This window comes from Serinus canaria, chromosome 1A (genome assembly GCF_022539315.1).
Source record: "Serinus canaria isolate serCan28SL12 chromosome 1A, serCan2020, whole genome shotgun sequence".
NCBI classification, from domain to species: domain Eukaryota; kingdom Metazoa; phylum Chordata; class Aves; order Passeriformes; family Fringillidae; genus Serinus; species Serinus canaria.
Genome location: NC_066314.1, coordinates 3448280 through 3519308, shown reverse-complemented (window position 1 = coordinate 3519308; position 71029 = coordinate 3448280). Strand labels below are relative to the sequence as shown.

The following is a 71029-nucleotide window of genomic DNA, read 5'->3' as shown; positions in this document are numbered from 1 at the left end:
GGCTTTGTACTCCATAAATAAGGGCAAGTTCAACTAAAAATTATTGATGTTTTCTCTGGAGCCCCAAACATCTTTGCTGACACCAGAGGAGACCTGAGTGCTGGTCATTTCCATTATGTTGAAACCGTTTTAATGCTCTCTGATGGTTTTATAGATGATGTAAAACACTCACACTTTATCCTCCCCTTTGCCTTGAGTGTGGACTGCTGAGGACTGGGAGATGCCAAAGTCTCTGCACAGCCTTTGGCTTCATCTACAGGAGCAGGAGTTTTGAACAGAATCAGTTTTGGGTCTTTATTTCATAAAATGAATAACAACATTCTTGAGCAGGTACAGATGAACATGTGTATTTTGAATCCCTGCTACACCTGGGAGTGAAGGGCAGGAACACTCCCACAAAATGCCTTAGAACAACTCCAGCTCCTAAGTGCCGGAAGAGATGGATTTTGGGGCTGGCTGTCAAGGCTCTGCTCACAAGGATTAAATCTTGGGATACATCAGAAATGACTTTTTGCCTTGCTCCATAGATTTGATCTTTCCTAGGCCTGGAACAGTTTTGACCCTCTACAATTTTTTGTCCTGGGAAGAGCACAATCAAGTTCTGTTCTTAATGTTGGAGCTGGAAATTCAATATATCTTCACTGATTTCTACTGGTTTGATTTAAGCTGGTTGAAATTGGAACATGACATAGAGACAGACCCATTGCTTCAGCTGCACATGTCCCTCTAACATTTCTTCACTGTTTAAAGTGAGGGATGCTTTGTATCTGGTCTCAGGTAACTCAGTGAACCATATTTGATAACCTCTCTGTCAGAGAATCACAGAAGGGTTTGGGTTGGAAGAGACTTTTCAGATCATCCAGTTCCAACTCCCTGCCATGGGCAGGGACACCTTCCACTAATCCCAGGTTACTCCAAGCCCAGTCCAGCCTGGCCTTGGACACTTCCAGGGATCCAGGGGCAGTTCCAGCTTCTCTGGGAAACAAATCTCTGTTTCCCTTCGACCTTCACTGAAGGATCTGCTCAATCTTCACAAGTTTATGCTGAAAGTGGAGAGCATCCTATAGGCAAACACAGACCAGAAAGAGCAGCACTGGAACTCCCAGTCACTATCTTTTGTCTGGAGTTTGCTCAATCTCAGATAACAGTCCTTAGGGGGTTTTTTTGGTTTGTTTTTTTTTCCTATGAATTTTGAAGGGAAATGGGCAGGTTTTTGTCTTAAGAGACTGGTTTTTGGGTTGTTGTTTTTTTTTTTTCTTTTTAAATGTGCAGTCAGCCCATAAAACCAGGATTTGCTACTAATTATTCAATCCAATGATCCTGGAAGTATCCTCCAAACCCACTCCTAGAGGGATCACAAGGAGCCAAGACGTGGGATGGCAGTAGATGGCGCTGAAGGCCTTGGAGCCCATCAAGGAGCCCCTATCAACCCACTCCCACCTTGCAGGGCTTCCGAAAAACCTTCCCCCACTCTGCTCCCCTCCTACAGCAGAACACAGGGAGACCTTGCCACTGAAACCTGGGACATTTCGAGACCACATGCTGTGGATGATGGTTAGAGGGTCTAACTGGTAGGATGACAATGGCAACGAGCCAGGGACCACAGAAGATCCCTGGTTTTGGACAGCAGCCCTGTGTAGTGCCTTTTCCAGTACCAGCCTATTTGGAGTGTTCCACACGGCCACAAAGCAGCTGATGGCTCCTTGCTCTGATCTCAGTAACCTCTCCAGAGGCAATTTACATTTATAGATTCAGAAGTGTGTCTCCAATTATAGAAGTGCTGCAAGGTGGCTCCAAGGCACTGTCACCAAGAGACCCCCTGGGGACTTGACAGCTCCTGGGTCAGGAGCCATCCTACTTCCTCTTATCTGATAGAACACGCTGTATCTTAGCTGGAACTTGACACTTGATTGAAAAAAGACTGCTGTGACCTCCCAGACTTCCCTGCCTGCTCCTCTGAAGGTTTCAAGAAAAAAAAAAAAAAAAAAAAAAAAAGCAGAGGAAAGAGAGGAAAGTATTCCTTTGGCCTGCTCTGTAGGTGATATCCATGTGGTGGTGTGGCTGGAGGAGGTTGTACCTCATGGTGACTCAGACCTGGGATCACAAAGGTTTCTTAGCTGAAAAAACGCAAATTTGTGTCTATTCCACTGGTGGGTGGAAGAAACACACATTTCCAGATGCTCACAGGAAGGAGCAGTGGAAGGATGACTTCAAGTGGAGCATGTGTCATATTGAAGCACTTTCTGGTGTGACTAAGTTGAGTTGTGCCTTCTGTACCTCAGAGAGAGCAGAGGAGATGGACAGATCTGCCTGATCGTGGCTCCCTGTCCAATCATTTGTATCAAAGGCAAATGGGCATTTTTTTATTTTTAGTCTAAACTGGACATCACACCTGCTGCTTGCTCTGGGAGCTGAGCATCACCCTCATTTCCCTTGGAGTTAAATTGCAGTATGGGCACTGCTGGGGCACCTCAGTTAAGTACGGAGTGTTCCTGGCAAATTGGTGTCATAAAGGCTATAAAAGCAGATAAGGATAAAATATGTCCTTAATTGCTTGTGAGGACAGGAGCAACCAGACTTGGGCCAGACAAGAATCTCCACATTACCCTTAATGCTTCTTGGAGCTCAAACCCGTTCCAATTCAGGAGCCTCACCAGGGCAGTGGAGAAAAACCCCAAGGATGACTTCAGAATAAACCCCAGCTCCATAAAATACTCAGGATAGCTGAGAACTTCCTTGTTTTTCACACCCTGGTAGACATTGGAAAAACCTTCTCCTGGGGCCAGTTCCCTGACCTCCAGCAGCCCAGGGTTACTCATCCCATCACAGGTCATTGTGACCATTTTAGACAGGAAATTAAGCTTCTCTCTAAACACCCCTTATCTAATCTCCGTGGTCAGTATTTCCACCTTGCTTGCACTAAAGACATTTCCTGACATCCATAAAGCTGTGACAGGTCACAGGACAGTTATCACCTGGCTGTGTGTGCTCACAGTGAGGGGAAGCTGCAACACCTCCACGTTTTACCTGCAGACTCATTAAATCAGCCCTTGGATGGAACTCTTCAGTGGTCATGTGATCAAGGCTAGGAATTAACTAGAATTTAGTCATATAAGGTCATTTCATTCTTCTCATGGCAGTTATCTTGAGATGATCAGGACATTGATCCCTGCACTGGATCCACATTGATTCTACAAAGTACAACAGGTGCCTGTTTGGTTTTTTTTTCTTTATGAACAGGAACAAGGGCATGTGGTGACAGGACAAGGGGGAATGGTTTCTAATTGAAAGAGAATAGGTTTAGATTGGATATTACAAAGAAATTCTTCCCTGTGAGGATGTGGTGAGGCCCTGGCAACCTGGCACAAGTTGCCCAGAGAAGCTGTGGCTGCCTCATCCCTGGAAGTGTCCCAGGCCAGGTTGGATGGGGCTTGGAGCAACCCGGGATAGTGAAAGGTGTCCCTGCCCATGGAAATGGGGTTGGAATAAGATGGAATTTAGGTTTCTTTCCAACCCAGACTACTCTGTAACTTTTAATTAATTGTTCCTGATGAGGTTTGCTCTGGCTGGGATAACCAGTGCTGTGTGCTAACCTAATTCATCCCAGAAACATTCCCATAAAAGCCCATGCTGGTGTTAAGCTCACCTAAATGCTCATAACTAGACAGATGGAGAAAAGATGCACATGTGTGTGTGTGCCAAGACTGAAATGGCATCATCTGTCATGCATTCACTCTTGCAAACATCTGATTTATGCATCATTAATGCCAAGACACCCAGATTATCATTTCCAGCACTGTGTACTCATCCGTAGGTGAACGTGGGTGGATAGAGATTTATGTCTGTTAAATGCTTTAGCATACACACATGAATATGTGAGTGGTCTAATCTGAGTGCAAGATTAGAAATGGATAGACAAATGTGTGGTGCAGAAGAGTTGTTCAGATATCCAAAAGGATATCTTGTGCACCTAGTTGTCAAATTGCTAGAAATCCCAGCATATTTATAACAAATCTTGCCAGCTCCTTTCCTCCCCTGCCTTAGCAGATGAAAGTGTGCCCAGGTTTGCTGGGATCAAAGGAATCCATCATCCACGAATGAGTGTGTGCCCCTGTGACACAGAAACAAATATTTGGATGCTGAACTGGCAATAAATAAATACCTGCCAGTGTTTATTCCACACCCCAGGGTGGGGCTGGCACTCAAGCTGATCAAGTGTTTGTTTTGTCGGTCTCTGGGGGGGGCTTTTCCCATCCTTTCCCAGCCCTCTGGTGGGGTTTGACAGGCAGGGGCTGACAGTGCTGCTCTGTGTGACAAAAAAAGCTGCCGAGGTGGGCTGGAGATCGACTCATCAGGGAGCTTTAATGAGCAGTGTGGGGAAAGAAGAAGCATCTCCCTACATACAGAGTGAGTCAAACTCACCTCTGGCAAATGGAGAAGAAGACCTGGAGCAGAGGAGGCGTTGACAAGGCACTGTATGTGCTCTCAGTCACATCCTCTGCTGTTTACTCCAGCTGCAGGGATGTGAGCAGAAGTAAAACCTGATTTAGGTCACATATGCCTTTCTCTTTGCTCAGTGCTGGAATCAAAACATCCTGTGGGCAAGAGGAGGAGATGAGGACCGAGTGCATTGTCTGGGAGATGAGATAGGACTTGATGCACAGTCCTGGACTAGGAGCCAGGCCATTTCTCCCAGCAGAGAGCTGGTTTTGCTTCTCTCTAGAACCTTCTTTTCTGTTGTTGTTGTTGTTGATTCATGACAGGTAAGTTTGACTTATCTGAGACTTTATTTTCATAATGAAGAAGCTTTGAATATCTAATGAACTCTGTTCCCATGTTGTTCTGTAAAGCAAACTCTACCTGGCAAGGAATTTGTTAGATTGATGCACCTAAACAATAGGTATGCTTTGCTTCCTCATCTGCCCACCCACCCAGCCTTCCCAGTGCAGCCTCTGGGCTCTGCAAAAAACCACATCCCCTTGGAGTCAGGGAGTCAGTTTGGGACCTCTGACATCCATCTGCTGAGCAAAGCCAGAAGGAGCTGTGCCAGGAGCCCCACTCCAGGTAACCCAAAGCACCTGACCCCATCTCATGCAATTTAGATTTGGGGCAGTGGTAGGGCCATCACTTCCAGGGATGAGGCAGCAACAGCTTCTCTGGGCAACCTGTGCCACCTTACCACCTTCTCAGCCAAGGATTTCTTCATTTTATCTAAACTAAATCTCCTCTCTTTTAGTTTAAAACCCTTTCTCCTTGTCCAATCTCTATCTGCCTATGTAAAAAATCACCTTCCTTTTTATAAACCCCCCCTTCAGGCACCAGGAGGTGTTTTAAGGAATCCCTGGAGCCTTTTCTTCCCCAGCTCTCCCTGGGGTCCTGTCTCCAGAGCAGAGGTTCTCCAGCCCTTGGAACATTTCCATGGCTTCCTCTGGACTGTCTCCAGCAGCTCCACATCCTTCTGCTGTTGGGGTCCCAGAGCTGGAGGCAGCTCTGCAGCTGAGGTCTCACTGCAGAAGGGTGAAGAGGGAGAATCCTCTCCTTCCACTGCTGCCCACACTTCTTATGATGCAGCCCAGGATGTCCTTCAGTCACAACTCCAGTGAGTAAACTGGAAGGAACCCTCTCACCAGGAGGCCACACTTAGGGACAGATCACAAGACCAGTGCTGCTGCTTGTCTCTGCTCTCTCAACAGCAGAGAAGGAAAAGGAGGCTTCAAGCCCTGTGACCAAGCAGTGGGAGAGCTCTCCACCATCTGCCTGCTGGTAAATTAAACATGAGCTTTGCCTAAGCACACGGCAATTACTGGAAAAGGCTGACTGTGACATGTGGTGACATCCTCCCCCTCGCTTCCTCTCTCTCCCCCCGTGTGAACGCAGCCCTGACTCCGGGGCAGCTCAGCCAGCGCCAGGTAAAAATGCAAATCTCAGCCACTTCTTGCACTCACCACTGTGAAAAACTCCAACCATTTGTTTTTAAAATTTTAAAAGTTTAATAGTTATAAAAATAGGAATACCATTAGAGTAATAATAATTTGGACAATTTGAATTAGGACAATATGAGACAATAGAAACAAAGAGTTACAGACAGTCTGGGTACCTCTTTCTGGGCAGCATAAGTCCAAAAAAGGAACCACGTTCACAAAGGATTAACCCTTAAAATAATAACCTGTTGCATATTCATACACCTCATCGATGATGCATAAATTCCACTCAAACAAATATTCTGTCTGGGCAGTGCCAGCTTCTTCCTCTGAATCCTGACAGCATCTCCAGGGCTGAGTGAGGCAGGAAGAAGTTCATGTCTCCTGATGATGGGGCAATAAATTCTCTTTCTCTGAAAGATTCAGGTGTCCTGTGGCTGCTATCTCAGTGTGAATCCTTTCTTTAGAAAAAAAGTATCCTACACAGCATAGTTTCTATTTTAACATTTTGTTATAACCTGAAACTATATTTACCATACTACTTAAGAAAATTAATACAGTGTTACTTTCTAACACAACACATATCATATTCATTTGAATATTTGCAAAAAGCCAATCATAAAATACACATTTTTCACACCATGTCTGACAGGGCTGCACTCACCAGAGAAATAACCTCTCACAGCCCTGGCTGCCTCCAGGGAGGAGCCAAGCCTGCCTGCTTCCTGCAGGCTTGGTGGAAATGGATGAACAGAATGCACCTGAAGTCCAGCAGTTTTATGGCCCAGGCTGGTTGCTGTTAACCTTTTCCAGCCTGGTGGAGAGTTAGGAATACAACAATTAACACCTGGCTGTCAGCAAGGCACAGGTTTTAAATCAAAGCATCAACACTAATAAATAAAATGGCAAGAAGTTAAAGGAAGTAAATATCCAGTTTGGACACCAGTTAGAGGTTCTCCTGTGCTTCATGACTCTGGTCCATGAAGAGATAGTGATAGGACAAGGAGGAACAGTTTTAAACTAAAAGAGGAGAGATTTGGATTAGATGTAATGAAGAAACTCTTTACTCAAAGAGTAGTAAGGCACTGGAGTAAGCTGCCTGGTGAAACTGGGACTGTCCCATCCCTGGAAGTGTCCAAGGACAGATTGGATGGGACTTGGAGCAACCTGGTCTCATGGAAGGTGTCCATGGCAAGGAGTGGAACAAGATGATCTTGAAGGTTCCTTCCAGCCCAAACCACCCTGTGGTTCTGCCAGCATCTGCCCCATCAGACAACATCCCTTCTGCTGCAATCCCCAATCCCTGCAGATCCTGAACTAGAGGGCAGTGCCCAAAGTGAGGTGAGAGCACGAGGCTGATGTGCCCTGTGGGATCACTGTTTGCTTGGGATTGCCTAGCAGCAGGTCCCAGGACTGCAGAAAATCCATTACTGGGACCATGGAGGAGGGAGGAGGGGGATGCTGGCTCTGGAGGGCAGGGAGAATGTGTTTCCACCTTGTCTCCCTTTTGGGAGATGCCCTGGCTATGTTCTAAAGCAGAATGGGCTCCACATCTGAGCCCTGGTTTTGATCTCTTCCCATACAGGTTCATGACTCAAACTGCTGGACATCCAGGTGGGTGTGTGACTCTTCCTAGAGGCTCTAACAGAAATTCATCCCTCCAAGAATCACTGAAGTACCCCTGGGGATCACAGAGAGTGAGAAATGAGGCCATTCACCACTTCTGTCAGACCCTTCCTGGACAAATAAACCAAACACAGAGATTGAGATCCAACAGATCTATCCTGGATCCACTCTCTGGATCCCTCTCTGACCTCCTGGCCCCCAAGATGCACAGAGGAGCTCATGCCACCCCCAGACATAACAACAGTGATAGTCACAAAGACAACAATGATAATAGAAATTTAAAAAATACAACTTTTCTGTCTGTCAAGGCCAGACCTGCCTTGGGGTGATTTGCACACATACAGACATCAGCACAATAGGCAACTTTCAGTGGTTCAACAACCAGAGCTGGCAGCTGAAGGGGGAAATATTTTAGGCCTCTGCCCAAAAACTGTGCAGAACCAGGTGATTTCCCACAGCTGTCCCCTTCCACGTGCAAGTGGTGGGGATGGAGCTTCCCTCTGAGTGTTGGGACTTTCCAGGGGCTGTGCATGGTGTGGCCATAGGGTGCCTCATGCTCATGTGGCTGCAGCTGCTCCCAGTCCTGCCCAGTTCATCCATCATGGTTATTGTCCCCCTGACAGCAGATTGCTTCCCTCAGCTGTGCTCACAGACCCTGTAGCTACAATCCACACAACTCTGTGGTCCACAGGCTGCACCTGTGGTCAAGATCCTTCTCAGTGTGCCTCAAATAAGGAGGTGATTTGAGGCCTCTGATTTATTTTGGGAGAGGACCTTTGGCCAGCAGACACCCCCAGCTGATGCCTGTGCCCAGGCTGGGTGATGGGTACAAAGTGGCTGCATCCCTGAGCCCTGGCATCCCCTGCACTGCTCCTGCTTAGTGCAGGCACACACCAGGGACACAGCAAAACTGCACTGATCACCCCTGCCCTGACCCTGTTGGTTTGGCACTATAAACACAGCCTGGAATGTAGATGCAGAGAGCTTCAATTTTTGACCAACCAGTATTTTGATCTCAGGAAAAAGCTCACCCAGAAGAATCCTGCATGGCTCTGCCTGCATTCCCAGCCTCACTTAAACACAGCTGACTTCTCCCAGCAGCCACAACCCTGCTAGGATCCCTGCCTGCTCAGATGAGCTCCTACAGACAGTGGCTATAAATAATCCCAGCCAGCACCAGGAATGACCTCCCTGGCAGATTTAGTTCCTGCAGGCATGACCAATACCCAGTGATTTAATTTGCTCTTTGCACACAGTTGCTTGGGCCCTTTGGTTAATTACCTAGAAGAGGAAACTACTGGATTTCCACCCTGGAATATCTCAGTTTTTGATGGCTCCAGTGATGTACCCTGTCTCAGCAGAGGGGATGATAACCCAGAGAGGGTTGCAGCTAATGGGATCTGTCTGAAACATGTCCAGGTCACCTGAGGACACCAGGCCTGATTCTGACACAGCCATTAGGTCCATTTCCTTGGGTGGATTTGCTCCTAAGCCCTCCCAGGAAATGTTTCCTTATCCAGAGGTACCTTGATCTCTGGCATTTGCCTATTGAGGCATGAGGGGATTGTGAGTGAGAGTGCATCTCCCACACAGCCTGGCCTTGGACTCCACCCTTCAAAACTGGACACAGACCTCTTCCAGAGATGGATTCCACAGCTGTTTATCTCAAATCAGCTCTTCAAAACAACAGAGGAATTTGGCAGCTGCTGAGTATTTCCCTTTAGCTTTGCACAGGGGCAAACACATCCCCTTTTGGAGCAGGGACAGTTTGCTTGTGCTCATTTACCACTTTAACACTGACTTTCTGGACAGTTGGTGTTTATTAGTTGTTGCTTGTGTTTCTTTGGCACTTTTGGCACTGATGGTTCATTTTTAGGTGGTTCTGTGAGGAGCAAGGAGTTGATGTAATGATCCATATGGATCCCTTCCAACCTGAGATGTTCTACACTTCTACAACTCTGATCCATAGTCTGCAAGAGATGCACAGACATGAGACCTCCATCCACAGCCAGTGGATGGGTGGGACTTTGGGGCTGTGTGGGCTCCTGCATGCTCTTGGCAAACATCACACTTTCCAAAGACCTTGGCTGTGCCAAAGACAAGCCATGAAACCAAATCCTCTCCCCCAGGCTAGCACAAAAACCCTCCAGGGCACCCAGAAAGAGAAATACTTTGCAATGCATTGCTGCACTGTGTTTCTTTTGGCACTTTTGGCACTGATGGTTCATTTTTAGGTGGTTCTGTGAGGAGCTAGGAGTTGATGTAATGATCCATATGGATCCCTTCCAACCTGAGATGTTCTAGCTGTGCCAAAGACAAGCCATGAAACCAGATCCTCTCCCCCAGGCTAGCACAAAAACCCTCCAGGGCACCCAGAAAGAGAAATACTTTGCAATGCATTGCTGCCATTGAGGGCAGATGCCCAGGCTGCATTTGTGGGGGAAAAAAAAAAAAATTGAAGAGGCCCCTAAAGAAGCTGCAAAACTCAAATTACAGTCTCAGACTCACAACATGGCAAGGGCAGCCCATCAGCCAAACCCAACACGTGCATGGGCTCACCCTGTGACATCCCTGCCATTGCCTGGCTTAGCTAAACCCTCCCAGCTCTGCTGAGTCGGCCTTTCTGCAGGAAAATCACCTTCTAACCAGGCAAAAAGCCATCCCAGGCTGGCTGACACCTTCACAGCCCTAATCACCCTCCATCCCCTCCTTCCCAGCCCTGGAGCAGGCATGCAGGCACAGGGCAGCAGAGCTTTGCTAGGAGAGGCTTGGGGAGGAAGGTGCAGACAGGCTCAGATCAGCTTAGCAGACAGGGAGGTAATTAATAGCCTGATAAAACCACCAAGGGCAGACAGGTGGGCTTTGTGCTCCAGCCCAGACCTCCCAGCCTCTCTCCCTGTCTGGGGCATCGCTGACAGAGCTGCTGAGAGCATTTCCAGGGATGACAGTGACACCAGAGACACCAGGCTGGGTCACATCTGCATTCCAGAGGTTGCTCCTCTCAGGAGGTGCCTGGGGGTGGTCCAGCCCTGTGCAAGATAAGGGCAGTGAAAGCCTCATTTCATCTTTAATGAGTGATAAAAGGTCACTCCCATTCTCCCATCAGTGGTTCTTCTTCCCCCAGCATTACTCCAGTGCAGGGTTTTCCAACAAGGGAATATTTTTTTTCAAAAAAGGCCAACGTTTCTTTAAAAACATCTTCAGAAAAACAGGGAAAATGATATGTCAGTTCATGAGGTCAAAAAGAGCTTCAGAAATTTTGAAAAATATCACTTTCCATTCAACTTGGACAGGAAGGTATTTTTATTTTTATTTACATTTTAAAAAGAAGATCTCTGGTGAACCAAGATCCTTGGTTTTCAGCCAGCTGTAACCATGAGTCCTTCAAACCCTTTATTACAACTTTTTTGGCTTAATTCACTTTCTTCCCAGTCCCATCACTCTCCAGGGTTTGCTGACTCCTGCAAGGGATTTTATTTAATGGATGCAGGTGGACTTCTTTCCTCTCTGCAACGGACCCCATCACGGGCAAAATTGTGCCAAAAAATAGGATTGAATCAGTCTCTGTGTAGTGGCCATGCTGAGAAATATTCACCATAAACCAATTAACAAGTCTGGAAAGGCATCTCAGTCATTATTACAAATTAATTATGATTAATAAATTTTTTTAAAATTATTTTCTTATGCCTTGCTTATACAGCAGCCAGTCCTTGCTGGGTAATTAACAGCCAGATAATAACCTCCCTGTACCAAGTGACTTCAAAAAGGTGGGCTTAGCACACCAGTGATGGTGTAAAAATGTCACTGGGAGAGTGCCCAAGTGGATGATGGAAAGACTGGGACAAAATGCCAAAACAGTGCTGAAGGATGAGGCAGGCAGAGAGAATAAGGGGGATGTGTGACAGCAGAGCACATCTGAAGCTGTCACAGGTGAGCCAAGGCTGGCAGGAGGAGTGAGTGAGTGAGTCAGGGCAGCACTGTGGTGTCACTGAGGGGAGAGGGTGACATTAATACTGTCTGAAAGGGAGAAGAGCAGCCCTGGACTGCCAGGGTAAGTCACGGTCCCTGCAGCAGCACCAGTGGGAAAGGCAGGAGGGAGATCACCCCTACATGCAGGTGACACCCAAAGGGACACCCAAGGACAGTGTGCCAGCAGCACAGAGTGCATGGGGTGACCAGCATGGGGTGACCAGGCACCTGTGTGAGAGCCACAGCCTCGTGTCCCCCTCTGCCACTGATGGATCAGCGCCCTGGGGTAATGGGTGGGTGGAGATGGAGCAAGAACCAGAGAAATGCAAGGTGACATTTGCATGGTGGGACTCCCAAGGGAGGACATTGATATTTTTAGGTGCCACCAACCTCTAAAGCAGCACTAGCCAGAAAGCCTTCTCCTCTCTTCATCTCCAGCTCTGCCCACAGGTTGGCACCCAGCTGTGGTGGAGGAATCCAGCACAGGCTCTCCAGTCTGGTTTGGATGACATTTATCAAAATGCTGGGTTTTCCTTCTGCTGATGCTCAGGCAGTCATTTGGGTGGATGAAGGCAGCAAAAGGCAAGACCCAGCTCTGGAAATACCTCCTCATAATGACCAAAATCACAGCTTAATTGTGGGGTTTGAGCTGCAGCTAGAAATGTCTGGATTTGGGGCTGCACTCATTCTTGAGCTGTCCTCCCCCATGGTAATTATTCGTTAGGTCTTAATTACTGTTTCTCTTTGTAGCTCTAATTCAGTTGCATTTTTTGGTCACAACCTCTGCTGCCACCCACTTCTCTAACTTCTCCTCTGAGCCACCAACATCAAATCAGTACAAAGAGCACTCAGATACCTCTTAAAGATCAAATAATGTTTGCTGGTGTCTGGCCAGGAGTGGGTGCAGTATCAGAGTCTGCATCTTCTACTAGAGGGAGAAGCAATTCATAAAGCTTGGGGAATCCTGAATGTTGTCCCTTCAGACCATGTTAGATCTGAATCTTAGATCAGCAAGGAAAACAATCTTCTCCCTGTGCAGGAAGCTGGGTGGACAGATTCATCAGCTGGGTTTTGTCTGGCTTGCCCTGAAGCTCACCAGACTCAGTAACAGTTGTCACAGTGTAAATTAGATTTTCCTTAGGATTGGGGGAGATAACATCCAGGGAAGACCTCTCAAGGTCTTGTTGATCTCACCATCAGCTGAGCTGGAGCTGCTGGGTACACCCATGACCTCCCCAGAGCAGACACAGCTCCTGGACCACAGAGCAGGGCACTTCCAGGGGGAGCATGAGAGATGAAGCCAACCTTGATGAAGGCACTGCAAATTCATTTCCTAAAATAGAATCATAAGATGGTTTGGGTTGGAAGGGACATTTAAAGGTTATCTTGTCCAACCCCCCTGCAATGAGCAGGAACATCTTCAGCTAGATCAGGTTTATGGAAATATGTCAATGCTTTTGGTGTTGACTCCTACCACTACTCCTCCATCTATGTCTTCCAGCATTGCTGATAAATAAATTCAATTTTGATACACTTTTTCTACTCACCACACCACTCAGCCTCAAAGAAGACACAGTTGGACACACACAGACAAGGGAAATATGAGGGAAAAATATTCACACCCACACAGCTTTCCATTAGCCATGAATGCAGCAAGGGCTCCCCTGGGGGTAGGGAAGGGACCCTGACATTTGGCAGAGTTTAGGAGCAGCAAGACTGATTTACACAGAGCTAGAACCCAGCCAGATCCCTGGCCACTTCCATGAGACCTGTGTGTCTAAAAAATGCCTCTAAGCCTGGGGATTAAACCCTTCCCAAAACCTCCACTTCCATCTAAAAAAGAACAAAGGGGAGATGATTTATGCCATCTCTCAACATAAATATATTCCTTCCCAGGACATCTTGGTTGCAACAAAACTGCACAAGTGCACCTAGACCCTGGAAATATTGCAAATAATTCCTACTAGAGCACCTTGCAAAGCAATTCCAGAAAACAGCCGTTTCTTTTTATCTTTTTTTCTCACAGATGGATAAAAAAGGAAGAAAAACCCCTCCAATCCCATCAGGTGAGGGCAGCCACTCCCCAGCCCGAGGCAGGTGAGCGGTGCCGGCTGTGCTCCATCCAATGTGTTGCATTGTAAAGGTTTGCCCGGGGTTGAGTTAATCCCAGACACATTCCTGAGCCATCAATCAGAGCTGAGTCAGCCAGCGTGACTGCTCTGCCCTTTCTATTTTTTTTTTAGCCATCACAAGTTCTCTCGCCTTGTTTGCCAGCAGTGAGCTGGGGGGGGTTATTCCTTTTTTTTTTTTTTTTTTTAATAGAAATGGGGCTTGACTGGGAGCAGGGAAATGTTCCTGCTGTCGAGTATAACCTTTAAAGCTGCAGTGCCTCGAGGAGCTTCTACTCTCTGGGATGCTGCTACGAAATGCATCTCATGGAAGGAAAATAAAGGATGCTGCTGCCTGGGATGGCACTGGCTCCCCTCCCTTACTTTGGGGTGGTGTGACACAAGCCCCATCGTGCACATGGAAAAAAGAACAGATTTTGGAGGGGGGTATTTTCTTACAAAGCAGCCTTGGAAATGCTGCCCAAAGCCACTCTCAGGGAGGCAAAACCTTCCCCCCCCCCCCCACCCCGTGCTCTTCCCACAAGGACAAGGTTTTATCAAGGCTTCCAAAGAGCCCCTGGGGAGGGCAGGGGAGCTGCACTGATGTTGTGGCTCCGTGTGACCTCAGCCCACCCCGGCTGGAGGTGTTATCAGAACCCCTGCAGACTCCCTGTGAGGTGGGTGCAAGGCTATGCTCATTGCCCTAAAACAAGTGTTTAGTCTCTGCCTGGTTCAAGGAGACAGCCAGGTTGCTAGAGATAAAAAAAAAACATCTAAAAAAAAAATTAAAATCTTGTGACTCCTGGATTTCCTGGAGAGCACAGGTCCTCCATGCCCTCAGGATGCACACAGGGATGAGCATGGCCACAATCTCACACCTCAGCATGTCCACCTAGAAAATATTATTGCAGATGCCTCCATCTCATATAAAATGAGAGAAAACCCGCCTTGGTGGGAGGGCCTGGAGCACAGAGCAACTGGGAGAAGGGAGATGATCCCTGAGCACCCCAAAAAGCTCTGGCCCAAAGCAAAGCCTGACAGGCTCTGCCAGCCCAGGGGAGAGCAGGGCAAGGGCTGCACTTCACCAGCAGGAGCCAAACCACGGAGCTGAGCTGGGATGCACAGCACTCTCCACCTTTTAGCCCCTTCAGCTCCCCACAAGCTTTTAGAGATACAACTCCCATAGTGGGACAATCCTCTAATCACAGAAGAGGCATCCACCCAAGGTGTGCTCCCAAATATCATGTCAAATTACACCTTTTCCTGCCTTCTCCCACTTTTTCCTCTGGAACAATAAATTAATATTAAATTAATTAATAAAAACCCCACAGACAGGTTTACAAGGAACTTAAATTGCAGCTGCTGTTTTCCTGCCTTCAGGGCAGACAGACCTTATCTCAGGGGACAGCTGTGTCCAGCCATTCATTCAGCACCCAGGTATTTAATTTCAAGAATTTGCACCCTAGGTTTAGATCTAGGCAGGACAAGTCCCAGTACATCACTTTTCTACTCAAGAGTGATGGAGCATGTAGAGCTTGGGGGGCATTTGCTTGTTATAAGTAGGAGTTAACACTTGTAGGATTCATAGAATGGCTTGAAAAACACCTTCCACTAGACCAGGCTGCTCCAAGCCCCCTTCAACTTAGCCTTGAATACTTCCAGGCATGGAGCATCCAATCTCTCTTTTATAAGAATTATTTGTAAGGCACAGGAACACATGTGTGAGGCAGCACAGAGTGGCACATGCTGACCCTTAGGGCCTGGGAGCATGAATTCTGACACAAGGAAGAACCAGATCACATCTGTATTTCAACAAGATATTTTATTGGTCCAGCAACTGCAAAATATACAAATTTCTGAAAGGCATACCCTGTTTTTAAGCTGGCACAGCTTTATATCAGGCAATTATTCCAGATGTATATACAGAACAGTTAACATACCACAAATCAAAAAAAAAAAGTAATCCCAAGTAACTACATCCTTCTCTCCAAGCTTTGCAGTATACATTAAATAAATAAAAAGCGCTTTGCTATTAAAAAAAAATTAAAAAAATAAATTCAAGTATCACAAAGGAAAACAAACCAGAGAGCAAAAAAAGAAAGGTGGGGGAAGAAATCATTGGTGTGGTTTGACATGTCCTCTCTGCCAATCTGCCTTGGCTGTGGCATCAACTGCCCAGTCCTTGGCTCTGTTCACCAAAAAAAAAACAGACAGCAATTTTTTTGGGGCAGTTGTGATGGCACAGGGTTGACATAATCCCATCAACCCCTCCAGCACAAGAGGAACTCCGGAGAGCAGTTCAAATTTCAGGTTTAGGTAGACCTACTGAGACATCTATTATTACTAAAGGATGAAATTTTGGGTTTTTTTCTGTTTTTTTATATATATATTTATATATATACACACACAAATACACACCAAAACATCCGCGCAATTCCACGTGTACAGGATTGATCTCGGGGCAGCCAGACGTCACGTTTGTATTTGCTGGCTTATCTTTTTGCAGCAGCAGGAGGAGAGAGATAAAACTCCCCACGAAGGAGGAAGGTGAAAAGAGCCAAGTGAGTGGCCTCCCCAAAACATTCATTTATCTGAAAGGCAGAGAAACCCAAAGCACAGCTGCACAAGGGAGAAGTCTGCTTTTAATGAGGCTGTTAAAACAGAAATACAGCAGAGGGGGGTGGAGTGTTCTTTGTTTTATCTGTACAGGACTATGATACACATATGCACAAGCTGACACAGGCAGGGCACTGCCAGGACTGTCACCCCATGGGACACGGGCTGAGCGTGGCCCCGGAGCCCTCCCGCCGTCGGTGCCGCTCCGAGCGCGAGGCCGAAGCGCGAGGCACTGTGGTTCACCTTTTCCCAAAGGAAAAAAAAACACACCAAACCCACCCCCAAAACATGCACACACTCAAAGAGATCATTTCTCCACCAAACCTCTCCAATCCCATCTCTGGGGATGGTGTTCCCTACACAAGACATTGGGGAATGCCATGGGAAGATGAATCCAAAGGGTTGCCCACCCCCAGTTCCCCAGCCTAGTGCTGCAGGAGGGGGGGCTGCCTTCACCTCCTGCCTCCAGCAAAAAAAAAAAAAAAAAAAACATGAGATGGGCATGGAGAAGATGTTGCATATAGGTGGGGGAAAAAAAAATCCAACCCATAACCCAAAAAAAAAAAAAAAAAAAAAAAAAAAAAAAAAATCCAAAATCCACAGATTTTTGCACAAAGCAATAGTGGTTAATTGCCATTTTTAACTGCTGTCTCCCAGCCCAGGACACGGATCAAACCCCTGGGAGTTGGCTGATAGAATCAGTCAGGTCCTCACCCTGTTCCCCCCACCTCAAACACTGTAACTACTATTATTTTGTAGTCCCAGCTTTCCAGCATGCAAAATACAATTAAAAACAAACAGAAAAAGTTGCCTGTATTCAGGCTTCCCCTGTTAAGGGGCACAACTAGGGAAAAAAATAAAGTAGTTATGCTTCTGCCACAAATAAAGTGCAAAAACCAAGCAGTTTCTAAGTATATACATATACACACACACACGTGTGTGCATGTATATATAAAATTAAAAAATACAGACAAAAATGTCCCTTCTTGTGGCTCTTTGCAGTCAGACAGGGACTCCTGCAACCCAGCCAGATCTCTGGCCACCTCCATGAGACCTGTGTGTCTACAAAATGCCTCTAAGCCTAGGGATTCAAACCCTTCCCAATACCTCCACTTTCATCTAAAAAAGAAGAAAGGGGAGATGAAGTACCAGCACAGCACCTCAAACAGTGCCCAGCCTCCCCAAAATTTAACCCATGCCTGAACTCAGACCATCCCTGGGTGCTCCCCAAGATGAAAGCATCACCCAAGCCCCTGCTGGCATGGTTCCTCATGCACTGCAGGCATATTTTAACCAGTTTTAGCAGCAGATCTACATTCTTTGCAAACCCCTTTAAGGTATGTTGATTTAAAAAAAAAAAAAGTGAAAGAATGGGTTTGGTTTTTTTATTAAACCCAGCAGTTCTTGCAGTGAAGGAGTTCACACAGCTGCTTTCCTGGTGCTCACAGATCTGCATGAGCCAGACTGGCATGTGTGACCAGCTGTAGTGTGGGTGAGGGACTGCAGCACAGCATGTTAGGGACTTATTCAAAAGTAATTAACAACATTAATAATAATTAAAAAAATAACGCAAAACCCTTTTACCCACCCCCCCTTCCCCCTATTTCTCTACTAACCCCGCACCATCCACATATATACACACCCCACCCAGAGATAGATGGGTACCAATCATCTATACAGAAGATCAAAAACCACTGAGAAGAGAAGAAAATGAAACTCCTGTGCACTACAGAAGCACTTTACAGCTCGCTACGACCTAACAGGATGCCGGAGAGGAGAGCAAACGCTGCAGCCTGAAGAGCTGGTGGTGACCCTGGCAGGGAGCTGGGCTCCTCCTGGGCTCTCCTGCATCCCTCCCCGCTGAGCAGTGCTGGGTTTGGGGCAGGGGGAGCAGAGCCAGCCCCGCCTGGGTTGGAAGCAAGCTTCGGGAACGGCGATGGGATGGGAAGCTGGCGGCGCCGGCGGCCTCACAGCGGTGCCCAGGGAGTCACGACGGCTTCTGGGAGTTGTTCATGTTCTGGAATGAGAGGGGAAGGAGGTGTTGGGGTCAGGCTCCAGCCCAGCAGCAGATTCTAGGAACATGTGAACACAGGGACAAAGCCACGCACGGGTCACCACAAAGCACCCACCACAGAGGAGAGGACACTGCCCAGCCGAGGAGACAGGCAGTGACTGACTCACTACTCACCCCTTCCTCAAACACTGCCTGGCTATAATTACAGGGTTAGAACTTAGATAGCCCTAAAAGCTGAGCTGAACCCCTCCTGATGCTGTTGAGTCAAGGACAGAATGAAAGACTCCAGTCTTCAGAAGGTGGATCAGCAGGCAATTTAATGAAGGGTAGTGGGACTGGACATGGCACTTGGTGCTATATTCTAGCTGAGGTGTTAGGGCATGGGTTGGACTCAATGATCTTAGAGGTCTCTTCCAGCCTCATTCTGTGATTCTGTATATGACTTGCTAAGGTGAGACTTGATTGGTCTCAAAGTAAAAACCCCTCACACTATTGGTGACTATGAATAGCACACTCTGGAGAACCATAGCTATAAACAACAGTTGCAGAAGAAGAGAAAATAATTGCTTTAATTCTGTTCTCCAAGTTTCCCAGGCTTGGCCCAGGAGAAATTCTCTCTGTTCATTCTTCAACTGAACTGAGAATATCCACACCATCCCACCCCACCCTGTCTGCACTTCTGAAGCTGCTCTTTGGTCAAGGCAAGGTGACAGGGGACCATGGTCTTCATTCAAGCAGCCCAATTAAACAACTCTCTCTTGCTCCCCTTGAGGGTGGGCAGTGTCCCCCCTGCCTGCCAAGGACGAGGCCATTGTTTGTCCATCCTTGGCAATGCCAAGGCAGCTCCCACTGGCCGTGCCAAGGACCACCTGCCACCAGAGGTAGAGCAGCACACAACTCCCCTGGTGACACTCCATGAGGTTTCATGGGCCCAAGAGACCCTCCAAACACAACCCTGGTACAGAATGATGACAACAGGTACCAACCAGCACGTGGTGAGGACCACAAAACCACAGACAACCAGCTACACACAAGCAGGAGCAGCCCCCAGGAGAGATCTGCTCCAGGAAACCACAAGGACATTGCCCAACTCACAGAACTACATAGGTAGGGGAAAAAAGGACTACGAAACAGCTAGGAAGGATTCTTTTTTGTTTGTTTGTTTTCTTTGGTTTGTTGATTTGGTTTTTTGGCAGTTTTTTTGTTGGGTATTTTTAATGCTTTTACTACCTAAGCTGCCTCCTACAAGCACCAGGAATCCCAGCCAGGCTACCAGGCAGAGCGGGCTGAGCTGTTCTCTCTGTTGTCTAAGGAGACAGGAGGAGGGTTAGGAAAAGCCACATGCACCACAGCCATTTACCTTGGAAATATTAGCAAAGAGAAAACTTTGAGAAAGTGACAAACGGGTCTTCTTTTTAAGCATGAAAAGTGAAGGGAAGAAGAAGGGAGGGGGGAATCAGGTGACTGTTCAAAAGTGCACTTTGGATCACAAAGCAAGCAAAAGAAAAGAAATCATCACACCAGGCAGTCCCACCACCCCCAGGCAGCTCAATCCCACAGCCAGGAGGACTCTGAGGTACTCAGCCATGTCCCCAGCCTCCCCAGCTGTCCCCTGGTCCTCCTGAATGGGGGTCAGGACCCCAAAAGTAAGGGCTGATGCAGTGAAGCTCCCACTACCAACCCAGGCTCCTGATTCAAGTTGTGACAGAGGCACCTTCCACCTCCCCAGCCCCTTACAGGTGGTGACAGTGAGGGACAAAGCAGTGTGCAAGACAGCAGCCTCCAAGAGCTAACAGCAGTGTGAATGTCACCAAGCCTTGATTTTGGCATGTCCTCATGGGTGACACAAAGGCAACCTTTAAGTCCCACACTAGGAGGGGGAGACAGACTCCCAGCAGCTGGAGATTTTAAACTTGCTGCTGCCAGCCTACACCTGGTGTGGGCAACCATCACTGCCTGCTCCAGCAAAACCTGACACAGCCATCTCCCAAACTCAACACCTGAGTGGTTTCCAGCCTCCCACCCAGCACCAAGGCATGCAGTGCCTTTTGGTCCAATACAAATGTGAAAAGGGTGGAGGGAAGGATGGATAAAACCTAAAATGCTTTCAGAGCAACCCAAGAGGATCAGGTTTCATCAGAGGCTTTAGTGGCCATGAGCAGCAAGGGGGGAATCACAGGCATGCAGGCCATGCTGAGCAACTCAACTTCTACCCTCAGTGATCTCACCTAACCCATCCACCAGCAAAGCCAAGTGCAACAGTCCTAACTTCCCTTTTCTCAAAAATGTTTACTCTAAAAGGGGAAGAAATGAGATTCAACAGCTGCTACAGGCAAGCAGGGCTGAGCTCTGGCCTGGCCATGGTAGAGCAGATCCCTCCAACTTCAGCCCATAAAACAACCTGAGACAGGAATGCTCACAGGCTGATTTAAACTGGCCTCAGAGGGCAAAAAGACCCCCTGGACAGTACCCAGTATCAGCTCAGCCCCAAAGTCTTGCCAGTCTTTGAGAAGACCTCTGAGCTCAAAACTGCTGCTCTCATCTCAATGTAGCATTAACTAAGTCCAAAGGCTTCAAATTTATCCAGGAGCTGTCCTGTTCCTTGGGGATATAACAGCCCTAAGCCAAACTGTCAGAGCCTTGATTATTCCTAATTAGTGCATCAAATGCTCAAGATGTTTTGCTTTCTTAACAGAGCTAGAGAAAGACAATTTCCATTCACTGTGCCCACAACATCTAGGCTGACTGTTCCAAAATTCAAGTTTGCAGATGGCTGGTCCCAGGATCATCCAGCTCCAGAAAACACATTCCTGAGGTGGTCAGAAGCTTCTCAGATACCTCTCTGGTGCCATCACTCACAACCCAGAGCCCTCAGGAAGGACAGAGCACCCAGGTCTCTCACCTACAGTACAACATGCTATCTGAGAGGAGACAGCTCCAGGAAAACCCAACAGCATCACCATCACAGTGAAAGTCATAATTTGCTTAATTTCACAACAAAACTGGGACATTCCATCCAGCTAGGACACAAACCAGCACCCAGAGTCTCCTCTTTACCTTTCCTAAAAAAGCAAAATATTAACTCCAAGAAAAATCCACACCCCGTCCGGATATTGCAACAACAGAACAACCCAGCAGGATGGCAAGAGACATGGAAAAAAGGGTGGAAAGGGGGAATAAGAGGCAAGAAGGTACTTACAGGCATGCCTTCCCTAGTAAAGGCTGCAGAGAGACAGAGAGAACAGAGAGAGGTGTCAGTAACTCAGTGCCACAGCAGGCAGAGGACAGTGGAGAGCAGCAAGGGGCATTGGGCAGCCAGAGCTGGCAAAAGGTTTTTGTGAGGCTCAACCAGCCCAAGCAGAGCCCTGGGAGCTGACACAGACCCAGCTGTCCTGGGAGGCTCATGCAAAGCAGTGGTGGAGCACAGAGCCACTCCTAACCTGCCTGGGATCTGGGCAAGGAGGGGGACATCACACCAACACAGACAACGGGGAGAGGGCCTGGACAAGACAGCCAGATCCAACAGGCAGCTGGTGGGAAGGGCAGCATGGCAAAGGCTCCTATAGATTATATAGGACTCCTTAGTGAGCTTAGGAGAGGGGTTTGTGCTTGGGAAAGTGAGCAGCAAGCAAGGCCTCTCTTCCCATGTCCCTTCATGGGTGGGTGACAGAGGAGAGGACACAGGAGCACCATGGCGGCTACCCACAGGGCTTCACCACACCAAGAGCCTTCTATTCAATTTCGGTCCATTTTGCCTACAGCTCCAGGATGAAGGAGACCCTTCCAGCCAAAGATGAGTCTTGGCAGCAGCTCCTCCTTCAGAGAAGCACAAGAGCATTTGATTCATTGCCATGCCCAGGTCTACAACAGAGCCAAGCACACCCAGAGGGAAAGGAAGGCTTGAGCCCGTTGTTCCTGCTCACTCCAGGGAGGAGACCCCTCAGGAGGTTGATGCTGGATGGTGAAGGCACTAAATTAATGCAGCCTAGAGCTTGGTGGAAGTTGATGATGCTCTCAAAACCCAAGAGAGGATCAACAGTGACCCAAGGCAGGGAGGGACAGCAGCTGTGGGAGGAAGATGCATCTCAGACAGCAGCACAGGTTACAAGTGCAAGCAGCTCCTCAGCTTCAGGAGTGACAGGAGGACAACAAACAATAAAACAACGAGAACAACAACAAAAGAAAGAAAAAATTTAAAAAAAAAGGGGAAAGAAAAGAAAAAAAAAAAAAGAAGAGTTCAACTAACTTGTCCCGGCATCTGCGTGGGCACTTCCTGAGGAACACAGCCTGGCAGGGCAGGAGAAACAGCCACATGCTCCTCAAAGCTGTTGATGCGAGGTTTTTTGGTGGGCTCTGGGCTTGCTAGAGGGGTAACGCTATTACGTCTCATGAGCGGGTTAGGTCCCTTCTTTGCTTCCTAAATTAAAGTGAGACAAAGAAAATAAAAGTAAATATAAAAAAATAAAGCAAAATAAAGAAAAAGGAAGAAGGCGACAGTTATAAAGGGGAAAAAAAAAAGAAGCAAGTTGCTTTGGTTTTCTTTTTTTTTTTGTCCTAAAGTGGCCTCTGCTTTTCCCCACAGTCACTGTCCATGAGCAAAGGATGCACTGAAAGTCTCTGGGCACAAAAAAAAACCCCTGATGCAAAATGCTTAAGAGCACAGAAGGGGAGGGGAGGGAAAAAATGGCTCTGCACTCAGATGAGAGACAGATTTTCTCCTCATCTGAGTCTCAGCTGACAAAAAAAAAAATAACTACAGGTAGCTGAACACACCCAGCAGCCATCAAGCCATGACTCTGCAGGACACAGAGGTGCCCATCAGTCTCCTCCTCGAAGCTGGTCCCTCCACCCAGAGAGAGGAGTGAAAGCAAGAAGAGGGAAGATGAGCCAGCACAGGCTGATCAGGAAGATTTGGGACATGGGAGCAGAGCAGCCAGCGAGGGTCAGCACCACGCCAAGCTCCAACTCAAGCAAGAGGGGATGGAGGCAAAGCTGAGCAGGGGCACCCAAGCACTTGGCACTTGTCTCACCCTGCCCTACCCAAGGCCTTGCTGCCATCCCCAGAGAGGGTGGCAGAGCAGGGTTCTCATGCAGGGGGAAGGACTGGCTTCCCCCCACAGCTGCAGGGAGGGACAGGCAGCTCAGGTGCTGCCACCTGACAGGGGAAGCGAAGGAAGGGAGATGTGGGCCAAAAGGGGACAGCCCCAACTGTTCAGCATCACTTTGGGCTCCACCACTAAGCACAAGTTGGAAATGTCCCAGCATCCTGGGACATGGGTGCTGCCAGGCGGGGCCCACTCTGTGTGGCTGCCCAGCCCTGACATGGAGTTGGCATCCTCCAGTTCTGGCCTCTGAGCTCCAGTGGAGCACTTGGCAGACAGACCCAACCCTACAGGAATTTTTCTCCACAGGAGGGGTCTCCTCCACAGAGTATCCCCAGCCCAGCACTGCCACTTCCCACCCTGCAGAACGACAGAGAGCCACAGGCATACCATGAAAAGACCCTCAGAGGCAGATGGAGGGCAAGCATTGTGCCCAGGCTCTGCCAGCCAACTGGGAGACCTGGGAGAAGTCACCTTCTCCATCCACAGCTCCACTCCCTGCTTGGGCCATGGATGACTGTGCAGGTGAAAGTCAGAGACCAGGGAGGAGTTTTCCCTGGACAAACACACTGGGAAGCAGGAACATGCAACAGTCCTTTTCCCTTGGAAAACCCTCAGCTGGCCATGACTTTGCAGAACAAGAACACATCTGATACTCCCAGTCTTCCAGCAGCACTTCCAAGCACCCAGCTGAGCAATCTCCCCATGCCTATCACCCCAGGCAGGTTTTGGCAGTTCTCACTGCCAGGTGACCAGAGGGGACAGTGGGGGGACACCAAAGGACAGCTCCAGGGAAAAGCCACACTCACCTCTGGCCGATCTCTGTGCGTGTTGACTGCTTCAATGTTCAGGGAGATGGATTCCACCCGGCAGCCTGCAGGAAGGAGCACAAAGAGACAGATCAGCAAGCCCAGCAGGCACTGGATGTTCACAAGTACCCCACCACAGATCCCTGCTTCTTTCCCAGACAGCCTGGATTCAGGAGGATGTACAAGTCAACCCCCCTAGTATGTTTAGGAAGGTCTCACTCACCATAGGCTACCGGGGTCAGCTTCAACACCGTGTGCAGGGGACATTTCAGGTAGGGCATTTCATCTGCAGAGACAGCAAAGCAGGAGGGTTAGCTGAGCAGAAGGCTCAGACACCTTCATCCCACACCAAAGAGATGCTCACTCCAGCATGTGAACAGCCCAGAGCTGTGTCCATCATCCCTCCTCCAGCAGGGCCAGGGAGCTCACCTGCACTCTTGTCCAGGAAGTAGGCCAGGAGACAGCGCATGACAGCCTGGTGGCAGATGACAAGGACATTCTCTTGCCTCTCCAGCTCCATGATCACTGGCTCCAGGCGCTGCACCAGGTCTTGGTAGGACTAGGAAAGAAGGGAAGGGAGATGAGGCATGGAATCAATGCAATGAACATCCCAAAGAAACAACAGTCCTTGTCTTGGGACACCTCCTGATTTCGAGCAAACCAACAAACTGCTAAAGACAAATAAATCCTCATCCCCAGGCTACTCTGGAACTCCTAATTCCTCTGTCAGAGAAGGAACCATTCACATCTCAGTGAATCATAGCTCAGGCCTGGAGAATTAAGGTAAGCAACAAGGGTTTTGAAGATAGAGCCTCTCCATCATCTTGACATTTGATTTGGTACAGGATTTCAAAGTTCTGAGAAGTCTGGTGCAACCTGAGAAACCCCAGGGTTTTGAAGGACCTCATAAAAACCACGACAGGCAGCCAGAAGGAGCCCCAGACACCCAGAGTTGGTGTCTCCACTCCCCACATATTCTTCTGTTAAATACCACTGGGCTCCACCAGGGTCATGAGGATGTCTCCAGAGATTTTTCTGAAATGTCTATGGGCATGACTTTCAATTTGGGGATAATTAGCTCAATACACAGCCTAAAGTATCATCCAGAACTGATGTCAATTCCCACCTCATTGTGTCACACCCTGAAAGCAGACCGCCAGGAACAGAGATATTACCATCAACCCTTAGGGAATGATACTGAGAACAAGGTGAAAATTACTTTTTTTGGAAATGAAAGAAAAATAGGGCAGCACAAAACTGTCAGCAGATATAAAAATGGAGGTTGGACTAGAAACCTCCAGAGACCTTTCCATGTTAATTTGCCTTAAAGTCAGTTGGACTGTTTAAGTGACATTTTTCTTTGTGACATCTTCATATGCCAGGATTTCACAGGAGCTCAAGGCAGAGGTAAACATGAGCCCTGCTCTCTTTTAATTCTAGTTTCTTAGAGCTCCCACTAAGAAGCTCCTCTGCTTAAGAGTAAAGAACAGAATGAGGAAAAAAGGCCACATTTAAAGTAGAAGTCCTGCAGACTTTGCAGGAGGAGTCTCTGCAGACCTACCTCCCCAGAAGGATAACGGTAGTAATATTTGTCCTGGTCACGCAGAGCAAATTCCTCTGGGTGTTGCTCCCTGATTTCTTCATAGGTCATTTCTTCACACACACCCTGCCAGGGCAGGACAAGCACGAGGTTACTGGACATGCTCTCAGCACAGCCACCAGACAAAACCTCACTTTCTCTTGTTCAGCTACAACCAGCCCCATCCAGCTGTTGTGGCTGCACAGGTACTCACAGCATCGATTTCATTGAGTGCCTTCCACTGCTCATAGGGCAGCTGGAGAGCTTCTGCTGTTTGGATTGTCCTCTTTAGCTGGCTGGTCCAGATTTTGAGGTCCTTCAGGTTCTGCTCTTCCACAAATTTGTTCAGTGCCACTGCAAACTGTGGGACATAGAAAAAAGAGGTTGATTCCTGGGTCACAGCTTCCCAACAGGCCTTGCTCCCTATTCCCAGTAAGTGTTGGCTTCCATAGACAGAGAGATCAGCCTTCTGCTCTGAGGGGAAGGGCAGCCACACATTCATTGAGCCCCAAGAGCTACAGATGGACCCCCAGCAGCCCAGCTGTCACCAAACATCCATTTGTGATAGATGAGTAATGCAATGATTGACTCTGACAACTAGCAGCCAAACATCAAGTATATGTATATAGGTTAAGGAAAGTTTTATAGATTTATAGTTATGCTGTACCCCCTTGCATGGCTCTCAAGGGACATCTGGGAGAGCTGGCTTGTCACTATGGTGACACCTGACCTCCTATCAGGAATTGAGGAAGAGCTCTCTACCACTGGACAGCAAAGGTGGAGTAAATATCTGGGGCGTTGCAAAGAGAATCCATCAGATTCCCAGATGCTCGGTCAGGTTCTCAGAGTGGCTGCTTTCACACTGGAGAAATGGAACGTGTATATCCAGGAGACAAAAGAAACAGATCTTTCACAACTGCAGTGTCCATGACATAACAGCTGGGTCTGTCCCTGAGAAGCTGGAGAGTGCATTCCAGCCAAGCAACAGGTTCTTCAGCAGATGAACCTCAAACCCACACTGCTGAGGATGCAGGCTGCTGGAATCCTGGAAAACCTTCTGGTGACTCAAAGCTGGAGAGAAGTGTTTGTGTCCCAGCTAAACCTGCAGCCCTGTTTGCGGTAGCTGGAGTTTAAGTGTATTGATACCACACAGACCTGTGCAAGCTGGTTCACTGCACCACAATGGCAAAACCAGTTGGAATGCCACTTTTCCCTTGTTCTACTTCTGTTTCCAGAGTAGGAAAGTAGCAAAGAAGGGGTTAATGAATATAACTCTGGGAGGGGTTAAAAGGTTAAAAAGGGAAAATCTCCATTGTGAGGGGGCTGAGCACATGGCAGGGAAAATCCTTTGCTCCCAGCACCATAACCTTTTTTCTCTATTCAGTCTTCTGTTGTATTTCTGATAAGGTTTAATAAACCTTCCTAAACTATGAAAAGTGAGTAACCACTCCTCATACTTTAGCCCAAAGCACAGCATCTACTACAGCTACAGGGGAGCATTTTCCTTCTCCCTCACCTTCTTGCCCCTGTTGGAGAGGCCAGAGTCTCCTCCAATCCTGCCCTTGAGGTTGAACTCGCTCTCCCCGTGCCGGCAGAGGTAAATGGTGCGGGGCTGGACGTGGATGTTCATCAGGTAATAAACAATCCTGCTCTGGATGTGGTCCTGGACCCTGTTCACCAAGAACCTCCGGCCAACATCGATGACTTTGATGAGAGAAAGTTCCCTGGGGACACACAGAGACTGTCTGTTGTACATATATGCAATATATAAGTCCAATATTTCTTAATAATTTCTCATCCTTTCTATAATAAGGTCTAATTCTAACTTAGACCCTCCAAATCTGCAAAATAAGAACTTTCTGCTTTTCATTCTTGTCTTCCCTCTTTTCCATAAAATTATTTTTCTTGAAAGGACAAAAAAAAATTTATTTTTAAACAGAGATGAAAACCTTAATAAATAAAATGCACAGGTTAAGGATCTTGATTTCTTTTGCCCAATAGCTCTGTATTGCTTCTGTGACAGGGAGCATAAGAAAAACTAAGTAATTTCAATGTCAATTTATTCCTCCAGTTTATTTAGTATTATTTTTTAAAACCAAAATAATCACAGTCCCACATCATTTGCATTGATTAAAACAAAACAAAATATTACAATATACTGAAATATAGATATTAAAAGAGTGGCCAATATGAAAAAGTATATTATTTTCAGTATTCTGCTTTGATGTTCAGATTCTCTTCTGGCACGGGCATAACCTCAATAAATGTCACTTCAGTTAACACCAGCTGAAAACATCTGGGCTGTGATACCAGATGTAGCATCATGCACAATTTCAACCTGTGTGATTCTCTTCTGGCTGCTTCCTTCTGGGTTTCCCCAGTATCATACAGGTTTACAATTTCTCCAGGGAGTACTTTTCCCTTTCCCTGCTTTCCTGTCATTCTCCAAAGCAGCCCTGTGACTTCTCTCTGTCCATGCAATCACCCAGCTCAAAGGATTTCCTGCAGGCTATTTTCAGCAGGGAACCAACAGGTAATAGGGATTCATGGAGAGCTGAATAGCAGCAGTGTAATCACCACCCCTCCTCTTGCAGCAGCCAAGAGGATTATACAGGACTAACAGGGAACATGCTCCTTCCTCCCCAGGACAGGGACAATCCACACAGGGCACACACAAGTGATTGCGAGCAGTGGAGAGGCTGGGAGGTGCCTGCAGAGTCAGGCAGGACAGCAAAGCTCTTCCAAGGCACACAGCCACCAGGCAGAAGCCACAGGGCTTGCTCAATCCAGTGGTTTGAGCCAAGCAGTCCCTTCCCTTAACTGAGACAATGAAAAAAGCACCTCAACAACTCCAACTCAAGTGCTTTCCCAAAGCCTTTGTATTTAGACCTGCAGAACAAGGTTGAAAACAGCTCATCTGAGCCCAGAAGAGCCTGGGAAGGCACCAGTGCCCATTTCCCTGGCACAGCATTTTCCTGTGAAAGGCCTGAATTCAAGGTGAGGCCGGGCCATAAATCATTCTAGCACAGTCAGGCGTTTGAAGACAAAGTGAAATTCTGCTCCACCCTTCACTGCTCCTCTCCTGGGAGAGGGCAGGGGCTCAAGGCAGCTCAGAAGTCAAGGTCTCTTACCTGTCATAGTCATCAGGGTCGAGGGGCTGGTAGCTGGCCTGGTAACAATTGATCCTCTTCATGAAATCCTCCATGGCATCCGTGGAATTACAGTCCCGGTAATCTGGGCTGGACAATTTGACTTCCTGCAACAGAAAAAAAACAAACCAAACATGCCACAAGGAGAGGTTAGGAAGCTTTCCAAGGCAGACAATGCTAATCTGGAATTTCAAAGTCCTGCCAAGATTCAGCAATTAGATGAAACTAAGTGATGAGTACTTTACAGTCATCACTCATCACAGGGCAGAAAAGATGCAAATTAGACCCAAAACCAAGCATCAGGTGGGAGAATTTGGTATCAACCATTGCCTGATTAGTACAGACACCCATCAATCCACTCCCATTCTCCCAGAAGCTGGGCTAGCACTCCACCACCCAACAGCAGGAAAACTGAGCTTCCTAAAGGCTAAAAAAACCCCATCAGGTTCAAATTCAAGCTGAGAAAGGGAAGTGCATGAACTTAGACAAGATGCTTATCCCAGCTCAGCAGCAGGACAGTGGGATGGCAACATCCAACCCCTTCCTGTGCATTATTTGCTGCAAGCTGTTGGGCTGAAAGACACTAGAAACAGGCAGTGTGAATATCCCCAACCCTCATGGACTAAATCCTGCCTGAACTAATCTAACAGGCTGCTTTTCCTGAAGATTTGGGTTTGAACAGCAGCATTACACACTGGTAACTTCACAAGCAGCCCTGAAACCAATAGGATAACAGAAAGGATCAACACATGTGGCAGCATCCAGGCCTGGGGTGTATTTTCCACACTGATCCCAGCACTAAGAGCACCATTCTTCTGCAGTTCCCTGTGGAGCAAAATCCCACACTCAGCCAGGAGCTGGTTTCCTCACCCTTCAAGCATTAGTTTCCAAATAAAGGGATTAAAATCCTCAAAAAAAAAAAAAATCCAACTTGGCAGAAAAAAGAAGTAGCAAACTGAGCATTTTGTTGTAGAAAAGGCTGTATGCAACCTCTCAAGAAGTTGGTCAGTGGGATAACAGGTCCCAGCCAGGGCAAGAGACACTCTTCAGCCCCTGGCTGGTAGCAAAATTTGCCTTCAGTGAAGCCATGCTGGTTGTCTCCAACCACCTTTTTATCTTCCATGTGCTTCAGCAGAGTTTCCAGGATGATCTGCTCCATTATCTTCCCAAACACTGATGTGAGACTGCACCTGTAATCCCCCACTTCTGTCAGGGCTTTGTTTTTCCCAACCCAACTCCTGGCTGCTCAGACAATCTCTGTATTCCTCCCAGGCTGCCTGTCCTTGCTTCCATCCCTTCTGCAGGCTTCCTTTTGGTGCTTGAGTTTGTCCAGGTGCTCCTTGTTCATCCTGGCATTTTTGATGGCTGCTCCTTTGCTGGGAATGCATCACAGCTGAACTTGGAGAAGATGATCCTTGAACATGAACCAGTTTTCTTGGGCCCCTCTTCCCTCCTGGGCTTTTTATCCCACAGTACTCCAGGCCAAAATCTGCTCTCCTGACATCTCACTTGACAGCTACAGCAGCACAGGCTGCCCTGGAGCTTCACACTCCTCACCAGCCCCTCCTTGTTGGTGACACAGAGCACAAAAGGAGAGGTGCTGTCCCTTGGAGAAGGAAATCACCAACACATTGCAGGAACCTCCTGGACTGGCAGTGCCATGCTGTGCTGTCCCTGCAGCAGACACCAGGGTGGTTGAAGCCCACCATGAAGACCAGAGCTTATGAAGGTGATGCCATTCCTACCTCTCTATGAAGGGAAAGCAAAAGCAGGATATTCCCACCAGTGCCACACTTACCATGACGTTGGTGGCAACCACGTTGGGATCATTGCAGACAGATTCGATGAAGAACACCTGAGAAGCAAAGCAAATCTCAGCTGAAAGCCACCAACAAGGTTTGTAACATTCAGCCAGCTCCTTGCTTAACCCAACCTCCTCCCTGCTGGACCAGAGAGCTCTCCCTCTGCCCCACTCCCATCCTTTCCTTCCCCATGGCTCACTACAGGGAAGGAAGGAAGAGTTTCTCATTTCTAATCAAACCCAGCAGTGAAATCTCCCTCAGACAGGAGCAGCATGAGGATAACACACAAGTTAGACAAGATACACCAACTCTACACTACAGTCAGCTTCACCATGCAGGCATCAGCCCCACGGCACCAACCTTGAACCCGTTCTCTTTGGCAAAGTTCAGGATCATCCCTCTCCTTTCCCTCGTGGTATTGGTGGCATCAAACACCTTTAAAAGCAAAAGATCTCAATTAGCACCACAAGGGCCTGGTTTCCCAGAGAGCCCCTCCCCAGAGAAGGGACTGCAGAGGACCTTTGGGGTCAGCACAGCTGCCAAACCCCAGCGCACATCTGGAGCTCACCGCAATCTGCCCGGCCTCCTCCGTCAGGTACAGCTTCACATCCCTCAGGGCAGCCATGGCACATTGCCTGCAAAACAGGGGACAGACGTGTGGCCCTGGTGTCCTCCGGGTGTGGAGGTCACCCTGAAGTCACCAATCCTGTACAGATTCAGTTTTGAGCCCTCAGAATCCTCCTCGAGCAGACAGGGGAAATAAGGAGCCCAACTCCGAATTTCAAGTCCAGGGGAAATTCAAAGCCCAACTTCTCAGTCCCCAAACTGGGTAACTCTGCTCCCACCACGTGGGCTCAGGATGCCCATCCTCACCTCCTGACTTTCATGGCTTCCTCGTTGTCAGGACGGAAGAAGTCATAGGAGCTGTAATGCTTCACGGCCTCGCGGCGATACTCCCCCACGTTGAAAACTGGGTGGGGAAAGCAAAAAAACAAACAATCAAATGATGGGCATGACCCAGCTGTGTAGCTTCTGCACTTAAAGCAAGCTGGTGCCATGAAATGACTTCCTCAGGGCAGCCCTTGGTCTTCAAAGTGAAGGAGAACCCAGGATATGAAAACACAGATATTTATATTTGGCCTGTGGGATCTTGGAAAGGTCCCCCCACTACCTCCCATCTGCCAAAGCACTGATCTAGAGGAATTCCTGAGGACCAGACCTCCTGCTTTCCCCCTGGCAGCCAGTGCAGGTACCTTTTGTGGGGACACCAATCCAGTTGAGGTAGCGAGTCAGCTTCTTGGAGATGTAGGTCTTGCCACGGGCTGGGAGGCCAACCATGACTATCACAGTGGGGGAATTGGCAAGCTGAGGCCCGCAGGCTGCAAGGAAAAAGAACAGGAGCTGTTAATTCTCCAGCTCATCCTGCATCGACCCAACAAGGCACTTGTTTTTATCCAGACTCCTCCCCAAGTCCTTCAGCAGCTGGAGGAAACATGACAGTCACAGCAAGAACATCCTGACGGGTGCAAAGTAGGCAAGGAGCCAGCAGCTGGCCCAGGGTCTCTGGAGAGACTCTGTGCCTCAGTTACCTCATTTGCAACCAAAATAAAAAATAAATTAAAAAATAAAATTCCAAATCAAGGCAAGCACAACTTGACATTCCAATGGCTTGGCAATTCCATGAAAAGCTCAATGATAGTCAAGGACATTGGACCCATCCCTGCTGTGTCTGTGCTGAAATACCAGCTCTGGTCCAGATCTTCACCCACAGAAAGCATCTCCCAAAATATGTGACTAATTTTCTAGCTGACACACAACCAGCTAGCTGGACTTTCTGAAGACAAACAAGGCAAGAGAACCACAGAACTAGCAGCACTTAAAAGCAGGTATCCAAGTGATTTATCCCTTTTTTCCTCACTAACCCAAGCTGGGTTGTTGGGTTTTTTTTGTTTTGTTTTGGTTTTTGTGTTGGTTTTTTTTGGTTGTTGGTGTTTTTGTTGTTGGGGTGAAGAGGGTCCATGTCAAACAGCTGGAAAGAACCCAGAGGCAGAATTTGCAAGACAGACTGGACCCTGCAGGGGACTTCTCACCCACCTTTCCATCCACCCAGTGAGCACAAACCTCATAGGAAAGGAATGCAGTGGCTGGTGGCAGAGCCATAAGACCCAGCTTAATTATGGCCTGGGTGGAGAGCTCTGCCTGCCTGCCACAGCTGCCTGAAGCTGGGGCCAGGGGATGCCAGGGGCTCCCTGGGATGGACACAGGGCTGGGGGAGGTTTCTGTCAGTGCGGATCTGGAAAGGGCAAACAAAATGAGAGGTACCCACAAACATGCAAAGCACATGGGATTAGCTTCCCCTTCTGAGAAATAAATCCAGCAGCTGGAGAATCCAAATTAAGGCCACAAGGAAGATTTATGGCAGTGGTACCCAGATGGCAGAGAAGAGCCACCCATCATCTTCCCAAGTTTCTCACCAAAGCAAACTCAGCAGGCAAGACATTAAAAAACACCTAAAATATAGTTTCCTTTTTTTTTTTCATTCCCTAGTCTGGAGCTGCCCTCACTCACTCCCTTTGTACAACCTGTCCCCTGTCCCGTGCTGCATTTCAAAACCCCAGGGCAGCTCCCAAAGATTTTGGCAGCAAGTGCCAATTTTCTGTGCTGGGGCACAAGGGAGCAGTGCAACATACCAAGAAAAATACTTTCCCCCTCTAACAATCTCACATCCTCATCCAAGCTATGGGTGCAAGTCTGTTTTGCATAAAACCCACACAATTATTAAACAAAGGGAGGAGGAAGGGATAATACCTGAATAAGGAAACTCTTCCTTTCCCTACCTGCCAGTGAACAAAGGATCTCAAAGAGCAGAGCCAAGAGGATTTGGGGCCATTAAATAGCACTCCAAGAGTAAAGGGACAATGCTGGGTACTGTTCATGTCGCTGTGGCTCCAGACAGCTGTGACAGCCCCAGGGCTGGCACTGTGTGGGCACACACGTGCCACTTCCAAAGGCTGCTGCAAGAGTTAAACACCCCGAATTCAGGATTTTTGCTGCCCTTGCACAATGCAACAGCACCTGGGAAGCACCTCCCCAAACACCATGGCATCAGCGAGCAACTTTTCAGCAGGAATCTGAGCCCAAACCAAAAGTCTCTGGGAAACTTTGCATCAGGGATGAAACAGAACCCAGTGTTTTGCTCCCAGTCTTTCACAAAGGCCTCATTCATCATTTCTTTTCACCATTGCTGGGAAGCTATCAGGGATTTCAATACATATTCATTACTCCTTATCGACATCAAGCCAGGTAAGTCAAGGGCAGGGATGACTTTCAGGCTCAGTCAGAGGGTATTTAAAAGGAGCTTATCACTTTTGCTATTTGCCAGAAAGTCAGCTTCACCAGTGGGTAAAAGAGAAGGAGGAAAAAAAGAACACCCAGCCCAAAAGGGAAGGAAATTTGCTTCTATAAAAAGTCGGATAAAACAGCCACCTCCCCACTTCAAGCATTTTCACTGTCTCCATCCAAGTATTCCCCAAAACTCAGACTGCCCGTTCTGTCAGTCCTAGTCCCCTTTTCCCAGCTCTTCCCGCTGCAATCCCAGCACCTTGGCTGATCCTGCCCTCCCCACCGCAGGCACGCGTGGCACCGCTGTCACCGCCACCCCTGCGAGCCGCGGCTGAACGGGAACATCCCCGGCGTGTGTCCTAAACCCACCGAGCCCGAGGGACGGGAAAAGGCAGCGACAAGGATGGAGAGAGGCAGTGGCAGCCCCTTCCCTGCCGGAGCATCCCCCTCCCCTCGCCCGGCTCTGCCCAGCCAGCGCCTTCGACGGCTCCACTTTCCCAGCCCCTACGTGAGAGACGTGCGGCGTGACAGCAATTTAATGGATCGCCGTCAAAAGGGCAGCCGAAGGAATCCCTGCAGCCTCCCCTGGACCAGCCAGCAACACCATCGGACTGGTTATTTCACACCCGGGATGCGCCCTTCCAGAGGATGCTCCCCGGGATGCGCCCGCTCCCTCCAGGCATCACGCTGGAAGTGGTCTCCGTTATTCCTCCCTTCCTTCCCACCCTCTGGCTTTGCAGCCCTCGCTCTTTGTGGCTGCTGAGGAATTAATAGCACCTCGCGTTTAAAATACCTCGAGTTAAAAAAGTTACCTAAAAAAAGCCTAAAAACCCTCCTCTCACATTGCACAGCGTGGCTTGCTCCCACCCCAAGAAAATATAATTACAAACCACATTATGTTATTAATAATCCCCTCGGTGCCTTAATATATCAAATATGTTCGTTTTTTCCGCTACCAAAAGGGAGCTCTCGCTGAGAAACCCGGCGAACGAAGCGGCAAAAAACCACTGCATGCACAAGGGATTTCTTTCAGAGGTGCCAGTCCTTGAGAAAAACCCAGCCAGAGACACACGTGCAAAGCATTAAGCCGGGAGACGTTTTACCCACTCTAAGCAAAGCCCCTCGGCTACCCAGATGTGCAGCCTGTTGCTGAAATCCATTTCCTCGGCAGCTCCCGCTGCAGGGCTGCCCCTGCCAGGCACAGGCTGCCCATCCCAACATCTGCCACAGGGTGCCTGACCCACAGCCACGGGCAACAGCATCTGGCAAGTTCACAGCATATCTACTTTTTAAATATTATTATTATTGTTTAGAAGGGGAAACTTTCCAGCCAGGGTAAATAAACATCGGAAGAGACTTTAAACGCCTGATGAAGGCAAGCAGCGGAAAGACTGATTCACCCGAGCCACTTCCATCCCTTGCCAGGCTGCGAGTGCCACCCCCTCCATCCCGGCTCCTCACATTCCTGCGAGGCTCATTTAGAGTAGGGAGTCGCACAACTGGCAGCTTGTCAGTGTAGCTGCTAAAGGAGCTGCTTCCTGAGCTTTGGGATTGGATCACGATGCAAAATTTGGTTTATAGTAACACCGGGATGGCCCAAATATTTTTATATTCCGAGCTTCAGAGACAAGGGGAAAGCACTGCAGGAGTTTCAGCGCTAATTTCTGCCTTCCCCTCCACCTGCTTCCTCATCCCCTCAGGGCTAAATTGTAAACTGCAAACTCCTGGTGTCTGGTTGGGTTTTTTGTTGCTTTTTTTTTTTTTTTCCCCCTAAACACATTGCCCTGATCATCCCTCCACCTCCCCCAAAAAAATTTTAACACACTAATTGGACAGGATTTGGAGCAACCTGGTCTAGTGGAAGGTGTCCTGTCACATGGCAGGAGGGTTGTGGAACGAGATTATCATTACGGTCCCTTCCAACTCAAACCATTCATGCTCGTGCCATTAATAAATCTGCGGGCGAGCCGCTTGACACGGTGAAAATCCCAGCTGAGCTGGCACCCCGGCTGCGAGGTGAACAACCTGCTCCCTGCCCTTTTAATCCTAGGACTGGCAGCGGAGAGTGGAAATGGGGCCACGCGTGTGCCGGCACCTCCCCGCATCCTGCGGGGCCATGTGACAGCGGGCTGCACCTTCCTGCCCTGCCGAGACTGAGTCACGGGATGGCAGCGCTGGGATGCGGGCACCGCCGGGATGGCAGCGGGCGGGATGCGGGCACCGCCGGGATGCTGGGGCACGCCGAGGAGAAGGGATGCTGCAAAGAGCCCCGCCTCGGAGCGCAGAGAAAGGGGAAAGCTCCCCATCCATCCCATCCCTCCATGCCAATGGCCATCCCTCCCTCCGGGATGCTGCCGTGCCCGTACTCACAGCGGCGGGGCAGCGCCGGGCGGTTGTCATTGGGAAGCCAAATCTTCTGGATGCGGCTTTGCGTCAGCTCCATGGGCATTTTTAAAACAAAGGTCTTTTTGCGCTCCGCGTCCACCTTGATGCGTTTGAGGGAGGGAGGAGGAGAAATAAAAAAGGGGAGGGAGGAGGACGTGGGGAAATATATGATAAAAAAAATAATTAAAAGGGTTTTTGTTGAAGTCGGTGGCTTGGGCGAGCGGCTGCGGCGCTTTCAGATGCTGCTGCGAGCCTCGTGAAGGTTTTACGGCAGGAGGGGGAGGAGGAGGAAGAGGAGGGCCGGGTCTGCAGGGCACAAAGCCGGGCAGGAATGGCCCCAGCGCAGCCGCTGCGCGCTGAAGGAGCGAGGGCGAGCCCCGCTGCGAACCGCGATGGAAAGCGGGATGGAAAAAAATATAGATATTTTTAAAAAAAGAAAAATCAATAAACTGTGTTCCCTTTTAAATCGGAAAAAAAAAAAAAGGCAAGAGAAGAAAGGCAGGAGAATCTCCAGGCGAGGCAGCCGGGGAAGGAGTGCTGCTACAGTCGGGGCTGCTGCTCTGGCCGGCTCCGCTCACGATGTGCCGGCAGCCGCCGCGCCGGCTCTTTCTATCCCGACAGGCCGGGACCGCCTCCGGGGCGGGGCGGGCCGGGCCGGGGCCGGGCGGGCGCTGCGGCGCCGCGGAGGAGGAGGAGGAGGAGAGGGAGGAGGAGAGGGAGGAGGAGGATGGGAAGGAGACGGAGGAGGAGGAGGATGAAGGCGGGGATGCCGGCGCGGCCCCTGCCGCCCCCTGCCGGCCGCCCCCCGCACTGCAGCGCGGACAAAGGACGCGCTTTGTTCCGCGGGGGGAGCGCGACACCGAGCCCTCCCCCACCGCGGGAGTTTGGGGTGCGCAGGGGGACCCCCAGACTGAAATATTTATGGTTAAATAAATGCTCTACTTCATTTCTCGCGTCTTTTCAATCAACGAGGGAAAACGATGTAAAATGATGGATATTGAATTGTTTCTTTTAAAAAATAAAGGAAAATGAAAACTCGACAATAAATAACTTTTTTAAAAATACTTTAAAAATTAAAAAGTAGCAAAAGATGTAAAGAGAAAAAAAATTAATTAAAAATTAAGAAAATAAAATAGGGAATAGAGGCGAAAATAAGAAAGGGAAAGAAAAATTAACTAAAAAAAATTGGGAAGTTGAACAAGATAAAAATAAACTTTAAAAATATTAGAGATAAATAAAATAAAAACAACTTTTAAAAATAAAATAGAGGGGGGGAAAAAGAGAAAGGAACCCTAAGTACAACAGCGATGGGATGCGGGGGGCTCCGCTGCGCGCCCCTTGCGCCCCTCACTCCTCGGCCAGCGGGTTCGGGCCGAGGGGTCCCGGGGGGCCGGGGGATCCCGAGGGGCCGGGGGATGCCGGCCCTGCGCTCCTGCACGTCGCTCACGTCGCACATGCGGTGCCGAGCCGCCTCCCCCGGAGGGGATGCCCGGGATGCGGCGGCTCCGCCTCCGCCCGCGGCCACCGCGGCTGCTCCGCCCCGCTCCGCGCCCGGGCGGGGCCGCTCCGCGCCGGGGCCTCCCCGCGTCCCTCCGCGAGCAGCGGCTCGGGGGCGGCTGCAGCGGCCGCAGCGCTGGGGATGCTCCGCGGGGAGCCTCTGCTCTCAAACGGGCGCATAATGATAATTTTTTATCAATATTTTAAAAAATTAATATTATTTTAATATAATAATCTCATTTCATTGTTTATTATTTAATGTTTTCATTAATTTTTAAAATTATTTTTATTATTTTATCATTTCACTATTAATTGTTCTTAATTATGTCATGTTCATATACAATAAATAATAAACCTGAAAATTAATAATAATTATAATAATGGTGATTATGATGATGATGATAATATTAATAATAGCATTATTTTATTAGTTTATTAAATGTCTTAATCCACTCACCAAGTTCCTACAAGTAATGTTTCCAATCTAAATTAGGCTGCAAGCTGCACCCCAGCAGTGCTGACACCCCCACACAGCCTCTGTTTGCAGCACAGAGGGGTTGGGACCACCCTGAAAATTCCTGTGATGACGCCCAAATCCCAAACACGCAGGTCCCCAAACCCCCTCGTCCCCCAGCACTGATGGGGATGATCCCACCCGGCATGGAGGGGGTTTCTTTGGAAGGATTTTGGGAATTTGCCACAACAGGGAGATGTGGGAATGTGTCAAGGATGGGAAGAGCTGTTGAGGTGGGAGCATCTGCTTTGATGGTGTTTCATACAGCAAATTTTGCTTCAAAATTTAAAGCCTGATAAGGAGCATCTCAGATACCTAAAATGTTCAATAATCTTTTTTTACTTAGGGCATTTTCCTTCTCTGGAAGCAAAGGCTTGTATTTTTATAACACATTTAGAAGGAAGATATTTCTGGCTAATTCCTTACATGGAACCAAGATGAAGTAAAAAGTGCACAATCTTTCCCTCTCCTACACAAGGGAAAAAATATTCACAGGCAAAAAGAAAAAAAAATAAAAAGAAATTAAAAAAAAAAAAAAAACCTACTATGAGGGAGCTGGAAAAGAACCAGAGATTTGGGCTGTGGGAAGGAAGATGGGAGAGAGCTGTGAGTGCTCCAGTTGGCAAGGATGGGATGGGAGTCAGGCACAACAGCCCTCCCTGGACCACTCTGCACAAAATCCCCAAATCCTTCTCACATGTAGGGCAACAGAAAGCCGCTTCCCAGCTAGAGCATGAGTCAGAAGGAGGACAAAAATTCACATGATTTTACAGGACCAGGAATTCAGGCATCATCCCCCTTCCCCCAGCAGCTCTCTCCCCTCTTCGCGGCTCTTTCCCACCTCACAAATCACCACCCCCAAGACATGAAAAGGAGCCCGAAAGCGAAACCCTGCCTGAATTAAAATCACAGTCGCTTCAAATTAGATCCACCTAGTAACTCTTGGCTTAGAAACTCCTAAAGAACTGGAGCGGAAAGCTTCAACTCCTAAATAAGTGGCCTGGATTTCAAAGGCACCAGCACCCAGCTGCTCCGAGGGAGGTCAGCTGGAAGAAGCACTTCTATTTTTAAGGCACTTACACCCCGGGGAGAGGGCAGGGAGCAGGATGGCACTAGGTGCACTCAGAGGATTATTTTCACCCCCCTCCCAAATCGTGCTGTGCAAAATCCCAGCTTCCTAAAAATAGCACCTGGAGTGGTAAATAGAATGTTGCTCGCAGCTGCTGTGATAAGAAGCCCAAAGGGGTGCTTAGCTCAGCGATTTTTCAGGAAATCAAGTCACTGGTGCAGCCTGAATGCTGTCAGGAAGATGTGTCAGCTCCTGGAGAGCCAGCACCGGCACAGGGTGACACGGGACAGCCAGTGATGCTGTCCCATGGCCTCACGGCGGGACAGAGGGTGGAGGGAGGAATCAACCAGCCCGTGTAGGCGGGAGGTGCTGCCATACACACCCCAAGCAGGAACTGGCAGATATTTAATAAATGAGAAGGGACAGGGGCATAAATGTAATGCCAGGGTTTGAAATATGAAAGTCCTGGGGGTAGATGGGGAAAAAATTGACTTTGAGTGTCCAAGGGATGAATGCAGCAGGTCCAGAGAGGTGAGAGAGGGAAGTACAAAAAGGGAAAGTCTGGCAGAGAAGGGGAAAAACTCCATTTCTGTGAGAATGGGATACCCACCTCTCATGGGGTTTACAGTCTTCAAACTTCTCCAAAACTCAAACTAAATCTCTCAATTCCCTCTTTTGTTCCACTGCTGCTCCAACGTCAAACCCACCTAGCAACCCATCCTGCACAGCGGCATTAGGCTCTGGATGCATCCCAAAATAACAGCTCCAGACTTCATTCTCCAGGCCCTTTGGAAGAACCTACTGGTCACCAGCCAGCCTTCTCTGTCATCCCCCCGGCATCAAAATGCCAGCACCAACTCTGACTAAGCCATGATTCACCCTCCTCTTTTTATGTCTTTTTTTTTTTTTTTTTTTTAATTTATTTATTTGATTCCCTCTAAAGGAAACTTGGAAGGGAAGGACCAGTCACATTCCTGCCTACATTCAGTGCAACACACATCCTCTCCTTTGGATGTGCAGGGGAGGGGGGAGATGCCTGGTGGGATCCCAGTCACACATCCAGGAATTCTTTGCATGGTTAGAATTTGGAGGGGGTGGCTGGGAGCTGTGTGTACATCTCTGTGTAGATGCAGCCACACATTGTGCTCCATTCATGTCAGGGCAGCTTCATCTGCAGCACTTTCCAGTGTGGCCTTGGTTTATCAGCCTGGAATGTGGGCACAAAGTTCAGAATCACAGCAGGGTTTGGGTTTAAAGGGATTTTCAAGATCATCCAATCCCACCCCCATATCCAGAGACACCTTCCACTATCCCAGGTCACTCCAAGCCCTGTCCAGCCTGGCCTTTGACACTTCCAAGGATCCAGGGGCAGCCACAGCTTCTCTGAGCAACCTGTGCCAGAGCCTCACCACGCCCACACAAAAGAATTTCTCCCTAATATCCCATCTAAATCTACTCTCATCCAGTTTAAAGCTGTTCCAAAGTGCTCCCTTCCCTGGGTGGGTGGTTGCAAAAGTCAGGCAGCAGCTGCCCAGACTCTTATTAGTGAGTTAATGACATTTTCTTGCTATTGAAAAATTTATTCCTCTGGGCTGACCAAGGGGAATTTACATGGTTTTCAGGGAAAACAAAAACAAACAAACAAACCAGCAGCAACAAAAACAACAACAACAACAAACCGCTAAATTTTGCACTTCCAAAAAACAAAAGTGGGATACTGAAGGAGCCAAGAAAATTGTCTGCAATATTTTTCGGGGAATTAGATGCTTTCAGAAATGTCAGGAAGGAAACCAAGTGGTTGCTCGACCCCTCCCCTTGCCAGCTGGATGCTGAGTAGTTTTCACTGTTGATGGCGTTTTCTTTGGAAGAACTTGAAAAAAAGCTGCTACGGGTCAGCCTCGTGGCGGGGAGGGTGATAAAAGTCTGATTTTTATCAGGCTGATAAAAATGTTTGGATTTGGAGAGGCGGCTGGAGTTCACGGTCCTTTGCGCCTGCAGTTTTCAATTGCCTCCCTCGCCCCTGGCAGGTATTTCAGTTACAGGAATAAATAAACAGGGAGCGAAGTGTGAACTGTACCTGTATCACCACCGCCCCCTCATCCCGCCCGCCCAGCTCCTGATGCTCGGGAGGGAACACCAAGAGCTCCTGCATCTGTCCCTGTAATGGATTGGGGTGTTTCTGCCATGAAAAAGAGATTTTTATTTCCCTCCTCTAAACAAGTTGTGTTTTGCTTCCTCATTTCTCGCCTCTCACCCTCCCTGTTCTTGCAATCTCACACTGCTTTTCTTCCTCCTGCCGCAAAGGGGAAGAGAAAGCAAGCCAAACCATCTCTTCATGATATTATTTGCAGACAGCAACATCACCCATTCGGGAATCACAGAATGGTTTGGGTCGGAAGGGACATAAAAGATTATCCAGTCCCACTCCCTGCTATGGTCCCTAGGGGCACCTTCCACTATCCCAGGTTGCTCCAAGCCCTGTCCAACCTGGCCTCGGACACTTCCAGGGATCCAGGGGCAGCCACAGCTTCTCTGGGCACCCTGTGCCAGCACAAACTCTGTGCCACAAACAGGACACCTCTCCAGACAAACAGACGGCCCCAGGCAGGGTTTCCTGCAGGGATGAAGGGATGCTGCTCAGCACGGGATGTACGCTGAAGTCAGGGGGGAGCTCCTGGTCCCTCCGCAGCAGCGAGGGCTGAGCCCTGCCCGGGGTGCAGGGCAGGGAACATCGTGTGCCCCAGGGCTCTCCCTCCTTTCACCCGCCAGTGCAGACACGCGTTCTCCTTCCTGGCTGCGGATCAACCGCGCAGTTTTCAGCCTGTTGCACCCTCTAATTGCACCTGATGTGCTCATGAAACTCCTTCCTCGGCCGGTTGTAAGGAATTCCGATCATTGCTGACAGCAGCCGGGCGCTGGGACACCACTGGGCTGCCACACGCCTGCCTGTGGCTGCAGCTGTGCTTCAAAATAACCACAAGCAGAGAAAGGAGGGAAATTCAGCTTCTGGCATGGAGAAAGCAGGGCTGAGCTCCAGAGGGGGAAATCCCCACAAAGGCATCGCTCACCCTGCTATCACCCCTGTCCAACACTGCACCCAGGGCTGGCCTTGCTTTCCTGGCAGCCAAGGGACAGGAAAAGACATGAAGGGGTTGCAGAAATGCAGAATTCAGCCTCATTCAGCTGACAGCAGGTTGGGGACCTGCTGGTTTTGCTCAGCCCTCTGCTCTGAGCTCCCTGTGTGGTTGCAGTGCCACACTCTGAACCATGCAGGAACTCTTTCAAGGACACTAAATTCTTCCTGAAGTCAACACTAAAAGCTGTTTGTTTGTTTAATTTCTTTTAATTTATAACTCTTCAGACAGGAGGGCAAGGGTTCAAACCTTATTTCCTTTTGATTGGTTGGATTTGTGCCCAAACTTAGAGGTGTTTGGTTATAACTGGCTGAGTTAAAGGGTAGCAGGAAAGGAAATGGGAGATGTAAATGCAATGTCTGGCTTTGATGAATATGGGGAAGAAGGAAGGATGAGAGCCTAGATTCAATCTCAATTCATCAAATTAAAAGTAAAATCAGTCAAGGTTTCCTCCACTGTCCTCAGAGAGGTGGACATGCACATCCAAATGTGTCTTGGATGATCCTTGGGAAGACCCAGTAAATCTTAAGACCAAAAATGGGGAGGTGTACAGTGGGTGTCCATTAGCCAGGACTGATAATCCCAAAGGAGCCTCTGTCCTAGGGTGACAGCCTCCAGATGGAGGTTCATATTTAAGAAAAGAGGTTTATTTGTAACTTTTAAAAATAATTCTATTCTGCTGTTCTCAAAAAATATAATTTGGAGATAACACTCTGAAGCTGCAAACATCCATTAAAGCAGGGACATTTCTCAAAGCTGGCAGGTCTGCTCAGAAACTGGTCCAGGAGGATTGAGCAATGTCCTGTGAAAGTTCCTGACCGAACAAGACTAGTACAAAAGAAAACTCACCCTGTAAATGAGCTAAACCATAAAGATCATTGACTCCATAAGTGGCAGAGAGGGTAGATTTAGGGTAGATATTATAAATAAATTCTCTGCTGTGAGGATGGTGAGGCCCTGGCACTGGTTGCCCAAAGAAGTGGTGGCTGCCCCATCCCTGGAAGTGTCCAAGGTTGGACAGGGCTTGAAGCAACTTATTTTAGTGGAAGATATCCCTGTCATGGCAGGGGTTGGAGCTGGATGAGTTTAAAGGTCACTTCCAGCCCAGGCCATTCTGTGATTCTGCGAAACACAGGTTTCTAAAAGTAGTTAGGGGGTAATTAAATGGCAAGAAGTTGGGGTATTCCAGCCTCAGGAATTTAATACTGGTTCTTGAAACAAAACCTGGCTGCAGAAATTCAGTCTGGGTCCTAATAGCAAGGGTCAAAGAGTGTAGACCAGAGAGCCACAATTCAGGTTTTGGCATTGTCAGAGCTTCTGAAAAGACAATATTCACATTAGCCTGACACTGGGTTCAGCCTTCTACACCCAGGTACTTTTAGTTACCTGAAAGGAACACTTCCCTGTTTGCACTGTTGTTTTAGGGTGTGAAATTCCCCACTGAAAATCCTGGGATTGCTTTAGGGTGTAAATACACAGGATGTTGAACTTGACTTTAGGTTACCTCATCACAATCACCTGCGACAAGGCACTGATCCAGCAGAAAAATCCTGCTGCTCTGAGAGAAAAGTGTGTTTACAGGGCTGCTCTGTCCCCACTGCCAGATCAGATGTTCCCTGTCCTGCTGCTGCCAGCAGAACTTGGCATGTGTTACCACAGTGCCTTCTCCGGGAAAATCAGCAGAATTACAGCCATGTGCTCACACCTGAACCAGACCTAATTTAGGATTTTAATGGTTTAACCCCGGCTGGGAGCTCAGCCCCACTCACTCAGTTCCCCCCAGTAGGATGGGGGAGAGAACTGGAAGGTAAAAATGAGAGAACCCATGGATTGAGGTACAAACAGTTTAAGGACTAAAGCAAAAGCCATGTGCACAAGCAAAGCAAAGCAAAACAAAGAATTCATTCTCCACTTCCCACAGGTTTCCAGTGATCCCCAGGAAAGCAGGGATCCATCACCCATAGTGGTGGCTTGGGAAGGCAAACACCATCCCCCCTTTCCTAAACACGATAAAATGGAATATTGTATGGTGTATTTTTGGTCAGTTTGGAGTCAGCTGTCCTTGCTCTGTCCCCTCCCAACTCCTGGTCCCCCCCAGCCTCCTCACTGGTGGGGTGGGCTGAGGAGCAGAAAGTCCTTGACTCTATATAAGCCCTGCTCAGCAAAACCAAAAACATCTCTGTATTATCAACACTGTTTTGGCCACAAGTCAGAATCACAGAGCAGCTACTCTGAAAAAAATCAACCTATCCCAGCCCAAACCAGCACAGTGCTGCAAAGCAATGCAGCATTTTGGAGATCTGATGGGAAGAACAAAGAATTCCAGCCCTCCTGTATGAGTAGATTGTTAGGGGATTGATTTTCATGGAGGTGCCCAGTGGCTGAAGTTGATTGTGCTCATGGAGAACTTAATTCCCAGCCCGGTGATGCAGGTGGGATGCAGCTCTGCAGGTCTGCAGCCTGCAGGGCTCGGTGCTGGATGTGAACCCCCCGAGGATGATGAGTCTGTTCAGCACATTTACGGTGGACCATGATCACCCTCCGGAAATCACAGCCTGTCATTATCCCGTGGACTTTGCTGTTGAACTGTTTCCTAACTTCTCATTACCACCCACCTTTCATTAAGAGCCTGGATCGTTATCTCGTCATTGCAGGTTATTAAATCAAACAATGGCAAAGGCTGCGGCCTTTCTGCGGCTGACTCACCTCATTATGTAACAAGCCCGGGCCAGTGACAACCTCAGCATCGTCATGGTGACAGGGAAGCGTCTAAAAAGTTGTAGGCAATGATGTGGTGAAGTCAGATACTCCAGAGATGCTGGGGAATCTCTTCAAAGTAATGCAAAAAAAACCCTAAAACGCAAAGCTCTGGGGGAGAGCATGGGTTTGTGTTTCTGATCATCAAGGGGGACGTGCTTGTAGGCAGCGGCGGGCAGCAGATTAATCACACCCCAGGAAAAAGGGTATTTTTTTATCTCAGGTCTCAACCCCCACTGCTAATCAGTTTGGCTCCTGGTACAGGGCCTTTTGAAGCAGCATCCCAGAAGGATCTGCACTGCCTGGGAGGCTCAGATGGAAAGGTTCCCCTGAGGGATGCTGAGCAGGGAGGAGGCGTTGAAGCTCTCAGCTCCTGCTGTGCTGCCTCCATCCACAGCAAAGCTGTGGGTAGAGTTTGGGAAGGATTTATGTAATTGTGGGGTGTCTACAAGGAATTGGTCACCTTTGACCACTTGTGCCACCTGTGGAGAGAAATGGGCACTCATTTGCACAGGGAACAATTCAGCTGCCCTGCTGTGGGTACTGACTGCAAACCAGGATGAGATGTATCCTGGAGGAGTTTGAGTCCTCTGAGCATGGGGGGAACCTCAGAGCTGTGCCCAAAACCATTCCACACACATCTCAGTGCCCTCCAGCACGAGGTGACCCAAACCACAAGTCCTCGTCCAATCCAGAGTGTCCCATGCAGGGAGGCAGAGCAGAGCTCTGGTGAGGAGCTGCATGTTGAAATTGTGTACGTGCCAAGGATCTTCCCACCCACACCTCCCCTTTGTGAGCACGTCTGCCCCATGGACAACCTGCTCATCCCTGCTTCCTCACAGGGCTGGCATGATCCAGACAATGGTTGCCCAAGAGTGGCCCACACACCTCAGCTCTGGCCAAGAAGAACCACTTTTGGGACCAGCACCACCCCTGGGGTTGAGCTGTTCCCTGGATCAGCCTCCCCAAGGGCTCCTCTCTCCATTCAGCTGGTGGAAACCACAAGGTGAGGTCTAAGTGTCCCACTTTTCCAGAGTGGTGCCATGTGCTTTTAAACTTGAGACCTGCAGGCACTGCTTTTAGGAGGTCTGTGAAAGACAGGTAAGAGGGAAAGTGTGTGGTCAACAATCTGAAATTTAGAATAGTAAGGGCCAGTTTTGTTTCCATATCTTTTGCTGGAGCTCCTTAAAGTCACAACCTCTCTCAGGGAACCTCCAATTTCCCAACACCTCTCCTAACCAAGTTTTGGACCCAAATCACTGGAAGCAGATCACACAGATTGCTGGAATGCAGAAATTAAATAACCAAATTTTCTTATCATGGTTTTCTTAAAATTCTTCCACTTACAGGGCAATGGCTTTAGTGCATTTAAGTCCAAGCAGATGATTTTCTTTTGTGTATTTCATTTACTTTTTTCTATGCCATGGAGACTTGGCTGGGAAAGAAAAAAAAGTCTAAAGTTGTTAAAAAAACATCTACAGAATTTGTTTCTTTTTTCCTTGATATTTTCCAATCAGACATGAAAAATATTAATGGAAAATTTCTCTGGAATTTTGGGGCAAGCTGAAACAATATGGGGAGCTTGCTGCCAACATATTTTCTCAAATGCATTTATATTTTCCAACCTGCAATAACAAGCTGTTAACAGCTCCTTTGGGGTAAAACAAAAAAAAAAAAGAAAACTGAGCTCAGTGTTTAGATTTCTGCCCTGGAGTTTAACAGGGAGTAGCAAAGCAGCACCTGGGTGCCTGGGTCACAAGGAAAGATGCTGTGCTTCAAAGCACTTGGGAGGCCCCCCTCAGTTTTCTCCCAAATAACTGCTGTTACTTGAGCTGAGAGCCAGGGCCAGGAGGGCATGGCACAGGTGGAAACACATCTTGGCCATTGATTATGACTCATCCTCACTGAATGAAATGGAGATGGGGGAAAACCACTTTCATTGTGTCTGCTCCAGCATTTCCACAGGGAATCACAGAATGGTTTGGGTTGGAAGGGACATAAAAGATTATCCAGTTCCAACCCCCTGCCATGGGCAGGGACACCTTCCAATATCCCAGGTTCTTGAAGACTCATCCAGCCTGGCCTTGGACACTTCCAGGGATCCAGGGGCAGCCACAGCTCCTCTGGGCCCCCTGTGCCAGCACAAACTCTGTGCCACAAATAGGACACCTCTCCAAACAAACAGATGACCCCAGGACAGGGCCTCACCTCATGTGCCCATGGCCCTGTGCCCCCCTGCACAGCTCTGGGGGGTTCCTGCTCCCTGCACGTCCCTGGGTTGATGCTTGTGGTGACAGCATGGCCACAGGCAGGTTTCACATTTCCCAGCCCAGCTGTTTACCCAGAGCTCAGCCTGAAGGAAAACAACTGCTAGACAGTCAACAAGAGATCTGAGGGACAGCCGACTCCTGGGCTGGCTTTCCTGCCAGCTTCCCTATAAAGGAGGAGAGCCAGGCTCAGGCTCAAGGCATGACCTTCCTTCAGTTCATGTTGTTATTACCCAAGCTGGGACAGCCCCAGGTGCCTGATTGATGGGCACCTTTCACCCACTGCCAGGTGAAATGCTTGTGATGCCTCAGGGATTCCATGGATGGTCACTGGGGCAGTGGGAGATACAGTTTGTACCCATGGAGCAGAGCCCAGAGCAATTCCCAAACCTGCCAGCCATGCAAAAGCAAGGCCTTTCTGCAGCTGTGGCCAAGGGGGATCCCACCAGGATGGGTTTGGGATGAAGGTGGGGCAGCCAGAGGGAGAGGAGCTGTAGTACCTGCAGGACACGCTTAGAGCACAGATGTGCTGTGCCCCTGCCTGTCCTGCCTTAAACACTGCTGCTCATTCCAGACCCAACCAGCTGAATATCCCTGAAAACCCATCTCAAACCCATCTCAAACCCACCTCAAACCCACCTCAAACCCATCTCAAACCCACCTCAGCCCAGAGCCTGAGCAAGCACAGCTCCCTTGCACACGTGCAGGAGCACACGCAGCCACCCCAGCCCCTGGCAGCTGCCAGTGCCTTGGGATGCCGCTCACAAATCTGGTCCTCTTGCATTCAGGCAGAGCCAGTCATCGATGACAGGGGTGACTAAAGCTCAGCACTGGCACATGCCAGCCCCATCCCTCGCTGCCTTGTCCCATCTTGCCTGCAGCTGGGCCTTTACCTGCCAGGCCACCCAGCCCCATGCGACAGCACGTGCCAAGCCAGGCTGGAAAAGGTAACCTCAGGTCGTCCAGATTTTGGGCTAGGAAAGTCACATCCATAAAAAGAACGCTTCCCACCCTCATGCCTTCCACCTAATTGCTGCTGTTGCAACAGCCCTACATGATTTAATCATTTATTGCATTGTTCTTTTATTTATGGTGTAAATGTTTTGGACCTGATCAGTTTCTCAGCAGCTCAGCTGCACCCAAAAATTATTAAGAGAAGACAAAAAAAAAAAAAAAAAAAAAAAGGGAAAGGAGAAACACGGCAGCAATCAGAGGTGATTGGTGATTTGGTGATTTAAGGTTTAAGGGAAACAAAGGCTTTGCTGACTGTGTTCCCCTGTGCACATGATCCTCACAGCTGGCAGGAGGTGGAAATCCATTCCCTGCCTTTGGCAAAGCCACCTTGGAGAAAAAAATAAACACAAAAATCACTGTTGGCAGGTGCCTCTTCTGTCTCAACTCATCCTGCTCAGCTTGGTTCAGCAACATGGAGATTTTTGTGGTGAAGCTACTTCTGAGTCCTTCTTCCCACCCCAAAGCCTCTTCCTCAGCCATGAATGAGATCCAGCCCTCCAGCTGGGACATGGACACAGGCTGGAAAAAAACCCAAACCCTACCATTTATTTTTATTTATTATTATTCTATATATAGTTTATTCTATAAATTTATTTTTCTTTATTTTGCTCTGAGTGGGAATGTTGTTTTGTGAGCATGGAATGTTGTTGTGTGAGCATGGATCCATCCCTGGAACAATTGGTGTTGGCATAGAGCCATCCCACATTTCTTTTGTAGAAGGGCTTTATCAAGAGGATGCCAAAGTCCAAATCACAACACAGCTATGTCCTTCTGCTCCTGTGAGAAATCTCTTGCTAATAAGGAGGATATCCAAGAAAGTCAGTGAGAAGGAGAAAAAAACCAAAACAAGTAAAATTCTCAAATTTCTGCTCCAGCCATGTTAGAGTCTCCTACTGGCATTAAGGTGGGGCACTTGCCTGGGTCATACCTGGCATGAAGTCATGAGTTTCCTCCAAATAAATTCATATTGGTGACTGAGGAGCCTTTATTTTCCACTTGTTCCAGGTGACCTGGCAGTGCCCACTTGCATTTTTAGGGGTAGAAAAATTTGGTGTCCCAGGCACAGAACTCAGCAGTTGTTCAGTCCCCTCACCTTCAAGCCAATGAGCAGGACCAAGTCTAACCCTGCTTATTCCCCAGTAAAGGCAGCTGAAACAGCCTGGCTCAACAGAGACTGAAACTGGGAAGCCACATCCCTCCTTGGGGCTCACAGATTTGGGAGCAGGAGATAAAAACATCCAGTTTTCCTCCCAGTACTGATTTATTTTTGGGCTTATCTGGAAACAGAGGCCAGACAAAGTTAAAAGAATAAAAATGGATATATTTAATGAAGGGCCTTCAGGTACATTAAGGACACACAAACCTTCCCCAAGGGGCTACACCCAAAAATAAATGACAGTTACAAGTTTTTCAGACATAGATGGGTTTGGGCCATTTGCATTTCAGGGGTTAATGAAGTCAGTTTGCTCCCTTCCCCAATTCATTTTTGTTTAGACTTTTGGGGATCTGAGGCTGTAGGGTGTGCTTGAAACTCAGGTCAAGAGAGATTGCTCTGTCTGACTAAAATGTGAAGACATTTTGTGAAGTTTGTGAAGCTAACTAACACTTTATATGAAGTAGACAAAGCCTCCTCAAGGGGCTACACCCAAAAATGAATGACAGTCACGAGTTTTTCAGATATATATGAGTTTGGTCCATTTATATATCAGAGGTTAATGATATACCCCCATTTTGCTTCCTCCCCCAATTCACTTTTGTTCAGACTTTTCGGGGCTTGAGGCCGTAGGGTATCCTTGGATCTCAGGACCAGAGGGATTGCTCTGTCTGACCAAAATGTGAAGACATTTTGTGAAGTTTGTGAAGCTAACTAACACTTTCTATGGAGTAGACAAAGCCTCCCCAAGGGGCTACACTCAACAAGTTTTTCAGACATATATGAGTTTGGTCCATTTGCATATCAGGGGTTAATGAAGTCATATACCCCCAATTTTCTTCCCCCAATTTACTTTTGTTTAGACTTTTGGGGATCTGAGGCTGTAGGGTTCTTGAAACTCAGTCCCAGAGGGATTGCTTCATCTGACCAAAGTGTAAAAACATTTTGTGAAGTTTGTGAAGCTAACTAACACTTTATATGGAGTTCAGAGTTATGCACTAACGCAGTACAGGATCTGAAAAATAGAAAAGCTAAAGAGCCTAAGTCACCAGCACCACGGGGAGATACTGACAGACTATCCCCGTTGTTTACCAGCTCAGCTGCTCTCGGGGCTTCCTGGAAAGAGCTGCAAAGGGCACACACAGCAGCAGCGCTCCTGCACGCTCCTTTCGCGTGGCTGCGGAGGAGCGGCCGCGCAGCGGAGCCCGGAGCGCTCCCGGCGCCGGCCACGGGAACGGGGCGTGCGGGGCCCGTGGGGCTGGCCCTGCCAGCAGCCCAGCGAAATTATAAATACAGCTGGTAAACAAGTTCACCCCGGTGCCCTGGGAAGGGTTCTCCTGGCGTCCGGTCGGGTAAACAAGCTCCAGCGGCGTCTGGAAGGGAGCGGAATAAATAAATAAATCGGGCTGGATAAAGGGATGCAGCTGTTTCACACCAGCCGTGCCGGAGAGAGCCCAGAGCGGGGCTGGGACTGCTCAAGGACACGGCAATACCTCCTTTTCTCCGTGAATTACCACCTCTTTCCCCATCGCCCCTTCCCCATCGCTCCTTTCCCAGCAGCATTATTTCTCCCCAAACCATTTCAAAAGGAGACATTAGTCTGTCTCAGCTTGCCCCCTCTGCCCTCAGATAATCTTTTCCAGGGCTGAGCAAAGCTTTCCTTGATTTCCAACCCGAATCAACATCTCTGCAGGTGGGGTTTTAACACCCTGCTCCTGCCCACAGGGGTTGGTTTGGAAGCTCTGCACTGCACTACAAGGAAGCCTGCACCAGTAATATCCCAAAAATGGACCTACACAGGGAACACACACCTCAGGATGCTCTGGCACTGTCAGGATTGGAGCAGAGACAGCTGGATCCGTGGATATGAGTAGCTAAAAGCACCATCAGCTCAGCCCTCCTGTGCCTCAGTTCCTCCTGCCTCAACTGATAAAGCAAGAACTCATCCAAGAAGGAGCAAAAGACTGGGGAGAGGGGGAATAAAAAGGTCTCAGCAGTCAATTCTGAACAAACAGAATGAAGTCCCAGAAATTATTATTATATTATTATATTTATAATATTTGTATTTATTTATAACACTAATAATAGTAGTAATACAGGGAAAACCAAAAGGAAAGCCCAATTCCATGATGGTTTAGCAAGAGGGTGGCATATAAAATGCAGGAGGTTGGGTTTTCTGGACTGGATGGTGCTGCTTCCTCAGCACCAAGGAAGGGCACGTGTCACTCCAGGCCCTGTGGTTTTGGGAAGAGGTTTAATCTAGGATGGGACAGGGTGGGAAATAGGAGGGAGATGTTTTCAGAATTTGGTATATGGGAAAGAACAAAATGAGAGTGATTTTGTTATCCAGGAAGGAGAAAACTGGGGAATAGGTTTTGGCCTGGAAAAGGAGGCTATGGAGAAGATAACAGCTGTTCTTTATAGCAAGGACTATTTAAGGTTTATACAAGATATGCTGCCCCAATGGAATCCTAATTAGTGGATTCCTAATACCCCTTGCCAGGACAATGAATTCTCCAGGGGAAAACACAAAGGAAACCTAAACCTGCTTGTGTGGGCTTCATTTTGACTCCCAGCTGGGGACTGTGCCCCATCTTTTTTTTTAATCCAACCTTAAAATGTAGTTATGATGGGGAAGAGAATCAAGTGCCTGGCAGGGATGTGAGTGCCTGCACGCACACACCAGGAAAACAGGGATCACACCTTGCTGGCTGCTGGTTTTGAAATCCTCCCACGTCCCTCCATGAAAAAAAAAAAAAACCTGTGGTCATCTGATTTAAAGCCTTTGGAGCTGTTTTGTGCTGAGATCTGTTTCTCCATCACAGAGGGTGTGTTAGGGAAAGGTTCACAGGGCAGCAGCTCTGCTGGCAAGGCTCCCAGTGACACAGGGACAGTGGGATGCCAGGTGGAGAAGGAGCCTGGGGGGTGTTGGTGGTGGGATCTGAGCACTGGGATGAAGCCCAGCCCCATCTGAGCTGCTCTCCTGGTTGACATAACCACTGAGCTTGGTTTCAGCTGGTGGCTGGAGATGCAGCAGTGGAGAATCCTTCCCCATCCCTGCCAGGAGGGAGGCAGGACACCAAAAGGAGGGGTTTTCCAGCATCCTGAGTTGCTTGGTGGGGTGCTGGCCCTGGCAGGAAGGTTATAGGTGTGTCTGCCTGCTCCCAGGTTAGGACATGAGAATGTACCTTCAATATTGTTACATGGTTTAACTCCCAGACTCAGGGAGTCTGAGAGGTGCTCACAACCCATACCTGTCCCCACCAGCTGGTTTTTGGAGTGATCAGAATACAGAGCAGGTCCCAAAAATCCCACTGCACCCTTTAGAAGCCTCCTACAAGAGTCTCTAGTGGAGTGGTGGTTCCACCTGCAGCTGGTGGCAGCCAAGGTTGTCCCACCTGGCCACCATAGCCTGGGATGTGCTCCTCTGCACCAGCACCTTGAGACATGGTGGCTTCTGCTGCTTGGTTGTGCATGACCCAGTGAGTGATAATGGGAACAAAAGCAGGCACAGTGACCCTGAAATCCATTAAAAACTCCCCATGAGTGGCCATAAATGCTAAAGAAAGTGCAAAGGCCAAGAGGCAGTGGGAAGGTCATGCTCACCCAGGGCTTTCTTGGAAGTGCAGGGAGGGGTGAGATGGGGGACAGACAGCTGCTCCTTTGGGTGCTTTGGCTCAAGAGGCTGGTGAGGTGAAAGGGGATGAAATGAAACCAAGAGCCAGAGTGAAAACACCACAGTGAGAAACACAGGCCAGGGAGCAAAGCATGAGAGGGGATTTCCAGCCTTCCAGGGAAGGGGTTCAGTGAAAACAAGGTGCTGGTTTGACTCAGGCACAAGCCAGTGAGTCAGGAGAGCCTGGGCCAGTTCTGCCACACGTTTCCTCCCTGCTCTTTGAGCAGACACCCACGGTGTCACTGTCACCAGGGAGCTGAAGCTGGCAGGACTCCCCTAGAGCAGCTCCTGACTCCTCACATGGCTTCTCTGCATCCACCAGTGTTTAAAAATCCTGTCCAGTGCCTCTGACAGGAAATGCTGGACGAAACCTTTTCCAGGGCTGCCAGGAAGGCATGACATCAAGGAGTGATAGGTGACATGGCCAGCAAAGGCAGCAGCATGTGGGACTGCAGGGCATTGCCAGCAATCCAGAAGCCCCCCCAAAGTGATGAGATTATTCCTTCCAATACATTAAAAAAGCTGCAGCAAGGCAGTTCTCTACTTTAGCTGTAACCATTCTGCAAAAGCTGAGTTTCCCATCAGGGGGTGTTGTATCTGAGTCACTGCAAGAGCTGGGACAGCAAGGAAGTGCTTGGTGGCCCAGGGGACAGGCAGCAGAAGTAACAACACCGGGATGTGGCACAGTCCTGCCCTTTCCCTTCCTGCTGCAGGCAAAAGGCAACTCTGCCCCTGCTAACAAGAGTCTCCTTGATCTCAGCAAGCAGAAATGAGAGCAGGGGATGTTGTAGCCTGTGCTAACAGAATGTACAAAGCAGTGGGAGCAGTAGGAGAGTGAGGGACCCTGCTTGTGAGACCCCCACTGCAGTACCATGTCCAGCTTGGGGTCTCCAGTGTAAGAAGGATGTGGAGCTGTTGGAGCAAGTCCAGAAGGGGCCATGAAGATGCTCCAAGGGCTGGAGAACCTCTGTTATAGAGACAGGATGAGAGAGTGGAGGTGCTCAGCCTCAAGAAGGCTTTGGGCAGATCTTAGAGCCTCTTCCAGTGCCTAAAGGGAACCCATAAGAAAGATGGGGACAGATTTTTAGTAGGATCTCTTGCAATAGGCCAAGGGGTGATGGTTTCAAAGTGAAGGAGGGTTGATTTATATTAGAATAAGGAAAAAATTTTTTATGATGAGGGTGGTGATAGCCTGGCACAGGTTGCTCAGAGAGGTGGTGGATGCCCCATCCCTGGAAGTGTTCAAGGTGAGGCTGGAGTGGACTTTGAGTAACTTCATTGAGCACAGTTGTTCTTGCCCTGTCAGAGGCTTTGGAACTAGGTGATCTTTTACATCCCTTCCAACCCAGACTGTTCCATGCTTCTATCATCCTGTGTTCATTCTCTGCTCACTGGCTTTCAGTCTTATCTCCAGCTCCTTCCCAGTCAGCAGCACTGGGATTTCATTTGTCCTTTGACAGATGACAAATGTCCTGCTGGCTGGCAGTGCCCTGCCAGCTTATCACCTGCAGGCTCCCAGGCTTCCTCGCATCAGCTGCAGTAATTAAATCATATTTTTCAGGAAGGGCACTTTGGGTGAAAGCTCCCAGCACCTCCTGATAGCAGAGCTGCAGCCACAGACAGGCCTATGCCAGGGTAGTGGCACTGCTTGGGGATCAGGGCTCTCTCCAGTGCTCCCAGCTGATGCAGCAATGCTGGAAGAAATTAATGTCTGTCCTAAGCTCGTTCTTCCTGGCTGTGCTTGAGCACCCCTGCTAGAAATACCTCTTTTTAATACCTGAAACTGCCAAATGCCTTGAGGTCAGCTAAATGGCAGCTGTTACACAGCCAGGGAGTGCAGATCCTGTGGCAATGCCACTGGCTAAGATGCTCAAGGAGAAAGGAGGCAGAACAGAGCCAAGGCAACGAGGATTTCACACAGACTTCTTGGGGAGACACAGGAAAAAGCTGCCAAAGCTGCAAGCAGTGAGAAACCAGCCAAAACAGGGCTGGAGTTTGCATTTTCCACCACAGGATGCTCCATTTTCATGCACAGGGGGGTGGAAAGACAGCTGAGAGCCTCCAAAATGCTCATCCCAAAGTGTCCTTGTGCCTCAAGAGGGTCTACAGAACAGCAGCCCTTGGGCAGAGCCTCCTCTTTGCACCCTGGAAGAGCCCTGAGGTGAGATGCTGTTCCCAAAAGGCTCCCAGAGTAAAGGCTCAGCCTCCTTGCCAAGCTGCCTGGAGTCCCCATATTCCTCTGGGAGGGTCAGGAGCACAGCCAGATCCCAACCCAGCTGAAGCCACCACCTTGAGTGAGGATTTTTATGCACCAGGTTGAACTAGAAGGAAAATATCTTCACACCCACCTCTCCTGCAAACTCAGCATGGGCACAGCTTGCTGTGGGCAGCTTTTGAAGGCCATGCTCTCCACACCCCTCCTGCCTGGTGGCTTGTGGATGTGTCCCTGGGGAGCCCAGGCAGCCCAGCAGCAGCCACTGAGCAGTGCTCCAGGCAGGGCTGGTGCTCTGGGGTCCCACCAGCCCAACAGGTTGCTCTGAACTGAGGTTCAAGGCTGCAGCCAGGTCACAGCACTGCTAAGCCACCACTGAACCATGTCCCCAAGTGCCACATCTGCATGTCTTAAATCCCTCCAGGGATGGTGACTCCACCACTCCCCCAGGCACTGCTTTTCCAGAGACTGACTGTGGCAATCGTATTTTCTGAAAAATCCCTTTGCCCAGGATTTTTCTCCTGGGAAGCTGAGAAGCCTCAAAGAAAAAGGAAAACGAATTCTTATCTCATTTGCTTCTCCTGTGTTGTGCTCATGTGGAATGTGTTTGGAAATTGTTTACCAACAGGTGATTGTTTCATTGGTTTCATGTGAATTATTTTGACTCATTGGCCAATCAGTGCCAAGCTGTGTCAGGACTCTGGAGAGAGTAATAAGTTTTCATTATTGTCTTTTTAGTCTTCTGTCTGTCTCCTTTCGGTATTCTTTAGTATAGTTTAGTATTCTTTCATATAATATAGGATATTAAAATAATAAATTAGCCTTCTGAGAACATGGAGTCAGATTCATCATTCCTGCCTTCGTCTGGGGACCCCTCAAATACAATACTTGATGACTCCTGTGGTGATAAAATTATTCCTAAAATACAAAGCAATGGACAAACCCCATCCTCACCGGCCTCTCTGCCACCTTGGAGCTGCCGGCTGATGCACGGAGCTGCCGAGAGCTGCTCTGGCATTTCAAGGTTGACCTCTAGAGGAAGTTTGGAGACAGACGAGCTACGGCTGCGACGGTGACACAAGGGCTGCAGGACAGAACTGCCGAGGATCTGCAGTTCAGCTGTGCCCCACCAGTCCGGCAGCGATGACAAGCACAGCCCCAAAAAACCCAATTCAGGTGTGCTGGGCAGCACGGCATGGAAGAGCATCAATTGCTGCAAATCCGCCGTGTGTCCCCAAGTGCTGGAGCCCTGCCCATCATTTCCACCCCTGCTGGGGCTGCCCAACACGGGAAGTTCCCCCGCTCCCTCCCTGCTCCCCAGCTCAGCTCTTTTAAAGCTTCACACGCTCTTTCCTCCCCAGCATCTCTCCCTCTGCTCCCAATTAATCCCTTTATCACCTACAATTAACCGGAGCCCTGCAGTCTGCTGCGCTGTCAGGATGCGAGGGTGTGAAGCACATCACGCTGCGCGGAGCCTCCAAAGGCAGCAGAAACCTCGGCGCCTGAGATGCGGCTCTGAGAGCATCACTGCGGGCACTGCCTCACCCACTGAACATCCTCCAAAAAACAAATCCAAACCTCTCCCCGCCGGTTTCATTTCCTCCCTGCTGCTTTTCGATGTGCCAGCGCCAGTGTGTGACATCTCTGTCCCTGCCCCAGCGCAGGACTGCCCGCCGGCCAGAGCACCTGTGGGCGACCTGGGCAGCGCCTTCTGCCCGTGTCCTTGCACATCCCGAGTTAACCCTGCCTCCCCTGGCTCGTCTGTCTCCTGGAGAAGACTTTTCCCCTTCCATTTCTACAGAAAAAACCACCCCAAGCATCTCACTCTGTGTCCCACCGCTTCCCTTTGGAAAGCGGAGGAGGTGACATTTAAGAGTCTCTGCCTCACAGCAGCCCGGGGCGGATGGAAAACTCATCCACAGCAGCGCAGGAGCACCCACTAGGGCTTTAGATCCCATACTGGGTGCTTCTTGCCCACACTGCCAAGCCAGGGGGTGGTGAGTGAGGATTTCTGTGAAAAAGAGATGGCTTGGGCTGCAGATCCGAGGCATGGAAGGGTTCCCAGGTGAGGAGTGTCTACCTGCCCAGTCTCTCCTTCCAGCCCCTCAGCCCAGCCCCTCCCAAGGACACAAATGCACGCAGGCTGCCAGTTGTCAGCTGCATCGCCCCAGGCAGCCCCCAGCAGCACCCCCGGCCAGAAACATCCCGCTCCCTTCTGTCCTCAGCCCTTGAGGGAGGACAGCAGCTCGCTCCCCTCGCCCGGGCACAGACGGAAAACCCCACAGGGAAGGCGGAGAGGGGACAGTCGCCCTTTTGAGGCTGCACAGAACTCACCCACACAACCCCAGCGGTGTCCCCCATCCATCCTCCCCCAAAGCCGGCGGTGCGGCACAGCCCGGTGCTCCCATCTCACACCCTGGCACGGAGCCACCCCTGGATGCCCGGGCTGTCCCTGGATGCCCGGGCTGTCCCTGGATGCCCGGGCAGTCCCTGGGCCACCATCCCGGGATGCTGCCCACCCCTCCATCCCTACCTTTGCGGAACGGCATGGAGCGGGAGGAGGCAGGGCTGGCTCGGACGTCTGGGTTCCCCGGACGCGGAAGCCTTCTCTTAGATATGAACACACACACAAAAATATATATATTTCTTCCGTATCTCTATTTCTTTCCTTCCTCCTCCACCGTCTTTCAGAAGGAAACGGACATATTTGGGCAAAGCCCGGCAGAAACCAGCGTCATTCCGAGGGTGGCACTGCAGAAGGGAGGAAGTTCTTGCAGTTTCAGAGCTTTTAACCCTTCGCTTCCCGGAGACAGCAGACATGGGGGGGAGGTGACAGGGAGCTGATTGCCTTAGAAAGGGGTGGAAGGTACTGGGAAAGGGTTTCTGAGTTGATTTGTAGTGATTTTGGTTTTTTCTCGGTAGGAGCAGTTCAGAACTGGGTGTAATGGATGTGGGTGTGATCATGGAATTTTGGCCTCCTGCATCACTTATGCAAATTTCTGAGCTCAGCAGAGCACCAATCCCATCTTCTCTGTGGTGGTCCTGGCACAACCTGGAAAAACCCAGCTGCTTCAGAAACAAGGGGGTCAGAAACTCAGATCCCCCTGTTCAGCATCTCCTGCTCTTGCAGAGGCCTCTGGAAGTTCAAATCCTGCTGTGCTGGATCCTGAGGATGAACAAATACCCCTTAGTGACATCCCTGGGCTGGGGTGAGCCATGAGCTTCAGAACAGCACCAGGTCTGTGTGTCCTCATCTCTGGAGTTCAGGTTGCAGCAGGAGGTGAAGGTGGAACATTTTAACCTGGGGGGTTGTTTATTTGTACTGTGGTTCCTTTATGCCCTCCCTGGAGGTAGAAAGAGGCATTGGCTTGGAGGAAGCTCAAGAGAAACTCTTTCAGCTGTGCAGGATGGGACCCCATCTATTGGATTTGTGTTGCTCCCAGATGAAGGAAGGAATGATGAATCTGACTCCATGTTCTCAGAAGGCTAATGTATTATTTTATAATACTATATTATATTAAAGAATACTGTACTAAACTATACTAAAGAATACCGAAAGGAGACAGACAGAAGGCTAAAAAGATAATAATGAAAACTCCTGACTCTTTCCAGAGTCTTGACACAGATTGGCCCTGATTGGCCAGAGAGTAAAAACAACTCAACCAAAATACAATGAAACAATCACCTGTGGGTAAACAATCTCCAGCCACATTCCACATGTGAGCACAACACAGGAGAAGCAAATGAGATAGGAATGAGATAGGAATTGTTTTCCTTTTTCTCTGAGGCTTCTCAGCTTCCCAGGAGAAAATCCTGGGCGAAGGGATTTTTCAGAAAATGTGAATGCCACATCCATCCTTTCAGCTTGTTGCTTGACAGTGATACCATGAGCTCCATGCTGTGTTTCTGCTCCCTGCAAAACTGTTTCTCCTGCCTGGAGTCAAAAAGATTTTCCTCAAACCATCCCTGGGGTGCTCTAAAGCCTCCCCATCCATCTCCTGCAGGCTCCAGCCCCATCCCGACTACCTTGGTGCTCCAGGTGAGTGTTCTTCATCCTCCCCAGGGCAAATTCTGCCAGGTTGGGCTTATCCCCCACTGGAGAAACCTGTTTAGGCCAGTGGGTGAGGAGCACTCTAAAAAACCACCCCCCAGGCTGTTTATGTGACACCAACAGTAGTGGCAAGGACAGGGACACCAATTTCCTACATGGCTTTGCTGCCTCTGTCCTGCTCAGGGAGTGTTGGCTGCTGCAGGTGCAGCAAAAAGGTGAACAAAATTGCTCAAGATTTGATGGCATGGGTTGCTGGGCTTCTTCCAGTGACTGGAACCAGTTACAGCAGCAGGTTTATGCCCTGCCCCTGGAAAACACAGCAGGACAGGCTGGGGGTCTGCCCAAGCACATTGAGCAGGCAACCATTGCCTTGGGGAAAAAATCATCCAAAAAGGAATTTCCCAGGATGTTTAGTAACATTAAAGGGCTGGGATAATTTAAGGCAGGTAGGTTGGACATCCATGTGCTGTTGCCAGACAGCCCAGAAGGTAAAGGGGAGTCCTCCTTCACTCCATGTGTCCCAGCACCCAGGTGGAAGGGAAGGACAGCCCAGCCACGCCCAAGGCCAGGGCAGCAGGACCCAGGAGTTCTGCTGGTCCACCTCAACTCCAACCCAGCCCTCTGCTCTGGCAAACAAGTGGAATTCCTTGGAGTGATGAGCTTTGAAATCTCTACAAAACCAGATTTTTACAGTTTTATTTCCCAGGATAAACGTGGATTAGCAGTTCATCTCCAGAAGGACATTTCCAGCACATGATTCCAGGGCTTAGCAAAAGAAAAACTTAATGAAATATATTCAGGGTTAGACCCAAAATGAGTGGCTTATCTGTGAAAATCCATGTTTGGATGCTCATGTCCAAGTTTGTTGTCCAGTACCTGCACATCTTGGAAGGGGCTTAACTCCTCAGATGTTTTTTTTTTTCCAGCACTGATCTTGCCTGGACAATGCCACTTCAGCTCTAAAACCTTCCCAGTAGGAGCATCCCAGAGTTTTATAGTAGTGACCAGGACCTGTAGTAAAGGATGAGGGTTCAGGTGCCTGTTAAGGTGCTTCTGTCACCTGGTCCTTGTCCCGGGATTTGCTCCACTTATTCTGTGCATTGACCTAAAAAGATCTCAGATGGGACCATCCTTGGTGTCCATACGTCTGCTTTCCATTTTCCAGAAAATTCCAGAGACCAGCTTCCAAGCTCCAGCCAAGGCCATCACAGGAGTCAGAGCACCATTCCCTATATCAGATATTATTTGGTTTCACCCAGAGAAAGCCCCTCAGGCAATCTTAGTGGTGCCAGGCAGTTTTAATAAGCAGAGAAGATTTCAAACACAGTCTGGGGATTTCTGGTGTATGAGGATCTTCACCCCTTGCTCACAGCTCAACAGCATTTCTATCTGGCATCTAGAAAGAGCAACTTTAAAAAATAGTAATAATTAAAAAAAAAAAAAAACAACTGAGAATCAAGCTGGTCTTAAAACAAGATTTAGGTGTAATTAAACTCTGGTCTAGGATGGTGAAATCAGAGCATCTCTCCTCCTGGCAGAGCACAAATGCCAGGGAGGGTGGCAGTGGCTCAGCATCACTTGAGGTTTTCAGAGCATGTTGAGCAAACACGGTGGGAAGGGTTTCAGCCTGCACTGATTGTGCCCCAGGGCTGAGGGATGGTCCAGAAAGCTTCCTGAGATCTTCCCATCCCTCAGCCCTGGTTTCTGTGGGAGAGGCACTTGGAGCCTCAGTGGTTGCTATCAGCTTTCCCAGATGTGTCCTGTAGGAAGGGGTCTCCAAAGGAAACAAAAACTTAATTTAATGACAATATGTTGGGGGGTGGTGTGTGTTTAGTTAGAGCTGACCCTGCAAAGGATCCTTTTACCTGTTTCACAGGTTTAAACCCCCTATTCCATAGAAACATGGAAAAGTTTGGGTTGGAAAGGATCGTCAAGACAATCTAGTTCCAAATTCCCTGCCATGGGCAGGGACACCTTCCACCATCCCAGGTTGCTCCAAGCCCTGTCCAGTCTGGCCTTGGACACTTCCACGGATCCAGGGGCAGCCACAGCTTCTCTGGGCACCCTGTGCCAGGGCCTGCCCACCCTCAGAGGGAAGAATTTTTCCCTCAACTTCACCCTTAAGCCCAGAAAAACCTCTTTATCCAGGATGGAGATTTAATTTGCCTTCCCCACCTTGCACTGCATCCATCTGTGTGCACAACCAGGCTTTGCATCAAGGGCCAGGGGGATGCAGTGAGCTGCCCTGCACATCCCTGCACATCCCCAGCCAGGAAATGAGTATGGAACTGTTCTCCCTTTGCCAGCAGGGAGTTCATGGGTGGGAGCAGTGTGAGACAGGAATGACAGTGCTTCCAGCCTGAGAAGCAGTCACAGGGATCTCCTTCACTGCAGGGCTTGTACTCTACAAGGAAATAAGAATGCAAACAGCTCCTTTGAAATATTTATAACACTTGGGATGACTTGCATGGCACAAACCCAAGGAAGAGGAGGGTGCTGGGAATTGCTGGTGCTGGGCACACCAGGGGACTTGCTTACATGATTGATCCAGCTTGCAAAGTTCTGTTTTGTCCTTTTATGAGATGTCTGAGTGCTCAGGCAGGCTCTCCTCCACCTCCCCTGGGTTACACAGGTCCTGCTTTCCCTGTCAGTATCAGACCCCTTTTTCCACTGCTCAGCTCTTCCTGGCTGAGCTGCCATGGTCACACCTAAACCAATCTTCAAGGTCACACCTCAGTGACCAGGCACTGACCATTCCACCTCTGCTTTCAGCCCATGCCCAGGCTCTCCAGGCCTTTGCTGACCCTCCCACACTCCAGCAGCCAGACTGGTACCCAGCTGTCACTGTCATGTTTTCTGGACAAATCCCTTCACCAAGATTTCTTCTCCCAAGAAGCTGAGAAGCCTCAAAGAAAAAGGAAAACAATATCTTGTCATTTGCCTCTCCAGTGTTTTGCTGTTTTGGAATGTGGTTTGGAGACTGTTTAACCAACAGGTGAATTGTTTTTTTTACTTAATGACCAATCACAGTCCAGCTGTGTGGGACTCTAGAGAGAGTCATGAGATTCATTATACTTTAGCCTTCTGTCTCTATCCTTTCTCTATTCTTTAGTATCGTTTTAGTATAGCATTCTTCAATATAATAATATCAAATAATAAATTTGCCTTCTAAGAACATGGAATTAGATTCCTCATTTCCTTCCTGCCACGAGGACACCAGAAGATGCCACACCCAGCTCCCTTTCTCACAGCAGGCTCTCCTCATTCATGTGCTGATCACCAGCCTGATGCTTCAGCCTTGTAAATTTAGCAGGGGAAAAGCTGCAGAGGGGCTTGTGGCCTGGTCCTGCTGGGAGAACAGACAGCACAACCAGGTCATCAGGGCTTAAGATGCAGAAGGGACTGGGAACAATCAGCTTTTGGAAAGTTCCCAGCCAATCTCCCCCTTGGAGCCTGACCTAGAGAGATTACTTTTGTTAACCTCTGGTATTAGTGCTGGCATCTTCATATCACAGAGATTAGGTGCTCTATAAAGGTGTGGAGATGAGATTGGATTAGAGAGGGGCAGGTCAAAGACTTAGGACAAGGAGGAATGGCTTTAAACTGGCAGAGGACAGGGTTAGATAAGAGATTAGAAGAAAATTCTGAAGCCCTGGCACAGGGTGCCCAGAGAATCTGTCTGCCCCTGGATCCCTGGAAATGTCCAAGGCCAGGTTGGATGGGGCTTGGACAACCTGGGTAGCAGAAGGTGTTGGAATGAGATGATCTTTAGAGCCCCTTCTAACATAATAATTTTGTGACCAGGTACACTTGGCCCCTTGCAGATCCCAGTCTCCTGTTTTGCACAATTTTCAGCTTTTGGGTTTTGGAGAGAAAGAACTGGACAGAGTTTCCCAGGAGTGATCTGCAGGCAGTAATTACTGCAGCTGTCAGGTAGAAACCTTCTCAGCTTCTCTGCTGCTGCCAGCTCCAGCAGGTTTCTAAATTTGATTTTGCTCTTTCCATGCAGGAAATTCACTTTCCCATCTCCTTTGATTGCTGTGGCTTTGAACTGCTACCACACACCCTCCTTGCACTGAAGAGGAAATGTCACATTTGGAGAAACATCTGCATCCTCCTCCTGATGCATCAAGAATGACAGATAATCAATTCTATTTCACACAGTCCAGGATTGCTGGGGCAAATTCTTGCCATGCAGTTAACTCACTCTGTTTTTAAAACGGGGGGGGAAAGGATGTATTGATTTTATTATGCCAGCACCATTATTTTTTAGCATAAATGCTGATAGCAGCCTCAAGTTTCCAGGCTTTTATGTTCCCTAACACTGCAGGAAAACTAAAAAACCACCAGGCTTTGCCCATGAATTAATCAGCCTGGTGGACAGAAATAAAACAAAGCAAAACATTTTAAATGATGAGGTAGAAATCCAAGTGAAGAAAGGGGAAGAAACTATGACGAGTATGTGATAGCTGAAGATATTTTCAAAATTTAATTTCTTTATTATCCCTAAATTCCTGACTTTCTCAGAAGAGCTGAGTCCTTGCAGGTGAATGTGATACTTCTGGGACAGTGTCTTTGGGTGCAGTGGTGTTGTGTCATAAAGGATGATGGGCAGGGTTGTAACTGGTGCAGGGAGATGGATCTTCCTCTGAAATTTGTGCTTGAAGCAAATCTCTGAATCCCAGTTTGAGTACACTTCATTGCCACAGGATTATTTCCCTTGAAAGGTCTTTAAATTTTGCTGTTCGAGGGCAACATCCCTTCCTGCAAAGAGGGAAAAGACACTGGGAATTATTCCAGTTCACATCCTCTCCCAGTGGTAACTGCATCCCTTCAGCTGCACAAACCCAAAAACACAAACCCCACCAGTTTTTGCTCTCCATCCTTCCCAGAGGAGCTTGGTGTGTTTTTCCAGAGTATCATTTGAGTTTTGGCTCACAGTTGCTATACAAGTTTTACAAGTTCAAAGCAGAGAAGTCCAAAAGTGCTACCCAGCTTTGTGCCTGCGGCAGAAGGTGGAGAAACCCAAGAGGAGTGGAAGACCTTTGTCTTGGCAGGACCACGTGGATTCCTGAGCTGTTGACTAGCTACAAATGGAGGCCAGAGATCAACACCTGAGAGACTGGGAGAGGAAAAACAACTCAAGGGCTGTGAAGTGGCAAGATGCTTAAAAGCTGCTTTGAAAAAAAACCCCATGCTCCTCCCACAGGAGGAGGAAGCAGCAGGAGAGAAGAAAGAAAAGATCCTGGGGAAGGTCTTGTTTTCCACAGAGCTGAGGGTGTCTTGGGCTTTAAGCATGTGCTGCAACTGCTGGGGCTGCCAAAGCAGGGCAGGGGGATGTCCTGCATGGGAGACAGGGCCTGGTGGGTGCAGGACACTTGTGCCCTATCCCCTGATTCCCACAGCTACAGGGCTGAAAGCTCGGGGTGGGTAATGTTGTTTGGACACCAGACATTTGTTTGTGCACAAGACATAAGGCTGTGTTTTTACATTTCTGTACTAACAACCCTGTGCTCTGGGATTTCCTAATTTCCTGATGCTAAAAAGAATAAAAGCCATAAAGCCACAACCATGACCTCAGCAGGAATCAGGGTGTGAGAGGAAACCTCTGCAGGAGCACACATAAACTACCCTTTCTTCAACTTACAAAATGTTTCCTTTGGCTCTCATTCCTGTTCTTCCATTGCACCTTTTCCTCTTCACTATCCATTTCCCCTCCATTCAAACAGGACTTTGCTTACTGACATGGAAAGCTGTGTTTGCACCTGTGTACAAAAAGCCACCAGCAAGATCCAGCCCCACCTGACACAAAGAGGCAGCAAGATCCCTAAAGGAGCACAGCTGACAACAGGATCACTTTGGTATTTGTGGTCAGCTACTGCACAGCTCTGGTTAAAGTACCAAACACAGGCACACAGGCAAGGATTTTGTCTTTCATTCTCTTTCTTTAGAAACAGAAATGAAAGGCTTTAGGCTTGCCCATGTTTTTGTGCAGCAGTTAAAAGTCCTGCAGACTTTACAGCTTTTTTTTTTTTTTTCCTTGCCACTACTGAGCTGCACCTTGAGTGGCACAAAATATTTTTTGTATTAAAGAGGAGGTAAAATTACACTGGATATTCAAAGCAATCAGCACTTGTAACCCACTGACCTGCAGGAAGAGAAGGGCAATCTTACCAATCCAAGAACTCATTTAGAAAAAGTTTCAGAGTTAATAAATCCTACAGTGAGGAGGAAAAAGGAGCAGCTAATCCTTTACTGCTCCTGACATAAGGCATGAATATCTATGATTACATCCAGGACTGCCCAGGGGTTAAGGTCTGTCAGCTCTGGCTGATGTTATGAGCAACTCATATGATTACCAGTTTTTGCTTCATTAAAAATTCCTGTTGTCCTCTGTGAAGCAGGAAATGTCACTAAAGTCTTTTGAGGAAAAGATTAATTTTTGAGCAACCTGGTCTAGTGGAAAGTGTCTCTGCCCATGGCAGGGGTTTGGAACTAGATGGTCTTGAGATCCCTTTTAATCCAAACCATACCATGATTTTGAGATTCAAAACAAGGCAAAGCAGATTAATTCATCCTCTAATTTACATCACAGGTAAGAAACAGCTGTGTTCACATATTAAACATAAAGTCAAGAGCCACATGTCCAGCCAGGAGCTGCCTGATCATCTCCAGCTGGAATTCAGAAGTACCTTCTACAGCCACATCCAGAAGCCAGTGGGGATGTGTGAGGATAAACCAAACTGATGGATGAGAAAGGCACTGGGATTGCTCTTTAACTGTTCCACAGCTTGAATAAAATCATGGCATCACAGGACAAGAGGGAAGTCTTTTATCCAAAGTCCTGTCTATAGGACACACCAAAAAATCCCAAGCCCAGGCGCTACTTTCAAACCCATCTATGAAGAATCTACATCTGCCCAGAGCAGCACAGCAGGAATCCAGATCTACTGGCTGAGTCCTCTCATTGTTCAGCAACAGCAAATGAACTGAGCACACACTGCTAGACACAATCTCTGTTTGTCTTTGAGGACAACTGCCTCATCACCTAAAGGCAGGAATCCTCCTAAGAACTCAATCATTACAGTACTGACTTACTGTGACAGAAAGTGCTTGTAAGTGACACCAAGTCCTCCATGATCACAAGCAGCTCCTGCTTTTTTGGGAAAAAGAATAGGGTTAGTCTTGCACCCAGCTAGGAGCACATTACCAGTGCCAGATGCATCCATATACATGGACCTCAGCTGTGTGGATGCTCTTGCTCTCTTGCAATTTTTAGAGGATTTAAAAGAATTTCTACAATTCTGGGCGTAGCTAATCTAACACTGCTTTTATGAAGGACAAGAAAATCAGCAACAGTCAGACTGGATTCACTGAGGGGAAGTCATGCTTGCCCAGCTTAACCTTCCACAATGAAAGATTGGCCTGGCAGAGGAGATCTGTGGGTAGTGTCTACCTGGACTTCTTTAAGACTTTCAAATATTGTCATCTGTGAGATCCTCCTGACAAAGAAGCTCTTGAGGCTGCAGGAGCAGACACCAAAAGCTGTCTGAATGCCTGGTCCCATGATCAGTGGCCCAGGGTCTGGCTGGAGGCCAGGAGGTGTTGGTGAACTCCAGGGGTCAATGCTGGGTCCAGCCCTCTTTTACACCTTCATTAAAGCAAATCTGCAGATCACATGGACTGGGAGGAGTGGCAGCTACCTCAGAGGGTCATGCTGCCACCCAGAGGGACCAGGGCAGGCTGGGAGGAGGCTGGCAGGAACATCATGGAGCTCAATGAGAAGTGCCAAGTCCTGTATCTGAGGAGGAGCAGTCCCAGGCAGGAACATGGAATTAATTCAATATAACAAAAGGTGAATCTTAGTCTTGCTCAGGGCCTCTTGCACCAAGTGCTGTGAGGACTGAAAGTTCTCACTCTCCCATTAGACTTCTGCTTGTGGAGCAAGAAGGATCTGAGAGTTTAAGAACCTCTTTGAAACCTTCCATATTTGTCCTTCTATCTTTAAGAAAACTGTATGATGTTACAACACATATTTTCTCTTGCACAGAAGGGTAGAATACTCTGACACACTCAAATCTCCCACAGGAGCCTGGTTTCAGATATGCTTCTCCTAAAGCAACCACTTATACAGACTGCAGCACATGAATTACATCTCCTTCTGAACTTGCTTCAGAATCCACAGCTCAAGGCTAAGAGATTCTACTGTTTTCTGTTGCCACAATAAAAAGCAGCATCGCCAGGAATGTGGGTTTTGGTTGCAGAGTTGCAAGTACAGGGGATTAGGGTGTAACCCCAACTCTCCAAACCACCTTCTGCATGTCCTTGGGCAAGATATTTCTTGTTCTTGCCTTTCTCCCTCCATGGCTATTCAGACAGAAAGTTCTTTGGGGCAACAACTCTTACCTTTGATGTGAGTTGTTGCCCCAAAGAACTTTCTGTCTGAATAGCCATGTGAGATACTGGCAAAGCAAACTTAAGATTTTGACAATAGTAGTGTTAAAAATATTCACTGCAAGCTCCATCTCATATCAGATTTAGTGACTTTACTGAGCAAGCAAAGTAATAAACTAACAGGTGAAATTCAACATAGGTTAAGTGCAGAACAGTGCAGGTGAGAAAATAAATCATAACCCATATGCTTAATGATGGGCTCTGAAATAGCTGCTACAGCTCAGCAACACCTTGGGACTTTAACAATTAGAAGGGTAATCAAGTCACTAAATCCCCACTATTAAAATAGTAGCCAGTGTTCTGAATTAAGAAGAGAACAAGGCAGTGATGCCACTGTGCAAATCCCTGTTCTTAAGACCTCAGGGTGGTTAATGCACCAGGCACCTCATTCAGCTCTGGGCTGACACGTCCTACACGTCCCTCTCAGCTTCCTGCTGGCTTCAGGACACTCAGATCTCTCTAAGGAGGCATCTAATCTGAATTCCCAGAAGCAATGAACAGTTCATACTTAGCCCAAGAGGAGATGCAGTTATTCAATGCATTAGAGAATCACAGCATTTACACAGGTGCTTAAGCCAAGGAATTAAAGCTTAAATTTAGGAAATCATACCTGAAAAACACCCAGTGCTTCACATGAAGCACTAAACCAATCCTGCACTGCCAGTGCCCATCATCCTCTTCACTTTCTGTGAAATCAGAACCTTTTAGGGCACCACACAAAAAGGGAAACAAAAATATTATTGTTTCAGACCAGTCATCACCAAGGTACATGAAGGGCAGAATGAGTGGCTGCACAATATCCAGGGTGTAAAGACAAACCACCAAATAAAACTTGGTAGCTGCAAAGAGCTCCAAATTAAGTGCTGCTGAGCCTTTGGAAAGGACACTCACTGATGAAACAGAGAAAACTGGATGTATAAGCAGGAAGAGCTGGAGGTGTTAGATAAAAAGTTACTTGAGAAGCTACTAGGAATAGAAGTCAGTGGCAAGATTCCAGAGGAGGCCAATTCTCCAGCAGAGAAGTAAATTCAGAACCAAAGTTTTCAAAGCATGCAAGATACAAACATGCCTGAGGAAGTCTGAGCCAACACACTGAGTGTTGAAAAACAGGGAGAAGGTGCATTTGCAAAAAAATGCTTCCTGCTAAGGACACAAACAGAGTCTGACCACAGAGCCCAGTGAGTGTCTGAACCTTTGCAGGTTTCCACAGCTGTGCAGGTTTGCTTGCATCACTTGCTTACACACCTGGCTCCACTGTCACGTGTTCGTGCAGCCTCCACCACACAGATGGAATTCAGGGGATGTAAATCTGCTCCAGGTTTGCTTACTTCAGTGTCCCTATAAAAAACATCTAATTTATAGCATGAGTCTCCTACATAAAATACTAAATGAACAAACCACTCTCCCCCACATTTTCATGGATAAACTTTACTCCTGTCTTTAACCACAATAATGATTCTCAGAATGAAATGGTTCAAAAGTTGCTAATAAAGCCATTGTCAGCAAAAGGAAAACCTTCAAGTTATCAGACTGTAAGTTCAGAAGTTGGTGCTAAACAGAACAGCTGGTTGAAGGCACACAAAACAGCTTGTGTACCTCAGGAAATACTTACAGCCTAGTCACTCAAGAGGATTTTGCTGAAATAAGAGCCATAAATATATCACTTTGCTTAAAGCCAAGTCATATTTCAAGCTAAGTTCAGATCATACTCATTGTGTTACCAGTGTTTAAACTTTCTACAGCAGCCACCCAAATTATTTGAGTACTACAAGCAAACCTATGCTACTTCATACCAGGCTAATCTGTTTTACTACACAGCAGCAAAGGCCTTAAAGTGTTGCTCAAAGTCAAGGAGAAAGCAAAGAGCAGAGGCAGGAACAGAACCTAGATTCTGTTTTTGCCCCAAGTCCTGTGGTTTTGGTGTCAAGCCTGTTCTTCACCTCTGCTGCAGTGAGGTTGGATCAAAGAAAGTGCCCAACACAAGAGCACAGTAAGGAAGTCAACATATAGCAGGTAAAATACCAGATTAAAAAAAAAAAATCTGTTTTATAAGCAAATGTTTGTACAGAGGTTGGTGGAACACAAGCAAACAAAATAAGCAAAACACAAGACCCAAGGATTTGTCATAGAAATCTGCTGCCAAAACTCAACAAAAGGGCAAGAACTGGAGATATTCACAGCGTTGAACTACAGGTGTGTCCCCCTTCCCCCCAGTCCATGTGTGTAACAGGAAAAAGACATCCAGCATCAGCTTTTCAACAGCTAGAATGCTCTCAGGGCTCACAGCCACTTCAGTATCTCACAACTCTGGGTGCAATGGGGCACAGAGAGAACTGCCACCATTGCAGAGTCCCCTCTTACCAACTCTTTGTCACACATTGTTCCCAAACAAAAAGCAAACATAAAACCAGGAGCAGAGAGCTGTGTACTATTTTACATCAAGTTAAAACTAAGAATAGTAGTGTTTAGTAGTTTAGTTTGTCAACTCTTCAGATTTTCATGAGAACTTTCCTCCATGGCCTCCTACTTTGAAAACCTCCACAAGCACTCCTTCCCAAAAGAAAAGACTATCCCTGATGGTATTTGACCTCAAAAATAGAAATATAAACAGCAAGAGCAAATGCCAAGTTTGAAATGGTTAAACTAAGTTAGTTGCTTATATGTGAGTTAGAGAAGTGAGATTCTGACAGCTGGCCAGATACAGGAAAGAGTTTCCCTTCTCCCTGCAAATGACCTGCAAGCAGTAATCCCTGGATATTCCCAGCACAGACTGCCTGACAGCACAGAACTCCTGCTAAGAGTTCATTAA

The 71029-nt window shown here is 48.4% G+C and overlaps 1 protein-coding gene across 4 annotated transcripts; it reads right to left on the bottom strand.

Moving 5' to 3' along the window:
- Positions 1-15427: 15427 nt before the first annotated feature.
- Positions 15428-58445, bottom strand: PFKFB3 (6-phosphofructo-2-kinase/fructose-2,6-biphosphatase 3). 4 transcript variants are annotated; one of them, XM_050986669.1, is made up of 16 exons: positions 36408-36647; positions 31949-32074; positions 31569-31665; positions 31264-31330; positions 31056-31130; positions 30692-30748; positions 28876-29000; positions 27261-27468; positions 25959-26105; positions 25727-25831; positions 24595-24724; positions 24389-24451; positions 24166-24230; positions 22501-22671; positions 21454-21476; positions 18270-19665 (listed from the first exon to the last, which is right to left on the bottom strand). In XM_050986669.1, the coding sequence occupies exons 1-16, from the start codon at positions 36484-36486 to the stop codon at positions 19611-19613; spliced, it is 1593 nt and encodes a 530-aa protein (XP_050842626.1). In that variant the 5' UTR covers positions 36487-36647; the 3' UTR covers positions 18270-19610. The 4 variants fall into 4 exon arrangements, with proteins under 4 accessions (XP_050842615.1, XP_009095699.1, XP_018777930.1 ...); XM_050986658.1 differs by lacking the exons at positions 18270-19665; positions 21454-21476; positions 36408-36647 and adding exons at positions 15428-18257; positions 58249-58445; XM_009097451.4 differs by lacking the exons at positions 18270-19665; positions 21454-21476 and adding an exon at positions 15428-18257 and having other exon boundaries at positions 36408-37041.
- Positions 58446-71029: the final 12584 nt, after the last annotated feature.

Bases quoted from the DNA above. Each gene is read 5' to 3' on its own strand.
- PFKFB3 (XM_050986669.1), bottom strand. From the start codon at position 36,486: ATGCCCATGGAGCTGACGCAAAGCCGCATCCAGAAGATTTGGCTTCCC. The intron at 32,075-36,407 runs GTGAGTACGGGC...TTTTCCTTGCAG, and splicing joins CCCGGCGCTGCCCCGCCGCT to CCTGCGGGCCTCAGCTTGCC. The intron at 22,672-24,165 runs GTGAGTGTGGCT...ACTTTAATTTAG, and splicing joins CGCACAGAGATCGGCCAGAG to GAAGCAAAGAAGGGACCTAA.